General features: G+C 45.6%; 2 protein-coding genes across 2 annotated transcripts; both read left to right on the forward strand.

Moving 5' to 3' along the window:
• The first annotated feature begins 213 nt into the window (after positions 1-213).
• CLRN1 (clarin 1) lies at positions 214-9,924 on the forward strand. The gene is made up of 3 exons (XM_081190677.1): positions 214-547; positions 7,012-7,191; positions 8,366-9,924. The coding sequence occupies exons 1-3, from the start codon at positions 295-297 to the stop codon at positions 8,629-8,631; spliced, it is 699 nt and encodes a 232-aa protein (XP_081046803.1). The 5' UTR covers positions 214-294; the 3' UTR covers positions 8,632-9,924.
• A 2,308-nt stretch (positions 9,925-12,232) lies between these two features.
• Positions 12,233-58,217, forward strand: MINDY4B (MINDY family member 4B). Its single transcript, XM_081190741.1, has 13 exons — positions 12,233-12,632; positions 21,933-22,045; positions 23,049-23,076; positions 28,459-28,632; positions 30,130-30,249; positions 32,099-32,193; positions 40,245-40,410; positions 43,060-43,125; positions 46,037-46,107; positions 52,453-52,525; positions 54,719-54,892; positions 55,306-55,486; positions 57,026-58,217. Exons 1-13 carry the CDS (start codon positions 12,630-12,632, stop codon positions 57,166-57,168), a joined length of 1,407 nt encoding a protein of 468 aa, XP_081046867.1. The 5' UTR covers positions 12,233-12,629; the 3' UTR covers positions 57,169-58,217.
• The last annotated feature ends 8,673 nt before the right edge of the window (positions 58,218-66,890 follow it).

Consider the following 66,890-nt stretch of genomic DNA (forward strand, 5'->3'; position numbering starts at 1 on the left):
ATATCTGTACTGATATCTCCCAAATGAAACCTTGCACAACTTCTTTGCAAAGTTGCTAACTTAATTGGAGAGCCATGTCTGTTTCTGGAATTTTCAGCTCACCCAATCAGACAAAGGGCTGTTTAGAAAAAGGGGGGGGGAGGCATTCATCAAATTACACTGAGGGTTCCATCTGTTATCTTAAACCTTTGTTCTCAAGTGACACAGAGAGGAGATGGTGCAAAACACACTTTGCTAAAGGTTTTATTTGAGGCTGCATTTTCCAGGTTGTTTGTATGCCATCCAGGATTATATATGCCAGCCCAACAGAAGAAAGTGTTATTCTGTGTTGCTGGCGTGCTAAGTTTTGCTTGTGCTCTCAGTATTGCAGCAGCCATCGGAACTCAGCTGTGGCTCAGAGGAAGAATACTCTGCAAAACTGGAGCGCTGCTTGTCAATGCTACCGGCCAAGAATTAGAGAAGTTTATTGGTGAAATTCAGTATGGACTTTTCTATGGGGAGAGGGTTAGACAATGCGGGCTCGGAGGGAGACCTTTTCGGTTTTCATGTAAGTAACAATGACATCTGAATTATTTAATGCTTTAGTGCATGCTATCGTGGTCCGACAGATACGTACATGAGCATTCTCCTGTTTCTTCCAAAAGATGTGCTAGTGGGAGATGTGAAATTATGTCACCGTAATATACATCATGTGCTTCTTCTATCAACATGTATTTACTGTTATAATAGCTTGCTAGTTGAAGGAGCAGTCAGATCCTGTGCATGTCTTCTTGGGAGTAAGGCCCACAGAGTTCTGTAGGATTTCCTTTCAAGAAAGCTTGCATGGCATCACAGCCTTAATTTTTCAAACTCTTTTCCAATACTGTGCTTTGGTGTCTCTTTTAATTATTGTTGTTATGTTATTAATTCTTATTGAATTATTGTCATTTTAATATTGTCATTTTAATATTAATGAAATGAGCGGGAAGGAACGAGAACTATTGTAAATACTTGTTTATGTTCGGGATATGCAGACTGTGAGAAATCAACAGTCCAATCCTCTGCATGTTTACTCAAAAGTAAGTCAATTGAGTCTACTGGGACTTATTCATCAGCTAAAAATCTAAATGCCAGAGTCCAATCTTATACAGGTGTACTCAGAAGCAAGTCCAGTCGAAATCCAATGAGCTTACTTCTAAGTAAGCGTGCATAGGAATACAGCCTCACTTGCTCGACAAATCATTATTATCCAGGATTGGCAACTGCAGAGTTACATAGGATGAGAGTTTTGCAGTTCATCTGTTTACCTTCCAGGAGTAAATAATGTTAAAATGGTCAGTCATGCACTTGATTTTTGCATAGCACCACATTAAAAAGAAATAATGGTTATCTGGAGAAGAGTTCATAATATGCCACCTAACATTTATTTTCTTACCAGAAACAATTTGCAAGTAATCTGCAGAGAAACATTGTGGCTTGTGTGAGTCATTTCTGGTGTACGTCCTGAACTGCAGACATGAAAATGATTGACTGTGCAGAGGAAGTAGACCAAATTCATTTTGGATATTATTGAGAATTGCTTCATCTAACTGCATTCTATAGTAGGCTTTAGCAGTTCTTGAGACCTCTCTGAAAATCCTGCTTATCATTGCTTCCCGCTCCCTGTCACCCTGTAGGAATTCTCAGAATGACTTGCTAAAGAATCTAGGAAGCACTAACCAAACTTTGTTTATTAAGATGGTGGAGCTGGAAGAATGCTTAAGACATAGTCCATTCCCATGAGTTAGTGCACATAGTATTATGAGAACAGTCTGTATGGAGGCTTGGACTCCTCATGTACCCTCTTCCTTCCTCTGGCATGATTGCAAGTTGCTCAGAAGCTTTCGCTTCCATTCCAAATTAATCATATGTTGGCACATCGTCTGAACCCTATATTGTGCCTAATCTTAATAGTTAATGGTAAGAAGTTGGCATCATAAAACATAGCTTGAAATTGGCTCGATTCCACTAACCGCAGTTAAGTTAGAAGACAGTTTACCAGGTGCAGGTAATGCGGTTTCGAAAGAAAAGCTTCTGAATTTCCCCTAACACCTAAGTCAGAGGGGGGAACTCAACCCACAATCTAAACCAGGGGTCCCCAAACTAAGGCCCCTCGGGCCGGATAAGGCCCAAGGGACTCGTTTATCCGGCCCACAGCAATCCCTGCCACCAGCTCCCACTGCCCGCTCTTACTAGCGCTGCATGGCTGCCCACTTCCGGGTCGGAGGAGCACCGGAAATAGCTTGTGCGCATGCGCAAGCATTATTTGCACATGCGCAAGCATTATTTGCGGCGCACATCCTGGTCAGAGGAGGCCCGTGCACATGTGCACAAGCTATTTCCGGTGCTCCTCCGACCCAGAAGTGTGCCGGAAATAGCATGTGCGCACACACAGTGGCGTAGCGTGGGTTGTCAGCACCCGGGGCAAGGCAAGTAATTTGCGCCCCCTAACCCGTGGATTTGCGCCCCCTAACCCGTGGATTTGCGGCCCCTAACCCTAACCCCCAGATGTTGCGCCCGGTGCGGCCGGCCCCCCCTGCACCCCCCACACTACGCCACTGCGCACACGTATGGGCACGTGCTCCCCCGCCCTCCGGCCCACCTCGTGATTGGCACTGGGGACACCAGCCCGAGGCGCAGTAAGTTTGCTGACCCCTGATCTAAACAGATGGCAGTCGAGAGCTTGAACATTTGAACACTGTGGAAGCTATTCTTCATTGAAAATATATTGTTGGAACATATCCTTATTCCCACCCCCACCCCCAAATGCTATGAAATATCCATTCCATGTGAGGGTTTTGCAAAGGGAGGTAAGTTGATCTGGTGCAGTTGGCATGCCGTAACTGTCCTGCCCTGTCCCGCATGTCCCCACTTCATGCATGTTCTCACCTGGGAACATGTGTGATGAATGCCAGGTGAAAAACCATGAGGAAGCTGGGTTGCATCAGTCTACTTCCTGGCACACCATGAGACTAATGCGAATAGACCTCCCCGGGCAATTGTTTGCAGCCTTGTTTAGATAACATATCCACCCACAATCAAAGCAAAAAGGAGGGCGGGTATGGGGTCATTCCCACTGGTCCACTCAAACACTCTACACATTGATCAGTTTACCTGCACAGAGAGCAGATACATTCAAGTTCCACACATAAAGATGACTTGATCAACACACAGAAATCAGTGGCGAGTCAGAAGCACGACTCAATTCTGCCCACTCACCCCGTATCGATTGTACAGTACTTGTGTCATCTGCCTTTTATGATGGAAAAAGGAGTTTGCAATTATCTATTTGGCACCAGAGCAGAGCTCTGTGATTAATCCGGGGACAGAGAAAAGTAATGGCAGTCTGAAATAGCAGTCATATTTACTTTGAATGAACTTTTTTTTTTTTTTACTGGATGAACATACACCTAGATGGAATTTATTAATGTTATATAATGTCCAGTAGCTTAAAGGCAGCTGCTTCCAATACAAGATTCAGTCTGCTGTGTAATTACTAGGGAACATTGGCTGTTGTTCACTGCCTTTGCTGCAATCCACAAGGAAACTCTCTCCCTAAATGGCTATAAATGTCTTAGGAAATGTTACCATTTACAGTAGATGTGTTTGCATTTTAATGCATTGAAGCACAGCATGGCAAGGCTGAGAAGAAAGGATTAAATCATCTGCCTTGTTTTAGTCCTGCGTTTGCGCCCATTAAATGCTCTCCCTGTTGGCCGCTATATCTCTTTTAATTGTAAAATGAATTTGCTCTGCCTGTAAAACCCATTCAGCCTCAGGAAAGCCTTCTGCTTCATTTACTCTGGCTTTTGTCTGTTTCTGGGTCAGCGGTTCATTTTCTAAAGGCCACTGGCATGCAGATTCAATGCTTATAATGAAGGTCTGTCTTCTCTTCCAGGGCAACATTGCTGCTGCGTTAATTTTATCTGGTAGTCACCTATAAAAGTTTAATGATATGTAAAAAGTTCTGAATGTCGCTATTGAGGGAAACAGCCTGCACGACCCAGTGTTGTGTGTGGCATGGCAATAAGCATGACAAAAGCTGCTTCTGATACACAGTGGTACCTCGGGTTAAGAACTTAATTTTTTCTGGAGGTCTGTTCTTAACCTGAAACTGTTCTTAACCTGAGGTACCACTTTAGCTAATGGGGCCTCCTGCTGCCGCCGCGCCAGCACCGCATGATTTCTGTTCTCATCCTGAAGCAAAGTTCTTAACCCGAGGTACTATTTCTGGGTTAGTGGACTCTGTAACCTGAAGCGTCTGTAACTCGAGGTACCACTGTATATAAAACCAAATCTGTGCTGGAAAGAAACAAACTCAATCTTGCATCAAGGGAAAATGAAATTTGCAAGCTGTGTAAACAGTTCACATTTTTGCACAATGTGCCCTTGCATGTGCTTACTCACAAGTGAGCACCATTGTGTTTTATGATGCTTACTTCCTAGTAGGTGTGTTTAGGACTGCAACCTTACCATGCAATCCTATGCACGTCTACTCAGAAATAAGCCATGTTGCGACCACGTACTAGTGACGAACAGAGGAAACAAGCTATGTAAGAGAATAGTGTCCTTTCTCAAGTTGTTTGTCGGCAGGATTTACATCCCACCTCTCATCATACATGAGTAATAATAATAATAATAATAATAATAATAATAATAATAATAATAATATATTATTTATATCCCACCCATCTGTCTGGGTTTCCCCAGCCACTCTCTGCAGCTTCCAGCAAAATATTAAAATACAATAATTCATCAAATATTAAAAGCTTCCCTAAACAGGGCTACTTTCAGCTGTATTCTAAAAGTCAGATAGTTGTTTATTTCTTTGACATCTGGTGGGAGGGCGTTCCACAGGGCGGGTGCCACTACCGAAAAGGCCCTCTGCATATAGGCCCTATAACTTCGCTTCTTGCAGTGAGGGAACCGCCAGAAGGCCCTTAGCACCGAACCTCAGTGTCCAGGCAGAATGATAGGGGTGGAGACACTCCTTCAGGTATACTGGGCCAAGGCCATTCAGGGCTTTAAAGGTCAGCACCAACACTTTGAATTGTGCCTGGAAAGGTACTGGGAGCCTATGAACTTGCAGCAGGACACAACAATGCAAAATACAATGCACAGTAAAAACAACAATACATTAAGGGTCATATCCAGTACTGGATGAAGGGAGTCGTGCCCATGCAACATTTCCCCATCCTCTCCTCTCCCCGTGCAACCCCAAAATCTGCTTCGGAGGGTCCTTCACTTTTGAAGGTGTATGTGGGGCTGCAGCAGGGAGCGCGAGGAGGGCGAAGTTCCATCACTCACGTCTGTTGCACTAGTGGAACAGCAGGGTTGGATATAATCCTATATTTTAAATTACAACTATCTCCAACTCTAAAGTATATCAACCAAGTACATAGCCAAGTATTTATCAGGTACATAATGGCTCTTTCAGAATTTTATTTATTTGTTTGTTTTAATTTAATTTGTCTAGGCCTGGTGGAAAAGGAAAGCTTTTAGCTGGGGCCAAAAAGTAATCAAATTTGTTCCCAGCCAAACCTCAGAGGGTAGAGTGTGCCATGACCACTGAGGTGTTATTGCTTAGAAGTCCCACTGACAAGCTACAGATCTCATAATCTACTGCAGCTGACCTTATATAGGATTATACCTGAGATGCCCCTTCAAATACCTGGGTCTAAGCCATTTGAGCCTTTATACTAACACTTTGAACTTGGCCCAGTGACATGTTTTTTTACAAGCTTATTTTAATGAACTTTGCTGTCATCGTCATCATCATTTCTTATTTTACAAATATTAAAACAAAAACCAAAAGTTGAAATTATCTGTGCTTTTCTACTGTCTGCTAGAACCAACTCCTGTCTCAAAGAATTAAAAAACAACACAACCTGAGAGTCTCTTTTTGAAATATTTTTTTCTTATGTTTGTAATTAATGTACAGTACATAGTCTTTCAATTTCCCATTGACTTATTGCAACCACTGAGCAAGAAGGAAGCAATGGTCATATTACAAATAATCAACAAATTGAATTGGATTGAATCAAGCAATGTTGTATGGCTCTGATATGCCGACTGCATTGCCTGCCACAAACCCACTTGCTAGCAATTTACATTTTACATGGTAGATAAATTTATTTGAAGTGCCTACAGAGCTTTTTCTCAGCATGTTCTAACCACAGCAAGGCAGTTCAAAGGAGTATTAGCACTGGCTTAATCATACCCCCATGGAGTGGGAGCATTTACTCTGCATTCAATGATTCATTCTGATACTGTATATCTGCTGTCACTAAACTGTGTAGAAATATTTGAAAATCGCCCTGTGGTAGCAAGCCTAGTTCGCAATCCACTCTGAATACTTTAAACATTTATGTATAGAATAGGTTACCATATTTAATGGGGCTGGGCCAAAACAGAGACACACCAAAACAGAGTATAAACCACCACCACACCAATGATTCCTATGAAACATTCACCACCTTTAGCTTCCTCGAAAGGGCACATTTCCTTCATTTTGATCAGGTGTGTGTCAGCTGACCCTGGAAGGCCAATCCTTGGCCATCCAAGCCTTAGTCAAACTTGCTTGTTGCACTCGGCCTGTTACCACACCTACTCAAGTCTATTCCTAAACCCAGGCAAGAATTTCTTGGTCTTGACCCAATATTGAAACTGGATGTTTTATGAGCCCTTATTTAACTACCCTGCCTTCCAGAATATCACCGTAAACCTAACTTGCAAGGATCATTCTGATACTTTTGCTTCTCAGAAAATTCTTATGTATTGGGCCATAAATGTAGACATTGGGTCCTGCTATTATTTCTTTGTTAAGTGTTTTTGAACAGTTCTTCTCACCTTATCAGTTTCTTCCATCTCCCAATGATAAGCATGTTTCATGGCATCGGAGTCTTGTTTTTCAGAGATGACAACTTTGCCTGATTTCCGCAGTAATTCCATTCTCTGTCTCTTGTTCTTTTGTGTGTGTGTTTGTTTTTTTAGTTTTTCCAGATTTGTTCAAAGTTATCCCTGCGAGTATCCATGTGAGTGTTATCCTCTTCTCTTTGGCGTTGTTAGTGTTTGCCCTGATTGAGACTGGGTTCTTCATGTACAACGCATTCGGCAAACCCTATGAAACACTGCATGGTCCGCTAGGGCTGTACCTGTGGAGCTTCATCTCATGTAAGTGTTCCAAATGTAATGCCGTGGTTATGTTTGTCAGAGCCTGGGATGAAAGAGTGGTTAAGCAAAGTATCCCTTACATTTTGTGGGCTCTTGTGGGCCAGCTTTGACTGATGGGCGGGACAACCCATCTGTCAATCATCTGGCATCACAACCCCAGATGACTGGCACCTGTCAAAGTCCCTTGCACAGTGCTTCCCAAGTGCCTGACCGCCAGCTGGCTGCTGGGTGATTGGGAACAATAGTGCAAGGAGATTTGCCAGCATATGTTCAGCAGAGGGTTGACAAAGCTACTCTCTGCAGGGGTCTTCTGCTCAGTTGCATTGCCCATGAAAAACCCAGTTGTGCAGCTGATTCAGCCATGTCTCTATGTGCCTCACATTTGATATCACCTGTGATGTCAGGTGTGGGGCAAGTGGGTGTGGTTTGGTAGAACGTCCTCATGGGTCAAATTGGGACACGTGCTGGGTTTTAATTGGCCCATGGTCTGGAGGTTCCCTGCCCCTGCCTTGCATTTTGCCTGTTTTCACCTCTTAACACTGAAATATAAACCCAACTAGGGAAATTTCCTCCCATCATTTTGATGTGATTTCTTCTCATTGCACTCCCATTTGAGGCAATCTGGTTACCTACCACATTAGGTATTAGTGGGTGGCACTGTGGTCTAAACCACAGAGCCTTGGCCTTGCCAATCAGAAGGTCGGTGGTTCGAATCCCTGCGACAGGGTGAGCTCCCATTGTTCAGTCCCAGCTCCTGCCCACCTAGCGGTTCGAAAGCAAGTCAAGTGCAAGTAAATAAATAGGTACTGTTCCAGCGGGAAGGTAAACGGCATTTCCGTGCGCTGCTCTGGTTCACCAGAAGTGGCTTAGTCGTGCTAGCCACATGACCCGGAAGCTGTCTGCGGACAAACGCCGACTCCCCGGCCTATAGAGCGAGATAAGCGCACAACCCCAGAGTCGTCTGTGTCTGGACCTAACGGTCAGGGGTACCTTTCCCTTTTTTACCACATTAGTTATTGGAGTAAACCATGGTGCACCCCACAGAAGAGATATACAAAGTGGGGTGCTGCTTTGTAACTACTGAACTGCAAAGAAAACAGAAATACTGCCCCGTTGTGCAAAGGTCCGTTAGAAAACTGTCAAAATGCTAATTTTGGATTTTCTTCTTTTTCAGTTTCTTGTGGCTGCCTCATCATGATACTCTTTTCATCAGAAGTGAAAATCCACCACCTCTCAGAGAAAATAGCTAATTATAAAGAAGGGAGCTTTATTTTTAAAACTCACAGTGAGCAGTTTGCAAATTCATTCTGGATCATTCTGGTGTGCTCATTGGTACACATTCTGAACATTTTGCTAATACGCCTTGCTGGATTTGAGTTTCCTTTTTCAAAGTCGAAAGATTCAGAGACAGCAAATGGAGCAGTTGATCTAATGTACTAAACAGGTTTTGAACCATGTTTAATGAAAATGGTTCATCATGACCTTTTCCCCCAAGACACCAAATGTAAATGGGTTTAAAGGCTGTTTTTTAAACAAACAAACAAACAAACAAACAAACATGTATTTGTATATTGTGAGCCAGAGACATTTACAGAGATATACCAGCACAAAAAATGAATTAAATAATATCAATAAGAGTTATGTGGCTCGCAGTAGGTGATAACTTGTCACTAGGAAGGTATTGAGTTGGTTTAGATGTAATGTCAAACAATGGTTTGTGATAACTGTAGTTTAGATTCCTAATGAAGTTGTGTGTTCCAGATACAGAGATAACTCGTGTGGGATTCCTTTTCTCTCACCTTTCCTGATAATCCCTGGGTGCTTTCCCAAACAACCTCAAAGGTTGAGCATCATCTCAAACCATGATTTGTTGGTTCGGATGCAATGCCAAGCTGGTTTGCACAAACTAAGATGTGCAAGCCATCTCTAAACCATGGCTTGCAGACCCTGTTATCAGATCCTAGTTTGCCGGCCACTCACAAACAATGGTTTGCCCAATGGCATTTGTTTGGACATCATGGCAAACCATTGTTTGGCATTATGTCCAAACCATCCCATTGTTTTCTTCCAAGATCTAGAACCCTAGAGGAATGTAATGTTCCTGAAATAGTGCGATAAAAGCAAAAACTCAAAACTTAGACAGCCATTTCAGTAGAAGAGGACAGCATGTGCTTTCCTCTCATGCAAAGAAGATGGTGTTCTAGAAGTATTACTCTTAAAAATCTGTGTATCAGGACAAGAATAAGAACTTGACTTCTCCCCTAGAAAATTGGAATAAGGGCTCCTTCATGAAAAGGCACTAACTTTAAAAGAAACTGTATTGGCAGCAACCAAGTTAAATTTTAGTCACAGAAAAAGAGTTGTATTCACAGGAGGACCCCTTCTACGAGCTCACCTCATGTTCCACGAATGGAAGCTCCTTCCATTCACAGAGTGGAAAGGTTGGGTGCCAGCCTATATTTTTTACTTATATGGAGTGGATTTAGATGCAAATTCCTGGTTTGCAAACTTTACCAAAGATGCTGCTCAGTGTGTTTAATATCAAGTATTTGAAGAGCTGATTCCAAACGTAGCACCTAAAATCTAATCTAACATTGTGGCATTTTTGTTCTCGTTTTGTAATGCTTTTATTTTGTTTTTCACTTTTATAAGCTTCAGTTTTAGAAATAGAGGTCTGATCCTCCTGGTGTGCAAAGTGGTACTTCAGACAATAAATACATTCTTCCCCTCGTTCTTCCATAGCACTTTCAAGTGATTGTCAGGGGGGGACATGGCATGAAGAGAAAGAGAAGAAGAAAACTAATCTGTGCGGGAATTTCTTATAACTTACTCCAGCCTTCCGCAGCCTGCTGCTCTGCAGCTGTTTTAAACTACAGCCCCAGCCAACAGGGTCATGATTAGAGTGATAAGAGTTGTAGTCAAAGCATTTAGTAGGCAAAAGGGTGAGAATGACTGGTTTATTCAGTACTTTATCACTACATTTGGTATTTCTGAGTAACAAAACATTCTGCCCATAACATCATGGGAATGTAAACATAAGAATAGCCTGCTTGATCAAGCTAATGGTACTTCTAGTCTAGCATTCTCTTCTCGCAGTGTCTAGCCAGATACTTCGCCTCTTCTGTTTCTTCTATTTCCTGTGTAATAAACAAAATCTACACTTATTCCCTTTTGGGGGACACAAGAGCCCTTATAGAGTCCTTTGTAGGTTCTCCATTGGTAGGAGAAAATAACAGAGGCCAACCAGAGAATATTGAGAAGCAAAGCAGCTAGTAAGCCTGATCTTTATTAAAGCTATTGCAACAGGGTGCTCCCCTCACACGCAGGAAAGGAGGAAGACCCAGAACAAAGGTGTGCCACCCCTTCATACATCATACATACATCACAGAAGGGGTGTAACCCAAGACAACCCCCCACAAACATCATACCTACATCACAGAAAAGGCGATCTACAACAGAAATTTGAATGTTGTTTTTCCTGTCTGTCAGGTTATCTGATAATGCCTTATCTGATTGCCTTTCCTGGTAGTCTGGTCATTCCTTTGAAATGGTGATTTCCCAATTTCTGAGACAATGGGAAGGTTCCCTCACCCCCTCCCTCCTTGCAGAGAAAACAGTTTAGTCAGTTTGGGAGTCAAAATGGTTTCAAGGTGGTCTTCCTGTGCTACTCCAGACATGTGGTCCACATGTATGTGCTTGGTTGGTACATTTATTGTATAAAAGACCTTATTTTTTTAATTTCACCTGCAATTCGCATTGCTCCCAGTATGTGTATAGGTAGCAAAATATATGCACAGCCACATATTCCCATATCATAGCATCCTTTTCTTCGGACACGTCGAGGCAGGAGTCGAGAGCAAGTCAGCAATAACTCACCAAGTGTCAGTGAAGTTAACAGATAGTTCAAAGAAACCAAACGGCTCAGGCCTACTGATCACAGCAACTCTTCCCAGCAGGTCTTGCCCCAGTGAGGCAGTTGTGAGAACTGCCTTCCCACTAACAGCAGAATGCAAGGGTTCCTCTGTGGTCATCATTTCTCCCCCTGCCCCGCCAGCAGTGGTGTAGCGTGGGGGGTGCAGGGGGGTCCGGCCGCACCGGGCGCAACATCTGGGGGTTAGGGTTAGGGGGCACAAATCCACTGGTTAGGGGGCGCAAATCCACGGGTTAGGGGCGCAAATTACTTGCCTTGCCGCGGGTGCTGACAACCCATGCTACGCCACTGCCCGCCAGTACCACCAGAGAAGTGAGGAGAAGTTATTATGGCAGATTCCGGGTTCTGGCGAGACCTTATGAGAGCCCTGCAAAATGTTGCGAGACCACCACGAGATTTTGCGGAGCCTCTGGACACCTCCGTGAGATCTCATGGGGCTGCTGTGAGATCTTGCCAAAACCTGGAAGCCGTAGCCCCATGACCCTGGTAAGTGAGGCTTCATTGGGGGTGGCCAGTGTGCACACAGGGCAGTACCTTATTGTTTTGCCTCAGGCAGTGGAGTGGGATGAGCCAAGTTCAGGGGTAGTTCCCTATAGGTATAGGCAAAGGTACCCCTGACCGTTAGGTCCAGTCGCAGACGACTCTGAAGTTGCGGTGCTCATCTCGCTCTATAGGCCGAGGGAGCCGGAGTTTGTCTGCAGACAACTTCCGGGTTATGTGGCCAGCATGACTAAGCTGCTTCTTGCGAACCAGAGCAGCGCACGGAAATGCCGTTTACCTTCCTGCCAGAGTGGTACCTATTTATCTACTTGCACTTGACATGCTTTCGAACTGCTAGGTGGGCAGGAGCTGGGACCGAGCAACGGGAGCTCACCCCATTGTGGGGATTCGAACCGCCGACCTTCTGATCAGCAAGCCTGTGGTTTAGACCACAGCGCCACACACGTCTCTTAGTTCCCTCTGTAACTTTAGACTGGACTATTGCAATGCACACTATATTTCCCTATAGTACAGTTTAAAGTTACTGAGGCCTGCACCACAGTGGCCAAGCTATCCCTGTCAAGGCATGGCTGTAGCTGGTGCACCAGGTGAAGCAGGAATAAAGCACTCTTGGGCACTCAAAGCAGGAGCCAACCCTGACCGCTTCAGCAGATGCAGGTTGTATTCTGCAAAAGATTATTCCACCACAAAAATCTGAAGTGAAGTTTGAAACGGCAGTCCCGTTGAAACTTGTTCAGGCGGAAGATGCTACATAAATGTAAATTGATAGTACCTATTTGAAACAATTGTTTACTTATTACTGCATAGCTTGGTGTGAGCTCGACAGGGAAAGTGTTGACATCCGAGGGGAAGGCACTAATTCCATGCATGACTTTCCAGCTAACTTTCTAGCAGAGACTCAGCTAATAGGCACCCTTGGTTCTGGCCTGCCATGAAGCTACAAATCCAACTTCTGACAGAAAATTGCTCGGAGACAGGAGATTCTGAGGACCTTCTATGACATAAAATGGTAAGAAAAAGGAGCAAAACAAAAGGGATAAAAAAGGAGAGCAAGTCTAGCAATACAGGAAGTTTGCATAGCTGTTGTATGGAAACCGCTCCAGAGGGACATAGGACAAGCTAATTCATGAGAAAGGGTGTGGAGGAATATAATACAGTACATTCAGACCAGGGAAATCTGAGAATCAAAGCTCTCTGAAGGGAATTGGGGTCTCCTAACAACTCACAGCACTTCTAACTACATTCTCCAGGATTCTTTGGGGGAAGCCATGACTGTTTAAAGTGGTAAGATACTGCTTTAAATGTACAGTGGTACCTCGGGTTAAGGACTTAATTCGTTCTGGAGGTCCGTACTTAACCTGAAACTGTTCTTAACCTGAAGCACCACTTTAGCTAATGGGGCCTCCTGCTGCTGCTGCTGCGCCACCGGAGCACGATTTCTGTTCTCATTCTGAAGCAAAGTTCTTAACCTGAAGCACTATTTCTGGGTTAGTGGAGTCTGTAACCCAAAGCATATGTCATCTGAAGCGTATGTAACCCGAGGTACCACTGTGTAGTGCAAATGAGGCCTGACACAGAATTTATTATTGATAGCTTAAAATACACCTTCCCCCTGTGATATTATTATTATTATTATTATTATTATTATTATTATTATTATTATTATTATTATTATTATACATTGCAGTTTTGATGATTAAATAAGAGTCTATGTTCATCAGTACTGGGTTTTTGGTTCATTGGGCTGTCTGAGAAACTTAAGCCTATGTACCATAACAAAAGAGTGGGCATATTATGTACCAGTCTCAAAAAAAAAAAAAAAATACCACCTTGCACTCCTGAAGGAGCATAACAGGCTTCACAGGATGTAGGGAGCAGAGGAACTTAGCTGTCCCCAAGAAGTTAATTTCTTTGTTTAGAGGGTTTCTGGGCCCCTCCAGATGATATTTTTATTCAGCGTTCATCCTGGTTCTCTTACACAAAGATTACATGGTGCTTAGACTATGCCTGGTCTTTACTGAGCATTCCTTCTGACTAGGGTTGCCAGTCAGGCGCCTCCCAGGCCCTGAGATTTTAAGGCCCAAACCTGAGGCCTAGGAGCTGGTCCTGGTGATGTCATTAAGCACAGAACATTAAGCATTAACCACAGTGCAGCACCTAGAAAGGAAGAACAAAGGACCTTGCAACCTGCGCTTGTGGTGAAGTGTTCTTGCAAACGGCTGGTGTTAATGATATAATTGCCAGTCAGTAATGTACGCATTTAATTTCCTTCTGACCTCACTGTCTACAGGGCCACCCCTCTCACCAACACGTATGCCATTAGACAATTTGTTACTTTTTAAGGTGCCACAAGACATTCTTGTTTGTTCAGAAAAAAGAAAAGGCATTTAAGATGTTCATAGGAATACATAACATTGACATCAACGTACAAGATCAAATATCTGTCACATAAGACAATGGCAGAAGTCAGAGGGGGTACTAGCACAAAGGAGATTAACCTTCCCAGTCTCTGCTCAACAGAAACACACACACACACAAAATTTATTCCCCAAGCCTTGGGTTCAAGACATGGGATGTGATGGGAGTTGTAGTCCACCAAAGTAAAAATTACAAGGACCTTCTGTTCACACCAAGAACAGACCTTTCCAAACTTCTGTTTTACACAGAGACATAATTTATGTTCTAAACTCTGTGCTGAAGACACGGTGGGTGGGAACCAAGAACACTACTTTGCTAGCAGAATTCCCTTTTGTGAATCAATATAGATCTGTCTTCAATCCACATTTTAGTTTGGGAAACTCTTCCATAATTATTAAACACATACCACTGCACTCTTTTCCACATCCAGTGATTTTATACCCAATTACGAACATCTGACAAAGAATCTCTGGTTATTCCACTAACAATAACTAATTTCTGACTGAATATATTGTTCTGCTGGGGCTTAGAGTTGGCAGGGGAAGTGATAGCAAAGTTATTTAGGTATGGTCACATCAGGCAACAGTCTCTTTTGCTAAAGTAAAGTCAGGTTCAGAAGAAAGTAGCTTGACATAGCCAAGATATGTCCAGGTTCATGGCATACTTTATCAGGACCATGGAAAGCTCCCACTGTGCTCTTCTGGCTGTAGCTCTGCCCCAAGTGTGACTAAAGGAGAGATGTTGCATTAGTAAAGTGCTGAAGCCATCTGGAAAGCTGCGAAGGCCTGACCTGAGATCAGTCCATTAACCATGCAGAGGAATTCAATGTTGCACGCTTCTGATCATTCTGTCAGCACAAGCATTTCTGCTTGCCAGACAGAATGACCCCCCCCCACTCTCTTCCCACTGTGTTCCAGGGATTCTGCTCACCCTCCAGAGCAGATTTGGGGGAGGCGCAGGGGGCTCACAGAGAGAGGAGAGGGGGGAGAGCCCTGCTGTGCAAGAGGGAGCCCTTGCTCTGACTTCTGCTAGTGCACCGGGCTGGCTGAATCCAGGCCACAGTTTACCAAAATGTGGGAACACAGCCAATACGTCTCTTTATAATGAAAGTAAAAGGAGCAGTATTTGTCAGGTGGTGAAGAAGAAGAAGAAGAGTTTGGACTTGATATCCTGCCTTTCACTCCCCTTAAGGAGTCCCAAGCAGCTAACAATCTTCTTTCCCTTCCTCCCCCACAACAAACACTCTGTGAAGTGAGTGAGGCTGAGTTCACCAGATTACAAGTCCACCGTTCTTTTTTTAAAAAAAAAAAACCAACACAACTTTTTTTATTCAAAATTAAAACAAAACATATTATCCAGAAACATATCATTCTTATTCCCCCCCATTTTTCCTCCCTCCCCCCTCCCCCCACAAACCCCACCCCACCCCCCAACTTCCCTCAGTTCCAGTCTTTGATTTCTCTAAAAATGCAGTTTTCTGCATGTTACACAGTTGTATAGATCCTCAAACTATTTAGCTGATTATTATCAATAAAAAGTTTGTGAATGTTTATTCAAAGCCAGCCAAGGAGTCCAGTTTGCTTTGTTGCATCTTCAAATACTTTGTAAAGGGTTCCCATTCATCTTTAAAGTCACAGTTAATGAGTCCACCATTCTTAACCACTACACCACGCTGGCTCTTCCATTTAAATACTTAAATGAAAGCCAGTGGGTAAGTCAGCCTTCTGTGATATATTGGCTCCTAAACAGAGCTGAAAGTAGCCAAACTTTTCAGATGCACAGTTCAAATTAAGATCTCTAAATTGAATTATTGTAGATATAAATAAAATTCAGCTCAATGTTCCATGTTCACCTAGGGTGAGAAAAAGAAGAAAGGATAGCTTTATTCTGACATTCATAATTATGTAACACAAGAACATAAAAAATAGCCTGGTGGATCAGGCCCACAGACCATCTAGTCCAGCATCCTGTTCTCACAGTGGCCAACTAGATGAGTAAAATGAGACCTATCCTTCTTTGCATCTGGTCACTCTATATGTAGTTGGGATGTTAAATACTCACCTCTAAATAATAACCTCTGATCACCTCTGCTTCACCGATGTAAAGTTATAAGGAAAAAATGAAGTTATGTCACACGAAACTGCTCCATATTTCATGAAAGAGCTTTCCAGAGAACCTCAGTGAATGACAAATTCCCGCTTTAAAATTAATTCAAAGAAAGCTATTTTGGGCTCCTTTCACAGTTTGCTCAAATATCGGCCTGCTCTCTTTCACAGTCCAAACCCCTCTCTTTTGCATGTCGCGCTCGACTCTCGACTCCCAAGTCCCAGAAGTGTTCTTTTATCACTCCAGTTCCCATGAAATCTCATTATAGTCCGCAGCAGTTAACAGTTTATGTCATTGCTCACTGCAGCAACTGTTCTTAAATGTGCTGTTCCTGCAGAGAATGCTGTGAGCTATTCTTTCAAGGGCAATTACCGGCCAATTAATAAATAAAAGCACTTTAGTTTGTTTTGAAGTTGCTTGGTGCTGCTTATGAGGCCAAATGCAAGGATGGGAGCAAGTTCAGGGGAGAATCAGTCAGCAGGAAGGCTTTCCCTCCCTGGTTCTCTTTTGCTGGTGACATAAGAATATAAGAAGAGGCCAATGGCCCATCTAGTCCACCATCTTGTTCTCACAGTGGCCAACCAGAAGCCTGTGAGGAAGCCCAAAACCAGGACCTGGACACAACAGTATTCTCCTCACTCATCTCCTATGAATTTGTCTAAACCTCATTTAAAACCATCCAAGTTGGGGGCTGTCGCTACATCTTGCAGCAGCAAATTCTATATAGGTTAAATATGCATTGTGTGAAGAAGTGGCTCTGTATGCAGGATGTCTCTAAGGCCATATTAATAACTTCTCCTGAAGCCAGGCTCTGAAACCACAAGTAAGTCCACTAGAACCATAGGACACTTGCAAGATGTGGAAGAAGGTAAGCAACCGTTCTTTCCAGTGCTCTCACTTTTTTGTGATGTGTTTCCTCTTTTATGGTGATGCATTCATGCTCACCCTAAATGGAGATTGTGTTACATCATCTGTCTGGATGCCCTTTTTATAAAGAGCCAAGTGAGAAACGTATTTACAAAATTATAATTAAAGTATCAGGGCCTAGAAAATCAGCTAGGCCTTTTTATCTCCTTTTTAATATATGTGTGTGTGTTAAATATAATACCTATGTGTATATAGGGATGCGGGTGGCGCTGTGGTATGAACCACAGAGCTTAGAGCTTGCTGATCAGAAGGTCAGTGGTTCAAATCCCTGTGACGGGGTGAGCTCCTGTTGTTCAGTCCCAGCTCCTGCCAACCTAGCAGTTCAAAAGCACGTCAAGTGCAAGTAGATAAATAGGTACATCTCTGGCGGGAAGGTAAACGGCATTTCCGTTTGCTGCTATGGTTCGCCAGAAGCAGCTTAGTCATGCTGGCCACATGGCCTGGAAGCTGTCTGTGGACAAACCCTGGCTCCCTCGGCCAGTAAAGCGAGATGAGCGCGCAACCCCAGAGTCGTCTTCGACTGGACTTAACAGTCAGGGGTCCCTTTACCTTTACCTTATGTGTGTATATATTAGTGCCTTTTTAATATATGTGTGTAAACATATACACACAAAAGAGCTCTGTTTGCTGAAAATCTTAGAAATAAATAATGAGATAGTTTGCTGCTCCTTATTTTGGAGACCAGGTTATGTATACTTTCGAAAGCCCTCCACACTGTTGGTTCTGGGTGTGGATATATTCTGCAAAATGTCATCGGTGCAATAATACTGCATGAGTGGTGGGTTTACCCTGGACTGTCCACACATCATACTTAGTTAGTTGTTCCACGATGCTTCCTTGGTGTTGCTGCATTATTTCCATCTGGAGGGACATTGCTGTGCTACAGTGCATCCAAGGTGAAACAAAGCATCCCAGAACTTTAGCATACCCTTCAACTGTCCCACTTTGAGCAGGACATTCTGGAATTACAGAACCTACCCTGGCTTTTGATGGGATCCCGGGATGTTCTGTTTTGGCTCTCATGAGAGTGTGGCACCAAAAGACAGCCATTTGGGAGGGGCTGTGCTCTCATGTGAATCACATGACTCTTGCGAGAGCACAGCTCCCCAAAATGGGCATCCTGGTTTTCCTCTGCAGGATGTTGGAGGGTATACATTTGTGGTATGAAAAGCAATAGGCTTTCAATAGGAAGCTGCAGGATATGCACTGCCTGGAAATGAAGCAGTATATCTGCCCCCAAGCTTCTGCAGGTGCAAAAGCAAGATTGCATATAACTCTTCCAACCCATTAACCACAAAGTACAGTACAGTGGTGCCTCGCAAGACGAAATTAATTCGTTCCGCAATTCTCTTCGTCTTGCGGTTTTTTCGTCTTGCGATGCACGGTTTCCCATAGGAATGCATTGAAAATCAATTAATGCGTTCCTAGGGAAACCGACTTCAGACCAGGTCCGGGGACAGTCTGTCCCCGGACCTCTTCTGAAGGCTGGGGGGGGACAAGGGCTTTTCTTCCCACCCCCAGCATTTTAAAAAACCCTGGGACAGCGGAGGACTTCTCCGCTGTGCGGGGCTATCTTAAAATGCTGGCGGGCGGCATTTTAAAATCGCTCCGGACAGCGGAGGACTTCTCCGCTGTCCGGGGCGATTTAAAAGCCCCTGGGAAGGCAGGCAGGGGGGACAAAGACTTTCGCCCCCTGCCCGCCTTCAGAAGGTGTTCCCGCCCCCCGCCCCACTTCGGAACAGCTTTCCGAAGTGGGGCGGATGGGGCAGGTGTCCCCGCCCCCCCCGCCCCACTTCGGAACAGCTTTCCGAAGTGGGGCAGCGGGGCCAGGTGTCGCCGCCCCCCCCCGCCCCACTTCGGAAGAGCTTTCCGAAGTGGGGCGGCGGGGCCAGGTGTTCCCGCCCCCCTCCCCACTTCGGAAGAGCTTTCCGAAGTGGGGCGGCGGGGCCAGGTGTTCCCGCCCCCCCTCCCCACTTTGGAAGAGCTTTCCGAAGTGGGGCGGCGGGGCCAGGTGTTCCCGCCCCCCCTCCCCACTTCGGAAGAGCTTTCCGAAGTGGGGCGGCGGGGCCAGGTGTCCCCGCCCTACTTCGGAACAGCTTTCCGAAGTGGGGCGACGGGGGCAGGTGCCCCCGCCCCCCGCCCCACTTCGGAACAGCTTTCCGAAGTGGGGCGGCGGGGCCAGGTGTTCCCGCCCCCCCTCCCCACTTCGGAAGAGCTTTCCGAAGTGGGGCGGCGGGGCCAGGTGTTCCCGCCTGCCCTCCCCACTTCGGAAGAGCTTTCCGAAGTGGGGCGGCGGGGCCAGGTGTTCCCGCCCCCCCTCCCCACTTCGGAAGAGCTTTCCGAAGTGGGGCGGCGGGGCCAGGTGTTCCCGCCCCCCCTCCCCACTTCGGAAGAGCTTTCCGAAGTGGGGCGGCGGGGCCAGGTGTCCCCGCCCCCCCCCGCCCCACTTCGGAACAGCTTTCCGAAGTGGGGCGGCGGGGCCAGGTGTTCCCGCCCCCCCCTCCCCACTTCGGAAGAGCTTTCCGAAGTGGGGCGGTGGGGCCAGGTGTCCCCGCCCCCCCCGCCCCACTTCGGAACAGCTTTCCGAAGTGGGGCGGCGGGGGCAGGTGTCCCCGCCCCCACTCCCCACTTCGGAACAGCTTTCCGAAGTGGGGCGGCAGGGGCAGGTGTCCCCGCCCCCACTCCCCACTTCGGAACAGCGTTTTAAAATGCTGGGGGTCGGGAGCGAAGCGCTGCCGACCCCCAGCATTTTAAAATCTCCCCGTGTCCCGGGGAGGTTTTAAAATGCTGGGGGTCGGCAGCGCTTCGCTCCCGACCCCCAGCATTTTAAAATCTTCCCAGGACACGGGGAGATTTTAAAATGCTGGGGGTCTGCAGCGCTTCGCTCCCGACCCCCAGCATTTTAAAATCTTCCCAGGACACGGGGAGATTTTAAAATGCTGGGGGTCTGCAGCGCTTCGCTCCCGACCCCCAGCATTTTAAAATCTTCCCAGGACACGGGGAGATTTTAAAATGCTGGGGGTCTGCAGCGCTTCGCTCCCGACCCCCAGCATTTTAAAATCTCCCCGGGACAGAGACTTCTCTGCTGTCCCTTGGAGATTTTAAAATGCTGGGGGTCGGCAGCGAACGCTTCGCTCCCGCCCGCCAGCATTTTAAGATCGCCCGGGGCAGGCGGGGGGGAGGCAGGCGGGGGGGGGGAGCAAAGACTTTTGCCCCCCGCCGGCCTTCAGAAGAGGTCCTCTTCTGAAGGCCGGCTGTGGGCGAAAGTCTTTGCTCCTGACCGCCAGCATTTCCCTATGGGCTTTCGTCTTGCGATGCAAGCCCATAGGGAAATTCGTCTTGCGAAGCGCCTCCAAAACAGAAAACCCTTTCGTCTTGCGGGTTTTCCGTCTTGTGAGGCATTCGTCTTGCGGGGTACCACTGTAAAAAGGAAGCCTGGTGTCAGGAATCCAGTCCCTGGCTTGATCACACAGTAAGCGTAGTTAATTAAAAAGGATTATTTATTGTCAAAACAAACAGATAGCTCCAGAAGGCTCTAATACAGCCTCCGGCATCATCAATCAAGATGACCCTTCTGAAGACTCCTTCCAGTTTCTACAGAAGATATTAAACTTTCACACTTTGCATCTGTTGCTTTGTTTCCAGTCTAACAGCCCTCCCCCTAGCGACTGTTAGGAGGGATTGGATCAGCTCCAATTCTGACAGACTCCTTCCTTTTCTGTTTGAACTCCCCAAGAGCTTTGGCTGGTTTCCCACCCACTCTCAGTCATTCCCTTATCAACCAGCATTCCAAGGGACGGGGCAGTTGGCACTAGCCAATGTTCATCCTGCATGCCAGTTAACCCTCTCTGCTCCTGGCTGCTTTCTTCAGCTGGCTGCAAACCTTCACTGGGAGCTGGCTGATTCCTGACACATGGAGGGACCATTTGTCCTTTCAAATGTGCCATATTCAAGCATGCATGTTCCCACCCATCCCCAATAAAGAGAACTGCAATGCCAAGCGTGCTGAAACTGCAGCTGCAATCCTGCAGTGTTCAGCAATCCACACAGGCAGAGCCAGTCTTAACACACCAAAGCTAAGCTAAAGAATAAATAAGAAAGAATAAGCTAATTCCTGAAACCGAAACTGCTGTGCTGACCACAGTTTAGTGTGTATACCATGTAGAAGACATAGTCGCCCACTGCTATCAACAAGCAGCACTAGCTGCCAATAAACTGGTGTCCATCAAAGATCAAGTGCCTTTCTTCAGTGTAAGTGTCTCGCTTACTGAGCGTAACACGGCCTTACCTTTACAAAGTTACATGAGAGTTTACAGAAAGGAGATCTTCATGAAAAGTATTTGTCCTTTGGCCATTTCATTTAAGAACAAGATCTCGTTCTCATTCTGCTCCACTAGGCATCCTGCTATCATCTTCAGCGGAATCAAGCATTAGCCTTAAAACGCATCACCATTCCGTCCGGTGACTTGAAAGCAACCTGTCAGTCTTCCTGTGCGGCATCAAGGCCGATGCCTTCAATTATTAAATAATTCTGATTTCCCTGAAATAGATATGTAATTGCAGCCTGTTTTTATATAAATCTGTGTCTTAAATTAAACATTCATGCTGTATATACAATGGACAGAAAAACACAGAGGCCCTGTCCAACTCTAATGAAAGTTTAATTGCTAAGAGACAGTATTGAGTTTACAATTAAGTGCAGAGTGGAGATAGAAAAGGGAGGGAGCTTCCTTCCTGCCATTTAAACCCCAAGATCAGGACAGTTCATATCAGCACTTGTGTGGAAGAAGGATGAGCTGCTCTTATGTGCTGGAGAGCTGGTTTATAAAGCTATCGTATCGTTCTGTGCCGTGAACAGATGGACAAGAAGGCATCCAGTGATCTACATAGCCTGGAAAACATGGAGCTAGAAGAGATATCCAGCAAAATATCTGATCTAGACAAGTGGAGAAAGATCTTTAGTTGTCATGGGTAAGTTTTTTTAAAATTCCTACTTAATTCTTGCATGTGCCTGTAGGTCACCTTTAAGGTTGCAAACCTATGAAATGACATTCCATGGAATTTAGTGGGGCTTACTTTTGAGTAGGGATGGAAGGCTCTGTCCATCTTTGTTTTCGTGGTTTCCCATTTTTCCCATTTTGAATTCAGTTCTCCACATTTCTGAAGGAATTTCCAGATTTTTTTTTTAAAAAAAAATCCCATGAAAATGGATCAGCCTGTTATCAGACATTTATCCTAATAAACATATATTTGCATGAGGTTTTGTGTAAAGTACACATTTTGGCAAGTGATTGCCCCAACATGCTACATTTTTGTATGCTACTTTCACTAATATATTAATTTTTATGCATCTATTAATTCCACTAATGTAAAGGTAAAGGACCCCTGGATGGCTAAGTCCAGTCAAAGGCGACTATGGGGTGTGGCGCTCATCTTGCTTTTCAGGCCAAGGGAGCCGGTGTTTGTCCAGAGTGCACGAAAATGCCGTTTACCTTCCCACCGCAGCAGTACCTATATATCTACTTGCACTGGTGTGCTTTTGAACTGCTAGGTTAGCAGAGCTCATCCCGTTGTGGGGATTCGAACCGCTGACCTTCCAATCAGCAAGCCCAAGAGGCTCAGTGGTTTAGACCACAGCACCACCCACTCCCTAATTCCCCTAATGTATGCATTTTTGTAACATGTGTCGGAGATTGCAAAATTCAAATAAGTAAGAATTTCAGAGGATGACTGTGGTTTGATTCTCATATTGCTTCTAATTTAATAGATTTGACTTTAAATATGAACCAAGTCTAATTTCTCCCCCATCCCTACTTTTGAGTAAATATATATAGAACTGGAACGCCCAGGATATGCTTGTGTGACAGAAGGCTTGGTGGCAAATACTAGGGGTTATTTTGGGGTGTTTTTTGGTAGAGTCTTTGCTAGATTTGCGCTTTTAGCAAATCCATCTTGTTTGTTTTTTATTTTTCAGACTGGAAATCAGCCACACCACCCATCAGGTAACTTCCTCCCATCTTATTTCCCAGTGTTGTGATCTTGCCAGCAGCAGCAACTGCTTTTAAAAAGATTGCTGCTGTATGAAAGAAATGCAGGTGATGACACTTCTAAAACGAATCCAGCAAACTGTAAAGAAGGCATTTCTGGAAGTGTCTTCCTACACAGGTTTAACTCAGCTTAACTACTTCCAAACGAATTTTAGAGAAACGTTCATGATTGGATTCCCTGTGACGTAGAATACCGACAGTATACTGTATAAGCGCTGCTGTGCATGCAGAAAGTGCCAAATTCAATCCCTGGTGTCTCTAGGTAGGTCTGGGGGAGATGGGACCCCTGTCTGCAGTCCTGGAGAGCCATTGCCAATCAGTGTTGGCAATATGGAGCTAAGTGGACTAATAGGTTGTCTCAGTATAAGGCAGTTTCTTAAGTTCTTAGGTCCTATCTATCTATCTATCTATCTATCTATCTATCTATCTATCTATCTATCTATCTATCTATCATCTATATCTATCTATATCTAGAATCATAGAATCATAGAATCATAGAGTTGGAAGAGACCACAAGGGCCATCGAGTCCAACCCCCTGCCAAGCAGGAAACACCATCAGAGCACTCCTGACATATGGTTGTCAAGCCTCTGCTTAAAGACCTCCAAAGAAGGAGACTCCACCACACTCCTTGGCAGCAAATTCCACTGTCGAACAGCTCTTACTGTCAGGAAGTTCTTCCTAATGTTTAGGTGGAATCTTCTTTCTTGTAGTTTGGATCCATTGCTCCGTGTCCGCTTCTCTGGAGCAGCAGAAAACAACCTTTCTCCCTCCTCTATGTGACATCCTTTTATATATTTGAACATGGCTATCATATCACCCCTTAACCTCCTCTTCTCTATCTATCTATCTATCTATCTATCTATCTATCTATCTATCATCTCTATCTATCTATCTCTATCTATCTATCATCTATCATCTCTATCTATCTATCTATCATCTATCTATATCTATCTATCTCATCTATATCTCTCTATCATCTATCTATATCATCTATCTATCTATCTATCTATCTATCTATCTATCATCATCATCATCATCTATCTATCTACCTATCTATCTATCTATCTATCTATCTATCTAATCTATCTATCATCTATCTATCATCTATCAAAATCAAGCTTTTATCAATCAATTTTCAAACACAAGAAGAGCCCTGCTGGGCCAGGCCAATGTTTCCTTCACTCCAGCATCCTGTTCCCACAGTGCTTTTAACCAGATGCCTACAGGAAGCCTGCAAACAGGACATGAGTGCAACAGCACTCTGCCGCAACTGGTATTCAGAGACATACTGCCCCCAGCAGTGGAGATAAAAACATGTTAAACCTATATTAAAACATAACATCAATATATTTGTTTCTATATAACTTTTGCATGCCCTTCACGCAGTCTTTGCAGTCCTCCCTTGTCTTTTGATTTTCACATTTAGGATTGCCATTTTGCACACACACACACCCAGACACTTTGGTCATGTGTCTTTAGCATGGGCTGACACCAGAGGCAGATTTAGGGCAAAGTGCTCCCCTGCTGGCACCAGGAGTGCCAACTTGAATAAAGTATTTGGGGGAGGGGGCAGGTAAGCCCCGCTCCACATAACCACAAGACATAGTGCACACACATAATTTGACTGGCAATGTCCATCCACTTGGGGGTGGGGGGTGGCCCCATCAAATATTTTATGTGGGGAAAAGGGACCTCAGCCCCTAGGAGTTGGCTCCTATGGCTGGCACACACGAATTTAAATGGCCTTGGTCCAGTATACCTGAAGGAGTGTCTCCACCTCCATCGTTCTACCCAGACACTGAGGTCCAGCGCCGAGGGCCTTCTGGCGGTGCCCTCACTGCGAGAAGCCACGTTACAAGGAACCAGGCAGAGGGCCTTCTCAGTAGTGGCACCCGCCCTGTGGAACGCCCTGCCATCAGATGTCAAGGAAATAAACAACTACCAGACTTTTAGAAGACATCTGAAGGCAGCCCTGTTTAGGGAAGCTTTTAATGTTTAATAGACTATTGTATTTTAATATTCTGTTGGAAGCCACCCAGAGTAGCTGGAAAACCCAGCCAGATGGGTGGGGTGTAAATAATAAGTTGTTGTTGTTGTTGTTGTTGTTGTTGTTGTTGTTGTTGTTGTTTTACAAACGACCCTTTCCGCATCACTTAGCTCCCAGCAGGAAATGCCTCACTGCCTTACATTTTGTGAACAAGATGGCAGCCCTCCCTGCAGGGCCTATGATATGAGAATCACTGAGTCGAATGGGAGTTACGAGGTCACCTAGTGCAACTCCTTGCTCAATGTGGGATCGGCAAAGCAGGATGTAACTACAGTACCATCCATCCTCCACTTCAATACGCTGCCAGAGAGAGGTCCACCAAGGAAGTCCAATGGAATTTATTTACTGTATAGGAAAATTCTCTTGATGATGAACTTCCCTGTTATTTCTGCCCTTTGTGCCCTCTGAAGCATCAAGGAACGAGTCCGGTCTCTTTTCTGCATGGCTGTCCTTCAGATATTGTACTTGAAGACAGCCATCATGTCTCCCTTTGATCGTATCTTCCCTAGGCAAAACATACCCAGCCGTTTGAGCCATTCATAGGACTTGCAATAGCCCCTTTTGGAACAGGCAAATTATGCTCTGTGTATTAGCATGTCCTCGTGTTTCTCCATGTATGTATTATTTTCCTGGCAGCAACTGCTCATGCTACATCAGAAGTCACTTCATGTGGTTCTCCCAGGTTTTTAGCCTTCTTCAGCAATGTCATGGGGAACTGCTTTCCAAATGGAGAGAAGGCTCAGAATTCCTACTGTGCACTTCATGTAAGATGCCCAGCTGACCAAAAGCAGCCAGAGCCTGTGCCTTTAACGGCAGCTTGATCTGCAATAATCACAGCAACAGCAATGAGATAAATATAATCTGATCAAGCAGCTGTTAACCGCACAGGAACAGAGACCGTTAGAATGCTGGCAACCCTCTCTGTGTCTGTTTTGTTTTTTGTTTTGTTTTTTGGCATGTCTGTATTTGTACTCTTCTTCCCTCTATGCTCAAACTGGTTTACACCATAGACAGCACACAAGCAATCTACAGTATTTAAATGTTTCCCTCTTCTTTTATCACTGAGAGGTGGTTGCTTTTCAAGTAATCCATTTCCCTGCGTGGATTGCTGCTACCTGAGATGAGCAACAGTGTGTTTTGAAATTCTATTCATTTAAATATATCAAACTAGTAAGGATCTACGTAAATGGAACAAATGTTGATAGAATGGATGTATATTTCAGGAAGTGTGGCAAAATAGTTGGCCACACAGCTCACCAGCAACTCCTCTACATTTTGAATCATCTATATATGGCATATAAACTTCAAACAGGTAGAATTACTATCTGCTTCTTGGAGTTTCATATAACAAAATTAAAAAGCAAAAACGCAACACAACGTTAGGTTTCCTATGGCAGCTGAAACCAGGGAATGCTTTACAACTGAATTTTGAAATAAAAGAATGCATTAAATGAAGCATAAACCTGTGGTGGAAAGGAATAGATTTCTGGAGTGAAATGCAAAAATGGTTTTAGTGGACAAATGGCACAAATTAAAATTAACTAAGAAATGTATATTTTTTCTAGTTTTCTTCCAATATTTGTAACGATTAGCACATTTAACTTTCCAGGCCATCTGTTGCCACCCCATATTGTCCTTACACATTTTTACCCAAATCCCAGTTAACAATTAAATGGCAATCATTCATTAACCATGCAATCCAATATATGTAAGTCCCATTGAATTCATACTACTATGAAACAATGTATTTCCAGAGGAATCCCATCATCTCACATATCCATCACATATGGGTGTCAGTCCCTTGCATGCCACTCTCAGCATATATTCCTGGAATTAGAGTAGATCTTGACACATATATTAAAAGGGCAAAATGTTAAATTGGTGTTCCTTTAAGTAAACCCAAAATGAACAAGCAGCTCATTTCATATAACTCTCCAACCATCTCCACAAATTTCAAAAACTCATTCATGTAAGTTATTTGCATGAAAAACAGCCCCCGTCTACTGGGGGGGGGGGAGGAATTCCACTAAGTTCACATTTAGAGGCGAACTTTGCATGGGAACCGGTATAATGCAATCCTTCGACATTCACACTTTTCTGAATTTTACAATGCAGTTCTCCAGCCAAGTAATGTGTACAAAAATGCTTACACTAAGATAGAGTATGCATAAAAATGCATTATATTCGGTTAAATTGATTTGCAGATATATATGCACAGCAAAACTGCATACAAACGTTAGAAGAAATTTGCACTAAACCAGCTTTTTTTATTTAAAAAAATGCAATCCGAAAAATGGGAAATTGAGAGAATCTGACACTGACAGTTTTGTCCCACCCTAGTGGGACAATGAAAGGGAGAATAAAAATAGAACAACTATTCACTTCAATATTTCTTTTACCAAGGCAGGGTTCATGCCTTTATTTCCAAAACCTTTCCTAGTGCTGTAATTTGGACAAGAGCCATTTAATTTCTAAACCAGAAGGAGAGCTCCTGTTCTTTGGTAATCCAGGAAACTGAGCCAAGGCAGTTCTCCTTTCCAAGTGTCACTATCACTAGGTAATTTTGCCTGTGACTACTTTCGGTCTATTGGAAGCTATGGAAAACAGAACAGCACTGCAGCAGGTCAAAAGATGGGTAGATTCCAAGTTGAGTTACATAGAAATATTGCAGGAAGAAGTTAAGAAGAGTCAACTAGTAAGTACAAAAAATATTTGCTTGATTTTTTTGCCAAAAGAAAACAATCCTTTCTTGCTGGGAGTTTGAATTGTTTTGGGCTGTGTCATGCACCACGGACGACAAAAGCAATGCTTTGGGGGGGGGAAACATTGCATTGAGGGTGACTCTGAAGTAACATCAACATCTCAGTCCAGGACACCTCCCTGCATTTACCTGGAAGTAAGTCCCACTGGTTTCAGTGGAATTCACGTATAAGGAAATATACTTACTAACACAACAGGTATCAAATGGCTAACTTTGTAAGCTGTAGTCTCTGCAAACCTACTGGCATTTGTTGCCTTTAAACACCTTGCACTGTTTTTAAATGATGTATAAATTTATGTGCACCGAAAAGAGAATTATATTCTTGACACGCTGGTTTGAAACAATATTGAAACCTTTCGTCTCCTTGCAGATACAAACCATGTTATGGGACGTGGTTTTGTGCAGTTCCTTCATTTTAGGAGAATGTTTGCTATAAAAAAAAAGTCAGAAAATGTGGAGCCTGACACGAACGTATTTAGGGATATGCCATACAGCTTGGTTTCTGTTTGTTTATATTGTTTATCTAGAAGTGCCAAGACCACAAATCGGAGGACGACAAAGAGGACGCAGCTGCAGCGTCGCAAATGACAAACCCCCTAAAGCAAAGCCGTTTCCCATCCAATATTCTTTATTCGATTCCCAAAGCTCTCATCATCTCATCGAACCTCGGAGGGCGGCCCATCTCACTGGAAATGGCAGTGGTAAGCGGACCTTGTCAATTAAGTATGAGATGAAACTTAATCTCGCCAGAATTAAAGAGACACAGAAATCTTATCCAGGAGCACTGTTGGAATCAAGGCTGCAGTTGGCTGCTGTCAGAAATAATTTAAAAGGGATATAGTGGGGATTGGCTGTTTGGAATGGTTTTCAAGGCTGCTACTGGCCCCTGAATGTACACAACAGATCCTGCACTAGGTATTAAGCAATACAGATATGATGTGATATTTAACTTCCTTGTTCCAATTCTACTGGTGGCTCGCTGTGTTGTATACAGGGCTAGAGGAGAAATTCAAGCCCTAAACAACAGTGTCAGAGAGCCAGTAGAAAGCTGCCTCTGAAAATGGCTCCATTTGTGAATAGCCATTGATCGACAGACCTCCTGACAGATAACTCTCCACAAATTTATCTAATTCCTTCTTAAAGCCATCCAAGCTGGTTGCCATCACTGCATCTTGTGGCAGCAAATCCCATTAATTAATTTTGTTTTACGTGAAGAAGTACTTTCTTTGATCTGCCCCAAAACTGCTGCCAGTTAATTTAGTCGGGTGACCTAGAGTTCTGGTTTTATCGGAAGTCATCACTTTCTTCACAACTGCTTAGGTGAGCAGTAGTAGAAAACCTGTCCCAAGCAATTTTTTATTAAGAAGCACTAAACATTCCCCTTGATTATGTTTTCCTCAAAGCACATTGGGAACCATTTATGCAGCCATCTTTTGTGCAAAATGGGTGTGGGTGTCACTATTATTCTATTTACTTATTTATTGCCCTTAGCAGTTGTTGGTTACCAAGTGACTTGCATTTATAAACATAAACACCAATACATTATACCATAAAAGAAAAAAGAAAGAAAAGTCATATAAAAAAATAATAGTATGCTTATGGTTCAAATTATAGTATGTTTATAGATCATATCCCTCCATAGTTGTCCTTTCTGTAAACTGAAATGTCCCAAATACATTAACATTAGCAATGTTTCAACTGTGTATTGGAGCTGCAGTGAGATGATTTGTGAAAAGCTTGCAGGACATGCAAGTATATTTGTACTACTTACCGTGCACTTGATTCATATTTCTTTCCTCACCACTGATGATGGAGACTGAGGACATTTTGATGAGGGCCAGATTATCGAGAAAGTTAACAAGACCCTGCCTGGAGGCTATGATTCTCATATTGCACCACTGGCTTTGACAATGAAACTGTAAAGATGGTTTCAGAATATGAGTGTATGTATGTGCTCTGATTTGTAGTACAAGTACAATTTCAAGTGATCTGCCAAGAACCACAGTGATTTTCATGTCATCCATGGAGAAAGGGGTGGCATTTAAGAACAGTCGCCTTAACTGTTTATCATTTGGAAAGTGCTCCAGTTCCCTGATCATTGTGGTAAATGCCTGTTTCGTTCAGAGGAAGCCAGGAATATTAGCTTTCTTTTAATAAAGACCATATTTTTGTTGCTGTTTAATTCTTACCATTTCAAGGGACTACGGAGGATGTTATTTGGAAGCACATATCAAGTCTTCAGCTATGAATGGAAAAGAGCATATTTCAGATTCCACGAGCCTTATACTGATTTGGCCTACGCACTGGAGACAGATAAGGTAATAATACCTGGCAGCCATTTTTATACTGGTAATCGTGCAGCATGGATCAAACCAATCCCAGCCCAGTCATGTACTCCCTGGATGTTCAAGGGCAAAATCACAATCTATCTGCTTCAGTTGATCCCTGTCTAAAGTGGCTATTGGCGTTGCCTCCTTTGCAGGATGGTGATAATGTAAGTGGATTGTAAACCCCTTTCCTTATCAAGGGAGTTATACCAAGTATCAAACAGAAATGACATAGAGCTGGTTTACACAGCAGCATATGACTTGCACCCCCCCATATGTACAGAAGCTTCCAATTGCCTAAAACATAGATGGCCCCCAACCTAGCCTTAATACAGCTGCCCTGCTATATTAAGCCCAGTCCTTGGTCTCTTGTAGGCATTGCAGGAAAGGGGGAGGGATGCCCGACACATTTAAATCGCACAACATACTTGAATTATACCACAACAATCAGTAGCAGCCTGTGTGTGGGGCTGCCCTTCCGACAGCAGCGTTGTTGCTGCTTACCTGGACAGGGCTGAGCCAAGGTGCTGGCAAGGTTAGGGCGGCGTGGATAGGACTGCCACGACTGATCTGGCACTCCCATTGGTACATCACATGGCCCTGACCATGGGTCGGCAAACTAAGGTCTGCGGGCTGGATCAGGCCCAATTGCCTTATAAATCCGGCCCGCGAATGGTCCGGGAATTGCCGCGTGGATCGTCAGTACATGGATTGCCAGTGCGCACGTTCTTTCCCTCTCCCTCCCTCTTCCTCACACGGCAGAAGCGCCTCCTCCTCCCTTCCTCCTCCTGGCTTCTCCCCACCCTGCCTAGAGGAGGAAGGGGGCTGGGCTTTGTTGGTGCCAGCCCTTCCCCAGAGCCCTTTTGTGCGCCACTCACCTTTGTCAGGCTGCATTTTAATATTTTAATGTTGTATTTTAATCTTGTTTTTTAAGTTGTATTTCAATCAATTGTTTTTATATCGGGTGTTAGCCGCCCTGAGCCCGGTTTTGGCTGGGGAGGGCGGGGTATAAATAAAATTATTATTATTATTACTATTATTATTATTATTATTATTATTATTATTATTATTATTATTATTATTATTATTATTATCCCTCCACCGCCGCTGCTAGCCCCTGCTGCTCGCAAAACACAGGAGCCACGGTTGGCTGGGCGCCCCTCTCAAGCGGCCACCATTTAAAGCAGGCCCTCTTCAGAACCCTTTCATGCACTGCTCATCGTCCCTCGTTTATTCCCCCCCCCAAAAAAATATAGTCTGGCCCCCAACAATGTCTGAGGGACAGTGGACCAGCCCTCTGCTGAAAAAGTTTGAGGACCCCTGGCCCTGATCTTGCCATTGCTCTGCCTCCGTCCCGTCCAGATAAACAGCAGTGATACAGGCGTCGGGAGGGTCACCTGATCACACGTGTCACTATTGGCATGAGTAAATGTATGATGTAATTTACACAGAGCTTAAAAGGTAAAGGTATCCCTGACCATTAGATCCAGTCGCAGACGACTCTGGGGTTGCGGCGCTCATCTTGCTCTGTAGGCCGAGGGAGCCAGCATTTGTCCGCAGACAGCTTCCGGGTCATGTGGCCAGCATGACTAAGCCGCTTCTGGCGAACCAGAGCAGTGCATGGAAACGCCATTTACCTTCCCGCTGGAGCGGTACCTATTTATCTACTTGCACTTTGTCCTGCTTTCGAACTGCTAGGTTGGCAGGAGCAGGGACCGAGCAACGGGAGCTCACCCCGTCGCGGGGATTCGAACTGCCAACCTTCTGATCGGCAAGTCCTAGGCTCTGTGGTTTAACCTACAGCACCACCCGCTTATGCTGTGTAAATGCTTTCTTTCAGGGAGGAGCAGTAGCTGTTCAGATGGCTGTTCAAGTGAACATCATTAAATACTTGTTGTTTGTACAAAATAAAGAAGAAAATATGCGCCTACAAAGGTAAGGATGGGCGGGAGAGATATTTGCTTAAGCTGCATGGGGTTTCTTGGACTTTGTTGGTCAGACGTGACTCCCGCTAATTGATTTGCGATCCTCAATTAGCGATTTATGGCCGCCCGGCACACTTCCGCTGCGCAGCTCTCAGTCACGCCTCAGCAGAGTTTCACACAGCGGTGTAAAACTGTCACGTAGCTTGGCTTAGCTTCCAGACAAACACACAGAGTACAGGTTTGTCTATTTACAGTAGTTTATTCCAACAAATCTCCGGAAAAACCAGGACTGCTTGCAGCCATTACAAAGCTGCTCCTTTCCCCTCACATCACAGAGTGAGAATGACAAATTCCTCCCAAACTCCTCCCATCTTCGAAAACTGACGTCAGAATGGTGTGGCATCATGGGAACAACTTAACCTGTTAAGTTCCAAACTCAACACCCCCCCTTGCCGCACATTCTGACAAGACCCTTTTGAGTTCAACACCTTCCCCTTTGCCTTGTGCCCCTTCCCGGCATCTTTCCCAGGCACCTGTTGAACCCCTTCAACACTCCCAGAATCACACTGTGCGAATCTTGCCCACGCACTTGTTGCCTGGTATCTTTCAGGTGGAACGCCCTTTGTTGTGCGACTAGACCTTCTGGGCACAAACTCAGATGTTACCTCTGACTCACCGCTACTAGGAACTGTGTCCTCAACATCACGGGATTCCCCCTCTGACTTAAAGCGTCTTCGAATCCTCTCCATTACACTCACAGGAGAACTGGGCTCGCTTTTGGGTGTTCTCTTAACATCCTGTTGAGAAACTACCGATACCTCCTCCTGTTCCTGACCTTGGTCAGTTACCTGATCGTCATCATCGGATTCTGAATCCTGATCTTGGACCTGGTCCTCATCACCGGGATCAGCCTCTGCCTCCCTTTCCTCCTCAGAATCAGATAGACATTCTGAGAGCACATCACGCATGACAGCAGTCTGTGACCTTTTATCTTGCTCATAGAACTCAGCGTGTTTACTGATCAGTAACTTACTCTGATCACCTGATGGAAATGCAAACCTCCATGCACGTGCTTCTGGCTCATACCCGCAGAAGATCATTTTCCGGAACTTGGATCCATCTGGCCCCTGCAAAGCAGTAGGTACTGGCACAGATGCACCTGACCCAAACATACGCAAAAAATGAATCTGGGGTTTCCTGCCATGCAACAACCCAAACGGTGTGTCCCCTACCATGGAATTGTAGGTCCGATTCCAGGTGAAGCTCACATACCTGATTGCCTCCAGCCAAAACCTTGGAGGTAACCCAGAATCTTTCAGCAACACCTGTGCAGTTTTAACCAGAGCCTGACGTCTCAGCTCTGCCACACCCCCCTCATTGGGTGAAGTCACTGTGTGACGTATCCCTTTCTTGCGAAAGAACTTCTGCAAAGCAGAACCTGTAAACTGAGCACCTCTGTCACTTGTGACAGCTTGCACTCTGGTGGCAAACCTTTGTTCCACCTCCTCAATCCACCCTTTGATCAGCTGTGCTGCATCATCCTTGGATTTGAGACCAAGAGTCCAGGAATTCTGTGTAAAATTATCCTGCATCGTCAGCAGAAACCTTGACCCTCCCAGACTTGGTTTCCTTACAGGACCCCACAAATCTATGTGGACCAGTTCAAAAGGTCTTGTGGTTACCCTCTCCACTTTTGGATAACTGCATCCTTTTACCTTTGCCAGTTTGCAAGTTTCACATTTCACAGCAAATCCACATTCTGAAATATTACAACCGTTGGAAACCTCCGGCAGCACCTGTAGTTCTTCTAGAGAACCATGTGCTGTTCGTACATGCCAAGCATGGACACATGAATCATGATTGGGAATTGTAGCACGCAGTGCTTGTGCTTTCTCAACCTTCCCATCACCCTCCAGAGGTGTTTTAAGAATGAAGAGATCATTCTGCCCCTTTTTAACCTTGGCAAGCATCCTCCCTCCTTTGGAGATTGTGCACACATCATCCTGAAAACAAACCTTAAATCCCTTTTTCAGTAAATAAGGCACAGATAAAAGACAGTGGTGCATCCCTGGAACGGTACAACACTCCAACGTCTCCTGTAAAACAGAAAAATGCACATTTACAGCATTAGTCACATTTCTTTTCTGTCCATTTGCAAAGAGAACAGTCTTCCCAGCAGGAATTGCCTTGCAATTCCACATCTCGTCAGCAGGAGTCTCTGGAATCAAATTGCAATTAGCTGCAGAGTCAATAACAAAACAAAGCTCTGAGCCTGTCCCACGGCCTTGCTCAAACAAAGCAAGACTGGCCATGAGTTGATACGTCTCTTCCTGGCACCTGGCATGTCCACCAGCCTCAGTCCCACGCCTGGTTGTTTTTCCAGACCGGTTGCCATGGAAACCCGACTGGTTCCCATGAGAGGTGTCCTTGAAGCCTTCCTGTGCAGCTGCTCTCGCTCTCTGTGGGCAGTCTCTACGCAAGTGTCCCGTTGCATTACACACGTAGCAACGATGAACTCCAGTGGAAAAACACTGCCCGGGGCTCTTTTCAGCTGGCTTGGCCCTCCTTCTTCCGGAAAAGCACTCCTTGCCAGATCCGCCCCCCCTGAACTCCACTCCAGCACGCACAGTGGAAAATTTTTCAAACTTGCCTTTGGAACTTTCCGCCCCCCCGACTTGCTCACTAGCACTCCTTGAGGCTAAATCATCAGGAACAGGGGCTCCAGCCATCTCTAGGCTTCCAGCTTTCATCTGCCCTTGGCCTCCTGCTGAGTCTTCACACAGACGTTTCAGCACTCTCCAGGCCTCACACGCAGATTCAATGCTCTCCAGGTGATGTTGCAAATTAGCATGAACACCTGCTCTCAACATGCAGACCTCAGCTCTCACAGCTTTCTCCCTCTGCATTTTCTCCTCCAGAGAAACAGACTCCAGCTTTCCTGCATCTCTGTCCACCAGCTCCACTGGTTCTCTCTGGGAAATGTCCCAAACTTCCGTGGCTAAAAACCACGCTCTCACCCTTCTTGCCCAGGTATTCCACGCTTGGGCGGTGAGTTCCTCAAGCTGTTCAAACGGAGCTTGAAACACCTCCTGGCCATCTGCCATGTTTTCCCGTTCTCCCAAGACGCCCCAAGCTGTACTCACAAAATCACCAGCTCCTCTGGCGTGGAGAAACGATTCCTGCTGCTCTCAGCTCCCAGCTCCACAGCATTCAGCACAGCGTCTTTCAGCTAGCTTGCTTGCTTCAGATTCCGGCCTCTGCTTCCTGCCGTGCTTCTCTGCTCTAAACCGCAGATCAAAGCTTTTGGCAGCCTCCAGTGACAGCTTTACGATCGGTGATTAAGGTTACCCATAACCTCTTGGACTTTGTTGGTCAGACGTGACTCCCGCTAATTGATTTGCGATCCTCAATTAGCGATTTATGGCCGCCCGGCACACTTCCGCTGCGCAGCTCTCAGTCACGCCTCAGCAGAGTTTCACACAGCGGTGTAAAACTGTCACGTAGCTTGGCTTAGCTTCCAGACAAACACACAGAGTACAGGTTTGTCTATTTACAGTAGTTTATTCCAACAAATCTCCGGAAAAACCAGGACTGCTTGCAGCCATTACAAAGCTGCTCCTTTCCCCTCACATCACAGAGTGAGAATGACAAATTCCTCCCAAACTCCTCCCATCTTCGAAAACTGACGTCAGAATGGTGTGGCATCATGGGAACAACTTAACCTGTTAAGTTCCAAACTCAACAGGGTTTGGGGCTCCAGAATGTGGGTTCCCAGACCACCTCCCATATGTGGCCCAGTGAATCTAGTGGTAGATTCACAGTGCCTCCCAACGCTTGAAAGCCAAGGAGCTGTTTTGTAGTCTTTAACGGGGAGATACTGTGGAACGCAAGCTGGTGTTGGATTCCAACCCCTGTCAGCCCCAGCCAACATGGTCAATGCTCAGGGATCATGGCAGCTGTACTCAGCGGTGAAGCTGGGAATTTTTTATTCCATGGACTTATACCCTTACAGGGTAAGGGGTCTCTAGATCAGGCTTCCTCAACCTCGGCCCTCCAGATGTTTTGAGACTACAGTTCCCATCATCCGCGACCACTGGTCCTGCTAGCTAGGGATCATGGGAGTTGTAGGCCAAAAACATCTGGAGGGCCAAGGTTGAGGAAGCCTGCTCTAGATGGTCACGTGTATTGCGTCGGCTGTGAAGCCCTACATAAAAACACAGTGGTACCTCAGGTTAAGTACTTAATTTGTTCCGGAGGTCTGTACTTAACCTGAAACTGTTCTTAACCTGAAGCACCACTTTAGCTAATGGGGCCTCCTACTGCTGCCGTGCCACCGGAGCACAATTTCTGTTCTCATCCTGAAGCAAAGTTCTTAACCCAAGGTAATATTTCTGGGTTAGCGGAGTCTGTAACCTGAAGCGGATGTAACCCGAGGTACCACTGTAAAACAACAATGGTGCCGCACCTCTGTGAGTCGTTGCAGGAGGCTCCACTAATAATTAGCATTAAACTGGAGAGCATACTTCTCTTCTCAGTGTGCAGATGTAAAACAGAAGCTCCAAGAGGGAGACATGGGTTGGATGAGAAATCCAAAAGAAGCACTGGAGAATGGAGAGACGCAGAATGCCTCTGCGTTCCCAATAGTGGGAAAGGAAAGCTGAAAATAATGTAAATATATTTCACACCTGGCAACCAATGCACCCATTGGATTTCAGATAGTACATGGGTAGACGAGTTGAAAAAGCCCAGGACACAAATTTTCACATCCCTCTAGTGGTTATATGGTGGATCATTTACCAGATGTAATGTACAGTGGTGCCTCGCAAGACGAAATTAATTCGTTCCGCAAGTCTCTTCGTCTTGCGAGTTTTTCGTCTTACGATGCACGGTTTCCCATAGGAATGCATTGAAAATCAATTAATGCGTTCCTAGGGAAACCGCCTTCAGACCAGGTCCGGGGACAGTCTGTCCCCGGACCTCTTCTGAAGGCTGGGGGGGGGGACAAGGGCTTTTCTTCCCACCCCCAGCATTTTAAAAAACCCCGGGACAGCGGAGGACTTCTCCGCTGTCCGGGCGATCTTAAAATGCTGGCGGGCGGCATTTTAAAATCGCCCCGGGACAGCGGAGGACTTCTCCGCTGTCCGGGGCGATTTAAAAGCCCCTGGGAAGGCAGGCAGGGGGGACAAAGACTTTTGCCCCCCGCCAGCCTTCAGAAGAGTTCCCCCCTGCCTGCCTTCCCGGGAGAGCGGAGAAACACAGCGCGTTTCTCCGCTGTCCTGGACCTCTTCTGAAGGCGGGCGGGGGGCGAAAGTCTTTGCTCCCCCCCGCCTGCCTTCAAAAGCCCTCCGGGACAGCGGAGAAACGCGCTGTGTTTCTCCGCTCTCCCGGGAAGGCAGGCAGGGGGGAACAAAGACTTTCGCTCCCCGCCCGCCTTCAGAAGGTGTTCCCGCCCCGCCGCCCGGCTTCGGAGCATCGTTCCAAAGCCAGGCAGCGGGGGCAGGCTTCTCCCCGCTGCCCCTTGCTTCAAAAGAGGTCCGGGGACAGCGGGAAGCGCTTCCCGCTGTCCCCGGACCTGGGGCTGCAGGGAGAAGATCGCTTCTTCCCCGCTGTCCCCGGACCTCTTTTGAAGCAAGGGGCGGCGGGGAGATTGCTTCTCCCCGCCGCCCCTTGCTTCAAAAGAGGTCCGGGGACAGCGGGAAGCGCTTCCCGCTGTCCCCGGACCTGGGGCTGCGGGGAGAAGATCGCTTCTTCCCCGCTGTCCCCAGACCTCTTTTGAAGCAAGGGGCTGCGGGGAGATCGCTTCTCCCCGCCGCCCCTTGCTTCAAAAGAGGTCCGGGGACAGCGGGAAGCGCTTCCCGCTGTCCCCGGACCTGGGGCTGCGGGGAGAAGATCGCTTCTTCCCCGCTGTCCCCAGACCTCTTTTGAAGCAAGGAGCTGTGGGGAGATCGCTTCTCCACGCCGCCCCTTGTTTCAAAAGAGGTCCGGGGACAGCGGGAAGCGCTTCCCGCTGTCCCTGGACCTGGGGCTCTGGGGAGAAGATCGCTTCTTCCCCGCTGTCCCCAGACCTCTTTTGAAGCAAGGGGCTGCGGGGAGATCTGTTCTCCCCGCCGCCCCTTGCTTCAAAAGAGGTCCGGGGACAGGGGGAAGCGCTTCCCACTGTCCCCGGACCTGGGGCTGCGGGGAGAAGATCGCTTCTTCCCCGCTGTCCCCAGACCTCTTTTGAAGCAAGGGGCTGCAGGGAGATTGCTTCTCCCCGCCGCCCCTTGCTTCAAAAGAGGTCCGGGGACAGCGGGAAGCGCTTCCCGCTGTCCCCGGACCTGGGGCTGCGGGGAGAAGATCGCTTCTTCCCCGCTGTCCCCAGACCTCTTTAGAAGCAAGGGGTTGCGGGGAGATCACTTCTCCCCGCCGCCCCTTGCTTCAAAAGAGGTCCGGGGACAGGGGGAAGCGCTTCCCACTGTCCCCGGACCTGGGGCTGCGGGGAGAAGATCGCTTCTTCCCCGCTGTCCCCAGACCTCTTTTGAAGCAAGGGGCTGCAGGGAGATTGCTTCTCCCCGCCGCCCCTTGCTTCAAAAGAGGTCCGGGGACAGCGGGAAGCGCTTCCCGCTGTCCCCGGACCTGGGGCTGCGGGGAGAAGATCGCTTCTTCCCCGCTGTCCCCAGACCTCTTTAGAAGCAAGGGGTTGCGGGGAGATCACTTCTCCCCGCCGCCCCTTGCTTCAAAAGAGGTCCGGGGACAGCGGGAAGCGCTCCCGCTGTCCCCGGACCTGGGGCTGCGGGGAGAAGATCGCTTCTTCCCCGCTGTCCCCAGACCTCTTTTGAAGCAAGGGGCTGCGGGGAGATCGCTTCTCCACGCCGCCCCTTGCTTCAAAAGAGGTCCGGGGACAGCGGGAAGACCCGCTGTCCCCGGAGCTTGCGGGGCAAGCTTCGTTTTGCGAAGCAAGCCCATAGGGAAATTCGTCTTGCGAGGCAACTCGAAAACGAAAAAACCTTTCGTTTTGCGAGTTTTTCGTCTCGCGAGGCGTTCGTCTTGCAGGGTACCACTATATTCAGTGTTAACTCTGGAGGTGAATACTCAATTCTGACCAAATTAAGCCTCCTGATGTATATTTTGCTCAATCAAATGGGGTCTGCTTTTGCTGCCCTGATGGTAAGCACATTTACTTAGGATTAAGCAGCCTTGTCTTGTAGAAAGGGATAATATACGTTCAAAGTAAAAATAAATAAAATGAGCATCTATAGCAGGCATCAGCAAACTCTGGCCCTCCAGATGTTTGGGACTACAATTCCCATCATCCCTAACTAACAGGACCAGTGGTCAGGAATAATGGGAATTATAGTCCCAAACATCTGGAGGACCAGAGTTTGCCCATGAAAATCTATAGCTGTGTAAATGCCTGGCTGCCCCACTGCTGACCTACAAAAAGTAAGGATGCTACAGTGATGAGTGTCAGCCCTGGTGGGCCCTAGCATGGCATAGCTGTCAAGCATCCCTTATTTGGCGGGACAGTCCCTTATCCCAGCGCCATGCCCCGCTGCTGTCCCTTATTGATTATGTCCCTTAAATAAGCCACTGAAGGTAATGGGGCCCTTTCTATGGCCAGCTGTCCTTTGTCAACAACAAATTGTTGCTGGGGTTTTTTGTGTTGAATATATGCTATATGGTAATTTATGGACCTAATAGGTATCTAAAGCCATTTGCACGCAACAAAATATGTATTTTATCAAAGTAATTGTTGATCCCTTATTTTGGCTGCTGATCCCTTATTTTCGAGGCTCCTGGTCCCTTATTTTCAAATCTGTAAGTTGACAGCTATGTAGCATGGCTGTGCCCAGGTGTGAATGCCTTGGACTGTTTGCTACTGCGTTTGTCACCTGGCACTCTCTGGGTGGTCATTGGGGTGGAATCCTGCACTGCAATGGCCTGGGTTTAGCCCTGTGGTCCAGCCCTAGCTGCACCATTGTCAACAATGTCTTGGGGCTGACAGTTTTCCTGTTCCTGGACTATGGATTGCTAGCGTCTCTCTCTCTCACACACAGTCTCTTTTTCTATCTGTCTTTGCAGTTTATGTGAAATAAGCCAAAAAGAACAAGAAAAGGCTCTTGCAGCGGCCTTGGCTGATATTCTGTGGGTAGCAGGAGAAGGTCAGAAAGCTACTGTCTGCCTTGTCACCAGTGATACTTATTTTACTCCCAGTATAGACTACAAAGCGGATCACTTTACTGAAAGAGTAAGTAAGAGAAGCTATGCTTTAAAAGACACAATATTTGCAAGGGGGAATTGTTGGTTTTGATTCTAAAAACTAAGAAACAGAAAACCCCCAGAAACACGAGGACTGTTGTATGTTGTGGTACAAACAACAAGCACATAAAGATCCACTTCGCAGCCAGAGACTGGCTGAGATGTGCTGGCCAAGAAAAACCAAAAGCATTGTGTGAATCGAGATGCTATAATTCTTTCTTTTATTAGATGCCATAAAGAGAACCAAGGAACTCCGAAAACAGAGAAAATAAGTTAAATTTAGCATAGTTTATTGAGCTATCCTATGTGTGCAGTTAAATATCTTGAGGTCTGACCAGATGTTTCAGTGAAAGTAGATCAATAGAGTAGTATTTGGGATGGGTGCCACATGTAATGTGATCAAACTGGTCTGTAACACATTTGTCTGTGTGTGGAATCTCTGGGACGAAGATTTTCATATTCAAATCGCCCAAGCAGGCACAAGGTAAAACAGGTTTTGATGTATAGCTCAATGATGTATAGCTCAAATGTTGGCTCTGGGCTCATCCAGAGGACCTATTTATTGAGCATTCACCCAGATTTGCTTACACAAAGCTTATGCAGCTGAAATTCTACTCAGTCTTTACTGAGCATTTGTTAGTATTTGTTTGCAGGGAGATTATACAACAATGAGAATTCCTCCTGCATTCACCCTGACTTGGCTTCAGGGTCTTCATATGTCTTCCTGTTTATTATTTATTCATTCCAAACTTCTCAGTGCATTTCCCTGTTACTTTCCTAACCATGAAAAGAATTTTTTTTCATTGTGCTTGGGCAACAGAGCACTTCTATTGTGAAAATCTAAATTTCCCAGAATGCACCTGAATCCCTCCTATAATATGGCACCCCTAGAATGTGGCAAGTGTAGAAAAGGCAAATTAGGAAAGGATTATTTTTTTTAATGCAACTACCAGCATTGTCATGCCTTTCTAGAAATCTATGGACCTACCACAATCGAAATCCTGTGTACGGTTCTGGTTGCCACATCCTAAAGAGAATATTGTGGGTCTGCAAGAGTGGAGGAAGGGGAGACCAGCTGGTACCCATTGGGACTGGTAGGTCGGAGGGCAGGGCACCCAGCAACAGGTAAAAGCAGAGCCGATGACAGGTGCAAACAGCTGATTATTGGTTTTGTCCCCATCCTCCTCCCTGTTGATTAAGGAGGAAGAAGCTTGAAACATACTCGGAGTCGAGAGTGGATTTCATGCTCTTTATTCAGCTCATAGTGGTGAGGAGGAATGGAAGTTCCCCCAGAATGTCTGCTTTATATACATTATTTACACAATGGGCCCCACGTGATTGGCTAATTCCGGAATTCTCCTGTAGGCCAATCAGGTTGCGGATTCACTTCTACCTGGAGCTGGATTGGGTGGCTCCTGTGGACCAATCAGACTGCTACATTCTGAATCCTATTGCTCTAGGACCAATCAGACTGCTGCATTTTGGATCCTATTCAACTCAGTACATAACAAAGCTGATAGGAAGTGTCTGGACTGGCTACTAGTATGGAGGCAGAGAGATGCAGGCTGGCTAAGAGCAAGCTGAAGATGGAGGGTCAGTGCACCATTTGCCTTACTAGACCAACGTCCGCTGGGGGAAGCCAACATTATTAGGGGACTGAAGCAACTCTTTGAGGAAGTGTGATGGCTAGGGCATGAGTAAGAATAGAGAAAGTAAAAAGGGGGAAAGCTCCCTCTCTCAAGATACCAGACCCTGGAGTCATCCAATGAAGCTGAACAGTGGGAGATTCAGCAGAGACAAAAGGACGTACTGGCACCAAATTCGCTACCAGATGTGAAGAACATCCATTTGGAACACCAGGGCTCTCCTTCTGTCATCCACCCCTCCTTCCCAACTTGCTGTAATTATTTGGAGCTCCAAGGCAGTCAGGGGAGGAGAAGAGATGACAGGACCTGGGAGGGGACTGGCAGGAGAAGTGAGGACTGCCTTGTCTCCTGCCACATTGGTATGTTTAATATTTGCCAGCTTTGAATATGGCTGCCTTGACCCTTATTCCGCCATCCATCCATCCCTGCACCCCGCTCTATCTCTGGATGGCACTAGAAAGTCCAAGAATACACACAGGTACTGCCTGGTTCTAATGCAGAGGTCAGCAAAAAATTTCAGCAGGGGGCCAGTCCACTGTCCCTCAGACCTTACAGGGGGCCAGACTATATTTTTTTTTGGGGGGGGTGAATGAATTCCTATGCCCCACAAATAACCCAGAGATGCATTTTAAATAAAAGGACACATTCTACTCATGTAAAAACACACTGATTCACAGACCATCCGCAGGCCAGATTTAGAAGGCAAGTGGGCCGGATCTGGCCCCCAGGCCTTAGTTTGCCTACCCATGTTCTAATGCTTCATTATCTCTGTGCAGTAAGGGAGCTGGAGAGCACAGAGCCTAGGCTGAAAGCAAAGCAGAATCATCTTCGCAGAGCTCATGTATATGGAAAGTCTGTTCAGGACAAAATTTAATTTAGGCTAAACTGTGCTCGTGTGTAATAGAGATGAATGATGTGATTACTGCGCCACCTGACCAGTTTTCCAAAATTTTATTCCTGTGTTGATGGAATTCTTAATGATCATTTTGCAGGTTCAGCTGTTTGACTTTTTTGAGAAGGAAACAGCTCAGCAGTTCCTCTGCGATCACATACACTGTGTAAGTTCGGGGGTGGTGGTATGCAGCGTCTTTACAAATGTGTACTTGTGGCCAAGTTTTATGTGGCTTTTAACAGGACCTACAGGTGGAACTGCACACATGCCTGTTTGCTCATACCTTAGTGCACCACTGTGTTCAGTGGGGATTATTTCATTTCATTTTTTCATTTCACTTTTAATTTGTATACCGTCTTTCTCTTTCACAACACCCAAGGCGGTTTACAAGCTGAAGAAACAAAGAATGTACACCTTATAACAATCTAATCCAATACAAAAATGTGGTAATAAAGCATAACTTTAAAATAAGCAACTTGTATAAAATAAACTAATATTCAACAATCCATTAGAATAGCATAGAATAATATTAAATATCAGCATATAAATGATAAAATGATACAATTCAAATCGAGAAGCAGAGACTGGAGGGTGAGGCAAGGCAGGTGGAAGAAGGCCTTGCCTGATGAAGTCTCTCCCCTCACAGTTCTAGATCCAAAGATTCAAAAATTGTTCTGAATCTCATTCTTCAGTAGATGTACTCTCAGATGACTGTAAATGGGGCTGCAGTCTTACTTGTCTTATTATACAATGTTGTAAAACGGATCTATCTTTTGTTCTGATCCAGCTTTTGGCTAATAAACCTCGACTGCATTTTGAATTGCCTTGTGCATTTAGCACAATGTTCTTTTCCTCATCTCAGTCATCACAGATAGGTACATGAAATATACTCAGAGTCGCAAAGTGATTTCATGCTCTTTATTCAGCTCATAGTGGTGAGGAGGAATGAATGGAAGTCCCCTCACAGTATCTGCTTTATATACATTATTTACACAATGGGCTGCACATGATTGGCTAATTCCGGAATTCTACTGTAAGCCAATCAGGTTGTGGATTCACTTCTATCTGGAGCAGGATTGGGTGGTTCCTGCCAACCAGTCATACTGCTGCATTGTTCTAGGACCAATCAGACTGCTGCATTCTGAATCCTATTGTTCTAGGACCAATCAGACTGCTGCAGTTTGGATCCTATTCAACTCAGTACATAACAGTACAGCAGGTGGGACCTGCAACAGACCGTTACACTGTGGAGTGATGCTGTTTAGGAAGCCAGTCGATGTCAGTACGCCTTTCAACCAATGTGCAGCGCCTGGGCTCAATAACTGGTTCTGCCCCGACTGGGCTAGGTGACTGGAGCACTTTCAGAGACCTTCCAATCCTGGAAAACAGGTCCCAGTGCACTGGACCCACAACTGTGCATTGTGAGCACCAGACTCATGCAGAGTATAAACAACATGGAAGCTAGCTGTGAAGCATAACTCCTTTTATTTCTAATAGCTGCTACAAACTACAGTGGTGCCTTGCAAGACAAAATTAATTCGTTCCGCAAGTTTTTTCTTCTTGCGAGTTTTTCTTCTTGCGAAGCACCGTTTCTCATAGGAATGCATTGAAAATCAATTAATGCGTTCCTATGGAAACCGCTTGCCAGGCTGGCGGTGCGGAGAAGGGCTTTTCTCCCCACCGCAAGCCTTCAGGACAGGTACGGGAACAGAGGGGAAGGGGCACAGCGCTTCTCCTCTGTTCCCGGGGCTTGCGGTGGGAGGAGGGTTTTTCCTCCCCACCGCCAACATTCAGAACAGCATTCTGAATGTTGGTGGTGGGAAGGAAAACCCTCCTCCCACCGCAAGTCTTCAGGACAGCCTTCCGAAGGCTGGCGCGGGGAGAAGGTCTTTCCGCCCCACCGCCAGCCTTCGGAGGAGGTCCGAGGACAGTGCGGAAGACGCGCTGCGCTTCCCCGCTGTCCCGGAGATTTCCCTATGGGCTTTCGTCTTGCGATGGAAGCCCATAGGGAAATTCGTTTTGCGAAGCGCCTCCAAAACGGAAAACCCTTTCGTCTAGCGGGTTTTCCGTCTTGCGAGGCGTTCGTCTTGCGGGGCACCACTGTAATGAACTACTGGCTTGCATGAGTCTCCCACTCAGCCATCTAGTCACTACATAGATAAGACTGTCTCCACACACAGAGTCAGGCAATCAGTCAGGAGCAGAAGAGTAGAAGAGCAGTTTCCGCCCCCTCCTTTCTCAAAACATCAGATCAGGAGATTCTGTCAATGGGAGGGGTGAAAATAACAACAGTCCCTCCCTTCTATTTCCCCTGTTTTCTGTTCTCTTCCCCACGATTGTCAGTCAGCATTCCGTGGCCATTGAGCATGCTCAGTGCTTACTAGGCTTGGGCTTTTTTTCCCTTTGCCTGTACATATTATCTGGACTGTGGTTCTGCACTTGGGTCCCCCCCCCCTTTGCCTGTACGTATTTTCTGCACTGAAAATCCTTGGGGGTTCCCCAAACACAGAAACCTAGAAAGCTGCCTTATCCTGCGTCAGACCATTGCTCCATCTAACTCAGTATTGTCCACACTGATTGGCAGCAGCCCTCCAGGGTTCCAAGCAGGAGTCTTTTTTCCAGACCTGCCTGGAGATCCCGGGGTTTGAACCCAGGACCTTCTGCATGCAACACAGGTGCTCTCCCACTGAGCTATGGCCCCTCCCCAGCTGATGTCTTTCTTTTGTGTGTGGGTGGTGCCATTCTGGCTAAATAAGCAACAGCCTGAACTCATAGCCTGAACACCAGAAATCAAGGGGAGGCTCTGAAGATGTGTGTCAACATGAACGTGAGCAGTGGTGGGCTTTGGTAATCTGGGGCTTGAGCAAAGACAAAAGCCCCCCCCCCCGGTACAGTTGTTTTTTATGGATCTTCTCAGTAGCTACCTGTATAAATAGGGTGTTGTTGTTGTTGTTGTTGTTGTTGTTGTTGTTGTTGTTGTGCACACCCTCGGCTTGGTGCCCTGTGTGAGGAAACTACCTGCACTGCCCTGAATCTGATGCTGACCTGAGTGACATTCATCCTTCTCTTCTAATCAGCTGAACTGTGAAGGAAGTCATGGAGTGATTCTATTTCTGTACAGCTTGCTTTTCTCAAGGACATTTGAAAGGTAACCAAAATGTTCCCCTGCTTTATCAATACCTAGATTTAAATTAAGCAATAAGTCACTGCGTCATCCTTTCTTTCTTCTTATCTTTTTTAAATTTAAGAATAGCTTATTTGCCACAGCATATATTTCAAGCATTCTCATAATCTTAAAAACCATAAAATAACAAGTCATGTGCTCCAACCTCATTAAAAAGAAGGGATACATTATATCTGCAACAATTTGAAAGGTTCAAATGTATACTTCAAGTATTCCAAACTATGCTACCTACCCCAAACACTACTCCCCCATGTGCCTCACTAACTGTGTGTTTAATAAAATTGCCCCGTACTGCATAGAAGTTATCATTTTTCTTTTGGTCTCTTGCTACCTGCAATTTCTATGTTAGCTCTTCTAACAAAGCTGACTGCCAGACTGCTTAATATGACTTATCCATGGTCAACAGTTGCAATGTTTTTCATGTTCTGACTATGGTCGTTCTCGCCGCAGTAAATAACTGGGTTATAAGATCTTTATTTCTAATTCTTGGTGAGTCCTGACTGTACAAATTAAGCAATGCCAGTCCTGGGGACATAGGAACTGTCTGCCTTGTAATCAAAGATATCTCTGCAAAGACATTTTCCCAAAATTTTTCTGTTTTTGAACACTCCCACCACGTATGTCTGTTTGTCCCAATAGTGGGACACCCTTCTCCAACACATAGGGGAGCTGTTGGGTTTTATATAAGTTAGACTTCTAGGTGTTAAATACTAGCAATTTGCGATCTCAAGGGCTCTTTCTCTTGTCATTGCTGAAATAATTTATACGGGGCTTTGATCCACAGCCCATTCCATGCCTCTTCCTCAATTTCTAAATCCCAATTTAATTCCCACCATTATATTATTCTGGGGAGGGAAATATGCCTCTATAGTTGATATATACAGGGATGATATTAATCCTTTCATTGCCTTATTTTCTTCTACTATTATTTTTTTGTATGTGGTTATTAATAATCTTCCCATTAAGTTGTTCTATAAAGTTATTATCATTAGGGCAGATACCAGCAGGCAACTGCCCTCGCTGTGCAGGCGATGTCAGCAAAGCAGTTTCTTGGACACTAGTTTCTAAGATTTCCTGTGCTAAGGATCTACAGTTCCTAAGTCCCTGATCCCAGGGGTGGAGGAAGGGGGTGGTGGGGGCGATCTGCCCCAGGTGTCACCACTGAGAGGGGTGACAAAATGGCGGGGAGCACTCACCGCGGGGCCTGCAGCGCGCCTGAGCCACACGTTTCTCCTGGGAGTGACGTGGTGGCTTGAGCACCCACAGGCTCCGCGCTGCCCCAAACAGTCTGCCCACCACATCCCCCTCAGCTGTAGGGTGTCTGAGTGGGAGGAGGCAGGCAGACTCCTCGGAGGCCCTGTGGAGCGTCGTGCCCTGGCTCGCCCCGCCCCACAGGCAGCTGGCCCTGCCCCCACAGGTGGTTGGTCCTGCCCTTGGGTGCAGGGTGCGTGCGCCACCCCTGGTGCCCAATTGGCTTGCTCTGCCACTGCCTGATCCATGCAGCTATTAAGTGTCCCGCTATTAAGTGGAACCTTGGTTTTCGAACGTAATCCATTCCAGAAGATCGTTCGACTTCTGAAACGTTCGAAAACCGAAACATGCATTTCTGGAAGCATTTACTTACAGAAAACTCAAAACGGAAGCCATGTGGCACGTTCGGGTTCCAAAAAGCATTTGAAAACTGAAGCAGTTATTTCTGGGTTTTGGGCGTTCGAAAACCGAAACATTCAACTTCCAAGACGTTCGGAAACTGAGGTTCCACTGTACTATACGCAGTTGCTGCATCTCCTCTGCAGGCAGATGTGCTGTTACATTCGCTGCTAAGTCCTTCAGCTCCTGCCGTGACTCGGCATAGAAGTTTCTGGGTGAATCAGTGCAGCATATGCTGCAAAATGAGGTCTCAAGCGAGCACTGATTCTATTGCCCTACGTGGTGAACCCAATTCCCAGTCATCAGGCTTCCTCATCGAAAGCCAGGCTGATGTTGTGACCATACCTGCTTCATTGTAACGTGCCCCCCACCGAATCAGAGGTGTTGCTTGCCAAAGGGGACTGGAGTGTGCTTGTGTTGTTTCATATTTTGATGGATAGTTCCTCATGTGGGGTGGCATTGAGGATAATGGGTTCTCGTGAAGACTCCTTGGAATGAAAATCAATTGGGTATGTTGTTGGAATTTTGAACTCTGCAGGAATCTTTAAAAGACTAAATTCGAAATGTTCAAGCCTTTCGGTAATCCCTTGTTCCTCTTCCATTGGGTGGCCTTTAAAAGAGCCTTTCAGATTCTCCTCCTGGCCACAGTTGTATTTGGTTAAACCTTCTGATTCCAGTCAGCTGATCAAATCCTCTGGGGAGGGTTAAGCTATTTTGAATTCTCCTTATTGGTGTCCTGTTGTTGTGATGGCCGGTTGCTTTAGGGCTAGCTAATAATGGCGATATAGTCAAATTTTTAAAAACTCGTGTTGGAAAAACTCCCTTAGCAGTCAACATAGGCTTGGCATGTTGGAACATTGTTGTAATTCTGGGACTCCTGAAAGATAGTAAAACTTTCTGTGCTTGTTTGGGGCAGATCAGGGACTCCACATTAACCAGGTCTATATAACCAGCTTGCTCCCCTAATGAAGACCTCGTGTGTCTTTTAGCTGATTGAAATGTGGACCAAGGCAGGAATCTGTCTTTATAGGTGCATGTTATAAGGCTGACTTTGTTCACTTGCAGTACTAAATGTTGCTGCTCTTTCATTTCACTGCCAGACTTCTGGCTTGAGTTCTCTCAAGGTTTGGGACTCATTTTTTGGTTTATCTCTTTAGCTCATGGGTAGAATGTAGAATAGGTACCTTTGAAATCCTGTGACTTCTTGAGTCGGATCTCCCTGCTGAGTGTCCTCATGACCTTTCCGATCAAAATATCCATTTTGGAATGTAGTAAATTCAGCATTTGACAAATAAAATCAGTTGTTTTAGCTGTCATTAAAATCAGCTCAGCCAGGTTCTTTGGGCTCGTCTCACCCTTCTGGGGTTCTGGATTTGCCTCATTACAATTGCTGTTGGGCTCCCCAATAATGCTAATTGGATCTTCATGTACTTCAGCTTGCACCGCAAAGTGGTTATGAAGGGGGACTTGTGCAAACTGTTTAGCTGCTGGGGGTGAGTAGTCCTCAATTTCTCTAAAATGTTTGCTTGGCCCCATGAGGATCCTTCCCACCAGTTAGTGCACCAGACTGGTATAACAGAGGGTGAGATTGATTGCTTGTGAAATGGGAACCACTTATAAATGCCATCTCCAACTCCTCAAAATATTTCATCAACAGTGTCTCCAAAAATTTTTACACATCACTTGGGAAGACAGGCAAACTAATGCCAGTGTACTGGAAGAAGCAAAGATCACCAGTGTTGAAACAATGATTCTTCAACATCAACTTGGTTGGACTGGTCATGTTGTTCAGATGCCTGATTATCGTCTTCTAAAGCAACTGCTCTATTCCAAACTTAAAAATGGAAAGCGTAATGCTGGTGGTCAACAAAAGAGGTTTAAAGACTCTCTCAAGGCAAATCTAAAAAAATGTAGTATAAGCTCCAACAACTGGGAAACACTGGCTCCAGTTGGAGAACAGCCTTTACCAAAGGTGTCATGGGCTTCGAAGACACGCAAAGTCAGGACAAAAAGGGAGAAACGAGCTAAGAGGAAGGAATGCTTGGCAAACCCTCACCATGATCAACTCCCGTCCAAAAACCTATGTCCCCACTGTGGAAGGATGTGTAGACCCAGAATTGCCTCCACAGTCACAGACTCACTGTTAAAACCGTCTTTATGGGAGACAATCTTACTCGGCTAGGAGTGATCGCAGAAGAAGAAGAAGAAGAAGAAGAAGAAGAAGAAGAAGAAGAAGAAGAAGAAGAAGAGAGGGTGACCGGAAATTACAGAGCAGCCAGCTTAATAAAGCATAGGGTTTGTCTTGCAACATTACTGTTGTGTTTGAGTGGACTGAAATGTCTTATCAGCATTAGTAGTTGAAGCTAAAGATGCTTGGGTGGCTGGGGTGTGTTTTGACTACTGCCGGCTTTATCGTCAAAGAATGCTGAATAAATTCCTCTTGACAGCCAAGGCCAGGGAGGCTTAAACTTTGGACAGCTGTAAGTCTGAGTATAGACTGAGTGTAAGCTCCCCCCTCTGGATTATTCTGCAGTTACAGTCTTCAGTTCAACTAATTATTAGCTTGTTTAGCTTATGTAGGTAGCAACTTAAAATTTTAAAGAGGTTTTCTCATCGCTGCTGTATTGTAGTTGCCATCTTTGTAGTGTTACTTTTAAAAAAAATATTTTGTCACCAGCGGCAGGGCAGCTGGACCCTTACAATGCTGGATTGGATGAATCCCAAGCAGGAATTAAGATTGCCGGAAGAAATATCAACAACCTCAGATATGCAGATGACACAACCTTGATGGCAGAAAGTGAGGAGGAATTAAAGAACCTTTTAATGAGGGTGAAAGGGGAGAGTGCAAAATATGGTCTGAAGCTCAACATCAAAAAAACTAAGGTCATGGCCACTGGTCCCATCACCTCCTGACAAATAGAAGGGGAAGAAATGGAGGCAGTGAGAGATTTTACTTTCTTGGGTTCCATGATCACTACAGATGGTGACAGCAGTCACAAAATTAAAAGATGCCTGCTTCTTGGGAGAAAAGCAATGACAAACCTAGACAGCATCTTAAAAGCAGAGACATCATCAGCATCTTAAAAGCAGCATCTTAAAAGCAGTGAGAGCTGGACCATAAAGAAGGCTGATCGCCGAAGAATTTATGCTTTTGAATACTGGTGCTGGAAGAGACTCTTGAGAGTCCCATGGACTGCAAGAAGATCAAACCTATCCATTCTGAAGGAAATCAGCCCTGAGTGCTCACTGGAAGGACAGATCCTGAAGCTGAGGCTCCAATACTTTGGCCACCTCATGAGAAGAGAAGACTCCCTGGAAAAGACCCTGATGTTAGGAAAGATGGAGGGCACAAGGAGAAGGGGACGACAGAGGACGAGATGGCTGGACAGTGTTCTCGAAGCTATCAACATGAGTTTGACCAAGCTGCAGGAGGCAGTGGAAGACAGGAGTGCCTGGCGTGCCCTGGTCCATGGGGTCACGAAGAGTCAGACATGACTAAACGACTAAACAACAACAACCAGAGCATAAAGTTTTAGAACGAAGTTGGTATAAGGCTCAAAACTTAAGGAGAAAGCACGGAGTGGTTCAAAGCTACAAAGTGAACATTTGCACAAAGCCTTATTTCTGGAGGAGATATTAGAAGTTAATAGTATTGGGACACAATGGAGGGAAGACTGATGGAACTGAGAGAAGCTCGTTCATTTTGTGACCAGGCATGTTCAATCTACTGCAGGGGGTTGGACTAAATGAGTCTTTGAGTCCCTTCCAACTCTACAATTCTACAATTGATATTTCTGTGTGACTCACAAGCATTGGATCTGTCATTCTTACTGTGCAGCATACCCATGCAAGCTTTCATTTGGCAGTGCTTTTGGGGGGACCGCGTATAAAATCATACATACTCAAGAGGATCTGCTTTAATAGTACTGGATATGATGTTGACCTCAACTCTTGGAAAAGCAAAGTGTGCCTGTGTTTTCTTCTGTCAGGCAGGGTGGAGACTAGCAAACAGACAGGCTGGTGCTGCCCACACCATTTAGTTGAAAGTCCAAATTGGCCTATGGGCCCCCAAAAAGATTTGTGGCCCCTGCTCTAACCACTACACCACACTGATTGTCGAACCCACCCTGTGCTGTGGGAACACTATGAGAACATCATCCATTGCTTCCCTGCCCTCCCACAACAGCTGGGTATAGCATATTCAAATGCATCCCTGTAGTCATCCTGGGATAGTTCAGTTGGTAGAGCATGAGGCTCTTAATCTCTGGAGGTTCGTGCTCCATGTTAGGTGAAAGATTTCTGCATTACAGGGGGTTGGACTAGATGACCCCTTGTAGCCCCTTCCAACTCTACAATTCTATCATTCTATGATCCCTGCTCTTCCATCCCTGAGACTGTAAGGTTGTATCCAAAGCTGTCCAAGCGGGTGGAAAACTCATGCAGGGTATCTCCGCCACCCCCACCTCAAAAAGCCTCTCCAGATTTTCAGGGGAACCTATAAAACTTTGGGGCTGCAACGGTAGAGGGGGATCCACCAGAAATCGGAGTCTGGCGTTCTGTTAGCAAAACTCTGGCAAGCAGATTGACAGTGAAGAGTGACTCACGGCACCGAGCAACAATAGGGAACGCTAATTTTGTCTTTGTGCTTTGGTTGGGTAGGCTGCAAAAAGACCTTGACTGTACCACAACTCATCTGTTGCAATGCAGGCTTGGAAGCTTCATCTGCAGACAAGTAGGTGTATCGGAGGGGGGGGCAGCTGTGGCTCGTGGGGGTGGGTGGGTGTAAACTGCCGTGTTCTCCCAGTAGTGGTGTTGTGCTCGTTGGGATGGAGATGGGATCAGAGGGAGGCTGTGGTGGGGCAGTCAGGGTGGCAGCGGCCCTGCAAGGCTGCCACTGCTGCTAACCCAGGGCTCTGCTTTTTGCTTTTTTTTTTAGAAAATCTTTATTAATTTTCACATAGACCAATATACACAAGTTACATAACATATAAAACAGAAAATGATACAAATGAATAGAAACGATGAAATAAGAAAAGATAAAGAAACAAACATAAACAAATACAATATACTACACTTACATGACAGATTAAAATGTATAACTTCCAATAATTCTCATTATACTACTTATATTATCTGTATTCCTTGCACAGATTCATATTATTTTTTTGTATCTATCTATCTATCTATCTATCTATCTATCTATCTATCTATCTATCTGTCTGTCTGTCTATCTATGTATAATGCACTATTATATTTCATGTAATTCTTGGTTAACAGTATCACTCTATTTCTGCAAGTATCTTATTGTTCGTACAATACGTTTTTAAATATTCTTTGAATATTTTCCATTCCATATAAACCTTCTGGTTTGACACTCCTTTAATTTTTCCAGCCAACTTTGCTAGTTGCAGGTATTCTATCATAAGAATTTGCCACTCTGTAATCGTTGGTAAGATTTCATTCTTCCAATTTCTTGCCACTATTATTCTGGCTCTGCTAACCTTGCCACTGTCACTGTGGGAACACCACGGGCTGCATCTCCTTGCACGAGGCATCACTATTGGACTTTATTTTCTTTAAGTAATGTTGTGAAGGCTGCGTGCCACCCCCAGTCTCTGACTAGCAGCAGAGGTGGAGCTAGCTGCTCTGGCACCTGGAGCAGCGTGGCCTGAAGGCAGGGCTAGTGTCCCAGGGGGTGGGGCAAGCATCCCAGGGGTGCATTGCCCACGGTGAGCATCCGGGGGAGGTGGAGATGTCACCCCCCCTCAGGGATGACACCCAGGGCACGCTGCACCCACCGCACCCACCTTGCTCTGCCTCTGTCTATCAGTAGTAATATTCCAGGGGGTTCCAGGGTTCTGTTTCTGTTGGGAAAAATCAATGCACAATGGAAGCTAGTGTCTTTAAGACAGGCATCCCCAACCTGCAGCCCTCCAGATGTTTTGGCCTACAACTCCCATGATCCCTAGCTAACAGGACCAGTGGTCAGGGATGATGGGAACTGTAGTCCAAAACATCTGGAGGGCCAAAGGTTGGGGATGCCTGCTTTAAGATATATGGTTTATTGTGTACCTGCTTACACCTTCAATGGAGGGAGTGCAGAACATTCCGACTAAACATCGGGAAGAACTTTCCGACAGTAAGAGCTGTTCCACAGTGGAACCGTCCCCCTCGGGAGTTTGTGGGCTCTCCTTCCTTGGAGATTTTTAAGCAGAGGTTGGATGGCCACCTGTCATGGATGCTTTAGCTGAGATTTCTGAATTGTAGGGAGTTTGGCTAGAAGACCATTGGGGGGGTCCCTTCCAGCTCTACCATTCTATTACAGTGGTGCCTCGCAAGACGAAAAGAATCCGTTCTGTGATTCTCTTCGTCTAGCGGTTTTTTTGTCTTGCGAAGCAAGCCCATTGAAGGATTAGCGGATTAGCGCTATTAGCGGCTTTTAGCGGCTTTTAGCGGCTTATCTGCTGATCGGATCAGCTGATAAGCGGCTTAGCGGCTTAGGAAGGGGGGGGGGAAACCAGCAGGAACTCGCAAGACATTGTCGTCTTGTGAAGCAAGCCCATAGGAGATTCGTTTTGCGAAGCACCTCCAAAACGGAAAACTCTTTCGTCTAGCAAGTTTTCCGTCTTGCGAGGCATTCGTCTTGCGGGGCACCACTGTGTATCCCAAGAGTGTCTCCCGTTGCCTCTCCTTCCCAGAATGGCTCAGTTGGTAGAGCATGAGATTCCTAACCTTAGGGTCGTGAGTTCAAATCCCACGTTGGGCAAAAAGATTCCTGCTGGGCATGAGGTTGGACCAGATGACCCTCATGGTCCCTTCCAACTCTGCAATTCTATGATTGCTGAACACTGAGGAACAAGCCGCTTTTGAGGTCAGCTTCTGATTCCCCACCTGAAAGCATGATTTGGGTCATTTTCTCCTTTAGGCCATTCTGAACATCATCTTAACAGGCAGAGCTTGTCCACACGTGTTTAATGGGTTCCAGAAACTTGAGGCCGAAGGCAATGTGCAAAAGCAGCTGCATGGTGTCTCGTCCCGCAGCGAGGTGGGCTATTTACATTGGAGCAAGGAAGAGGTGGAACATTACAGATTCCCACAGGTAAGGTAAACATGCAAATCAGTGCACAGGTCTTTTCAGTGCAGGTAAGCATTTGAGCTACAGGGCTAAACTACACGTAACATTAGCAATGTGTTTGAAGGAGCATGTTTTACCCGGGCTCCTTTGGGAGGAAGGGAGGGATATAACACATAAGGATATGTTTGAGTCCCAGTGTGGTGTAGTGGTTAGAGAGTCAAGCTAGGACCTGGTATGTAGGGGTTTTGTGTGTCGCAAATTCCTAGCAGCCAGTCGTTTTCAGCTGGATCATGCTCTTATTTTTATTTGATGCTTACATGGGAGGAAGTTTTTTGAAAAAGATGAAGATGTTGGTTTTGCTTGGGGGCTCTGTGTTTTCTTTTTAATGCCTTACCGCACCATGAGACTGTGAATGAACTATGCCCTCCCCTCCCTAGGTTGGCAGCATGCTGAAAACTCCTAAATTGCCTGTTTGGTTGTGCAACATCAGTGGAACATACAGCGTCCTTTTCAGCACTAACAGGCTGCTCTTGTCCGACTGGAAAATGGAACACCTCTTTGATTTGTATTTTTATAATGGACAGCCCTCGCAGAAGACAACAGTGCATCTAACAGTAGGTAGGCACTTACCTTTACTGAAAGAGAACTTTTCAAATGAACACTCCTGACATCCCTTCAATTTTATGTCCATCAATGCCCTTTTTTCCACAAGTGATACTTAAATCCATTTTGGTGTGCTTTGCATGGATCAAATATATATCTATATCTGTATCTATATTTAACAAACAAAAAAGTTCTGTGGCCTTGCCTGCACCTTCTGAGTTTTAAACTGGCATACATTTGCATCCTGTGCTACATTAACAATACTTTCTAAACTAAAATGTTCTTTAGATAAGCAGACCTTATGAAAACACCCATACAAGCAACAGTAAACAGCACAATAAGAGAGAGGGGGCAACTCTGAGAGCAGATCTGAAAGGAGACTCCAGCAATTAGGAGAGAGGAGAAGTACAGTCCCTGGGGGAAATTCTGAAAGCATTCTCAGTAGGGGAGAAAATATCCCCAATCGTTTTTTAAGCTACATAATCCATTAAGAGCCCAGTTCTTCTTCTTCTTTTTTACTAAGCACTCAGTGACCATTGAATGTCAAGAAAGCCTCTATGTTTTTAAGATGTTTTATCACTTGTGGTTTGCCACCCTGGGCTCCTTTGGGAGGAAGGGAGGGCTATAACACATAAGGATATGTTTTGAGTCCCAGTGTGGTGTAGTGGTTAGAGAGTCAAGCTAGGACCTGGTATGTAGAGTTTGTGTGTGTGTTTTTAAGCTGCAGGCCCTGATCCAGATTGGGTCTGTGGAACAGGGAAAGTGGGGTATAACCCTTTCCTCCTGCATCATTCCCCCCACAAAATCCCCCTCCCCAAAGCCATCTTTGGGCAATTGGCCCTTATTTTGAGGCTGTGTTTTTAACCCCATTGTGTCCTAGAAAGAAAGATACAGGAACATATGGGGCCTGATCCTCAGGACGCTGTCATATAATATATCAGTAATGTCTACACTGGGACGCAGGTGACGCTGTGGTCTAAACCACTGAGCCTAGGGCTTGCCGATCGAAAGGTCGGCGGTTCGAATCCCTGCGACGGGGTGAGCCCCCGTTGCTCGGTCCCTGCTCCTGCCAACCTAGCAGTTCGAAAGCACCTCAGAGTGCAAGTAGATAAACAGGTACCATTCCAGCTGGAAGGTATATGGCGTTTCTGTACACTGCTCTGGTTTCACCAGAAGCGGCTTAGTCATGCTAGCCACATGACCTGGAAAAACTGTCTGCGGACAAACATCGGCTCCCTCGGCCCGTAAAACGAGATGAGCACCGCAACCCCAGAGTCATCCACAACTGGACTTAACTGTCAGGGGTCCTTTACCTTTTTTAATGTCTACACTGACTGGCAGAGGGTCTCAGGGTTTCAGGCAGGAGTCTTTTCCAGCCCTGTGTATGGACTCCAGGAATTGCATGCAGAATTTGCATGCAGTGCATGTGCTCTGCAACTGACCTAAAGGCAGGCAGCTGAAGCACAGGAGAGGTTGAGAGGCATGAGAAACACCAATGCCAGAAGCTTCCATTTTGCATGAAACAGCACGCACACAAGCTTCTTTTTCTTTCAGACACTCATTCTCATCACTGGGAGGAAAATCACCGTGAGGAGGACGGCGATGCAGAAAAGCGATTCCCTTCTGTGGAGATGGCCATCCGAACAAAGTGGGAGGGTGCTGCTATCAATTGGAACGGCGTGGTCCCCTTCTTCTGAAGTTAGCAGGTGCGGGCACAGAGCTGGTCCACAGGATCTCTTGCACGGATCCTGCAGCCCAGGCCTGGAGGAGAAAGAAAGGAAACTGCTACCAATGGACAGCTCAATGGGCCTGCCAGTTTGGACTTCCAATCTGCATTCGGTAAATAAATTAGGTGTGCTTATGGGATAAGTAAAAGACAAACTGTGCTACATGTGCACACACAGAGAGAGAACGCTGCAAGCTAAACACAGAACTGAGATCAAATCGGAGTATAGCAAGACAGTTTTACACACACACACACACACACACACACACACACACACACACACACTGCTGTGAACTTTTGCTTCTCCCACCAACCGGGCCTCATGGAAGGGTGCTGCCTGTCATGGAAATATAATTGGTGTGAAATGACTGAGGACCTAAAGTCAATTAGGAATGTTGGAAGTGACAGAACGAAGTCATGACCCCGCCATTTCATATCTTCATGATGATTTCTCCCTTTTGTTGAAAATTATTACTGTTTCTGTTGTTGAATTTTTCTGCTGCCAGGAGGCACAGTCTGTAGCGTACAGAAGTCCCAGTCCAGAGTTCTTTGAGTCAGAATGTCTGCAGTCCATTCCTAAGAAGCATATACATTTGGAATTCAGTTTAATTAAGTGGCAATTACTGTGACTGAGCATGGGTGAAAGGGCACTTTAAACATGACAAATACGTGAATTGACATAGAGTGATGAGGTTTAACAGATCATGTGAGTCTAGCAGTTCAACATGTGCTTTTAAAGGGGGGAGGAGATTACTTTTTTAAAACGTTTGGAGGAGAGGGAGGTGATTCATTGGGTTGGACACAGAAGGAAATATGGTAGGATAATTTAGGCAAAAAAGATAGAGGTGTCCTTTTTCCTACATCAAATAAAATCCAAGTAGCTAAAAGCTTGGATACAAATGTTTTTTTAAAAAAGAAAAAGGCTTTGTGAGAAACTTGCAACAGAAACATAATACAAATTAAGGGTGTGTCTAAGCAGTATTTAAAACAATTTGCACACGTGGAGGAAACTGGATACCAAACCTTAAAATGTTTTGTAAACTAGGGCAGAAAATCAGTAGTGGCTTTGAAAATCGCTAGATATGTTTTCCCCCTTTTGACCTCAATATCTAACAAGGGCACTGTAAAAATAAATGTCGAAATATATTTAATTTTTTTAAAATTTTTAATATATTTCGACTGTGTCAGACCAACACGGCTACCTAACTGAATGTAAAAATAAAGTATTGGTAATCTGCTATTAGGAAATAATAATGGAAAATTTGGCATTACTGGGTGCCTAAGAAAATTAACTGAAAAGACCGAGGTGGCGTTTGTACTTTGCTTGATCACGGCAGCTGAAATAAATGTAACCTAATTCTAGACAAAGTTGTATGCAACTAAAGCATGATTAATTAATAAGTATGTAAAACTTGATGACTTACGGATGTGTAAGAAACGGTAGATAACCTAATTTGTTGAAAACTGGTCATTCTTTATAGCACATAATTATATCATTGCCAAGCTTTTGGTTTGCTGCTGCTTCTTTTTCCAGCTTAGTTGTATTGATAAAATAATGTTGAATATGTCTGCTCGAAACAGAGGGAAAGATGCAATATAGAATCCTGCCACCCAGTTGTCTTCCTCTCCTCCCTCCATCTATGAAATCTACACCGCCACAACCGGAGAGCAGGTGCGCCCTATTGAGTTGCTTGCAAGGCAAATACGATTCAAGCAAACTACATAATGTACGGTGTTACACAGCGGCAAGTCACCCACAAGGTGGCGCTCAGAACTGCAAACTTTTATCATTCAAGTCAACGACAGCAAACAAACCAAGGGCGCTCAGGTGTTGTTGATTCTGCTTAATCCATACAGGAAGCGATCCACTCCCAACTGTTTTTGGTGTGGCATTGTTTCTAGGAACATGGCATGGTTTAATAATAATAATAATAATAATAATAATAATAATAATAATAATAATAATAATAAATTACATTTATACCCCGCCCTCCCTGGCCAGAGCCGGGCTTGGGGCGGCTAACACCAATAAAATTTCAGTAAAAACATAATAAGAAAAAAGAAAAAGAAACAATTTAAAATACAGGTAAAATGCAATTTAAAATGCAGCCTCATTTTAAAAGTCAAAACCATAAGAAGAGGGAAACATAATGGTCAGACAGAGTCCAAACCAAAGGCCAGGCGGAACAGCTCTGTCTTGCAGGCCCTGCGGAAAGATGTCAAGTCCCGCAGGGCCCTAGTCTCTTGTGACAGAACGTTCCACCAAGTTGGGACCAGTACTGAAAAGGTCTTGGCCCTAGTTGAGAGCAACCTAACCACCTTGTGACTTGGGACCTCCAAAATGTTGTCATTTGTGGACCTTAAGGTCCTCCGCGGGGCATACCAGGAGAGGTGGTCCCATAGGTACGTGGGTCCTAGGCCGCATAGAGCTTTAAAGGTCAAAACCAGCACCTTAAACCTGACCCTGTACTCCACCGGGAGCCAGTGCAGATGGTAAAGCACTGGATGAATGTGATCCCACGGCAAGGACCCCATAAGGAGCCTCGCCACAGCATTCTGCACCCTCTGGAGTTTCTGGGTCGGCTTCAAGGGCAGCCCCGTGTAGAGCAAGTTACAATTATCAAGCCTGGGGGTGACCGTCGCATGGATCACTGTGGCCAGGTCGGGGCGGGAAAGGTAAGGGACCAACTGCTTAATACGCAGAGATGGGGAAATGCCATATGCTGTGTTCAAGAAAATCAGGGGGAAAGCTCAGTCTGGATGGTGAATATTGGAAGCATAGAACTGTAGAGTTGGAAGAGACCCTGAGGATCGAGTCCAACCTGCTGCAATACAGGAATATACAGCTGTCCTTTATGGGGTTTGAACCTGCAACCTTGGCATTATTATCAGCACCATGCTGTAACCCACTGTAACTTATACCCCGGGAGGCACATTCCCTCGAGACAGATGTCAACAACAATTTATCCATCTAAACCAATATTGTCCATTCTGACCAGCAGAGGTTCTCCAGGGTCTCAGATAATGGGCTTTCTTGTCAGCACCTACCCAAAATTTTTAGCCGGAGATGTCAGACCCTGAATGTGGGATATTCTGCGTAGGAAGCATCTATGACACATACACCCTCCTCCCAAAAATCATAAAGATTGCGGACTATGGGATTGTTATGGTAATTTAGATGTAGTAAAGATAACAGAGGGGTGCGGGTGGCGCTGTGGGTTAAACCAGAGAGCCTAGGGCTTGCCGATCAGAAGGTCGGCGGTTCGAATCCCCGTGATGGGGTGAGCTCCCGTTGCTTGGTCCCAGTTCCTGCCAACCTAGCAGTTTGAAAAAGCACATCAAAGTGCAAGTAGATAAATAGGTGAATGGGAAGGTAAACAGCGTTTCCGTGCGCTGCTCTGGTTCGCCAGAAGCGGCTTAGTCATGCTGGCCACATGACCGGGAAGCTCTTATGCCGGCTCCCTCAGCCAATAAAGCGAGATGAGCGCCGCAACCCCAGAGTCGTCCGCGACTGGACCTAATGATCAGGGGTCCCTTTACCCTTTACCTTTAAAGATAACAGAGCAAACTTTAATAGACAAAAGCATGAATATTACAAAGCTGCAGCATCCTCCAAACTATTATTTATTGTGAAGTGTTGGGTGGGGCTGTCACATTAACTATGTGGCCAAACGGAACACCTTCCAGCAACATCTTCCCTTTGCTTTTCGTGCAAACTTTTAAAATGTTCTGCGGATCATTCAGGTCACAGTTTGCCAGCTGTGCGTAATTGCCCACATGTGAATTCCCAGGTGGCATTTCGAAAGGCACTCTGTATTCCCCGAAGACCACGGTGTGACAAGAAGAGATAAACAGAAGCAGGTGCAGATTTTGCAAGTTGCCGCTTTTCCATCACTGGATCCTGTATATGCAATAATACAATTAGCTACACAGAGTCCTCCTACCTTATATTGAACCAGACCTTTGGTCGATGTAGCTCAATCTTGCCCTTCACTGACATAGCAGCTGCCCACAGTTTCAGGCAGGAGTCCATCCCAGCTCTTCCTGGAAACACCATGGATTGTATCTCAGACCTTCTGCATGCAAAGCAAGTGCTCTGCCAGTGAATCATAAAACCACAGTAACATAGACTTGGAAGGGACGCAGGTGGCACTGTGGGTTAAACCACAGAGCCTACGACTTGCCGATCAGAAGGTCGGCGGTTCAAATCCCCGTGATGGAATGAGCTCCCATTGCTCGGTCCCTGTTCCTGCCAACCTAGCGGTTTGAAAGCACGTCAAAGTGCAAGTAGATAAATAGGTACCGCTCCGGCGGGAAGGTAAACAGCGTTTCCGTGCGCTGCTCTGGTTCGCCAGAAGCGGCTTAGTCATGCTGGCCACATGACCCGGAAGCTGTACACCGGCTCCCTCAGCCAATAAAGCGAGATGAGCACAGCAACCCCAGAGTCGGTCACGACTGGACCTAATGGTCAGTGGTCCCTTTACCTTTACCTTTAACATAGACTTGGAAGGGACCACGAGAATAATTTAGTCCAACCCCCTGCAATGCAGGAATATTTCACCCAACAAGGGAGTCGAACCCATGGCCTTGAGATTAAGAATTGCATGCTCTACCCACTGAGCTATCTCTGAGGTACAGTCCTTCCCTGATTCATCTTCTACAGCAGGGGTAGGGAACCGAACCTTTTTGGCCTAGCAGGACAGATTTGTGTCTCCTTCCATGCCGTAGGCCAATTTTGACAGGTAAGTAGGACCACCCACCTGTCTATCACCTGATGGCATTATGATGTCAGATGATGGACAGGTGAGTGGTCCCACCCACCTGTCCAATGTAGCCTGTAGGGGTGGGGTGATAGTGACCAAGCAGGAATAAACTCCCTGGGCATAGGCTGATACACAGGGAGTTGAATCCTGCTTTTTGCAGGGTTCAGGTGTGCTAGCGGATCTCCTATGAGGAACCAGAGCGTATGTCCAGTTGAAGCAGTTGTCCTGCAGGGAACGCACTCAGGCACCTGAACCAAGCCGGAGTGAACTCCCCACCCACTAACTGACATGTGGGGACCTCAACCCTGCTTTTCAGTCCAATAATTCAGCTGTGTCTCTACCTCTTAATCTCATGATCGTGGGTTCACTCCCCACACTGGGCAAAAGATCCCTGCATTGCAGGGGGTTGGACTATTCGATCCTCGTGGTCCCTTCCAACTCGACAATTCTATGTTGCTGTGATATCGTTTTGTGGAAAGGGCTTCACAGGACAAATGCAGAGGCCTGATTTGGCCCACGAGCTGCAAGTTCCCCACCCTGGTTATGTAGAATCCGTTTTCTTTTCTGTTTGTTACGCAAATGCTCCATGAGAATTACAGGCCATTGTAATCGCCGTGAGATTTCTGCGCTCCCGACAGATCACCTCCGCTGTGCAACTGGTCACCTCTGTTCAGAATGTACAATTTTTCAATAATTTTTAGGAAAAGAAAAGGGCATTCCTCCCCACGCTCTGAGCTTCCAGAATTCTCCTATCTGCAGAGGGGTTGGGTGATGGTATCAGCACATTCCTAAATCCTGCCACTTATGACATCATCTATATTTACATTGGCACAAAGGGGCAGGAGAAGCTGCAGCAGAAAATGAGTTGGCATCACACTAGATCCTCCAGCTGAGAGGAAGACAGCATAATGTGCTGGGGAGGGAGAGAGCAGGGATTTACTGCAATAATAGGCAGTGAATCCCTGCTTTCTCTCTAAAGCCTCTTCTACATACTTCTCTACACTACAAAACTCTGAATAAATATATGCAATATTAATAGTTTCGCTATGTGCCAAGGTAGCTGATACATACCAAATGCACACGTTAGGTTAATTTAAATCTGCATGATGTACTTGCATGGACAAAAGGCTGTCTGCACAACCGGATGGCACAGCTTTGCTAGTGAGTACAGTATAATGAATGCTAAAGTTCTGAAAGCATTCATATTACGTTACCATTCAAGGCTGCAATCCTATACCAGGCCTGCCTTATTGATTTCATTGCAGTACAATGTTTCACAGATTATCTGGTCAGATGACGACTGCTTTGGATATTTCTGAAGGTGATAAAAAGGCTACCTTTTCTCATGATCCTGCTATACTCAGAGGCTACTGAATTTACCCAAGAAACTCTTATCCACCCTGGCAGACATAGAAATGGCAAAACTTAAAGAAGCGGTTCCCCAAATGCATGCCTGGACTAAAAGTGCGTCTCTGGGTCTGAAAAGGTGAAGACTGCTGCTTTAGATTGGGGGTGGGCACACCTATGCTTTGAATGCTGGGGCCCACTCACCAGAGCCACATGCAAAAATCCTGGCACAGAACATAGGTGGCTTGGGCACAGAATTAAGGGAAAACTTATTTTCAGCACCAGAACTGAGCTCACAGTCCTCCCACACACAAAAAACCACTCATGGTTTCACTCTCTAGCCTTCTTCTGCAGAACAACCTCTCTTCCATAAAACTGTCCACATTTCTTTTAAAGCCATCCAAGTTGGGATCGAATCCTGCCCTTTATATTCTGTGTGAAAAGTACTTTATTTTACCTGCCCTCCGTTATTTTTAATGCTGTGCAGTTTTTATGAAAAGCTGCCTTGCACATCTCATATGGAAATAAATTATTATTTTTCAAAAAACAATTTTAAAAACACACACGTTGTTTTACATTGTTATTCTACTGACTAGAAGGCGCCTTGGGCACAACACGTCAGAGACAGGAGAATGAAATCTTTTAAGAGGAAAAAAATAATGCTTTTGAATGCAACATGATATTCTAGAGAACCTTCCTTGAAGAGACTCTTTCTGGTTCCAGACTAAGAATCTGCCACAAGGGAGTCGGATTAAAAAATGCCTTTTCCTCTCTACATGTCCCAAGGGGCTATGGTAGAGCTCAAGGAAAGGAACAGCCCATTTGTTCTTAAGTGTGTACTGCACAATGTAAAATGGCAAAACAATGGGGTGGTGCTCTAGGAAATGCCCCACATAGCCTTAGCAGCTGCACATGAAGGCATGCTTCTTTCGCAAGTGCAATGCTGTAGCCATAAAGGAAGACGCCATAAAATCTGCTTTCATGTCAGAAACAATTATGCTGCTTCCCCCCCCCAACCACCCTGGCACTGATTTCCCGGCCCCAGTTACATCCGCAGTGTGGATGAGATCTAATTTAAGATGCAAACACCACCTCTAAATTGCTCTTCTTTAATAAGGGTCCCCAGGGAATTGCACACCGATAAATGTAAGCCGACTTTTAAAACTATTGACTCTTAACACCATTTCCTTCTCAAGCTGTTCTCGGTTTTGCAGTGTGCAGATCCTGTCTGATGACTGATACATTAGCCCATTAATCTTTATCAATTAGAGACAGCACACCTGAGCAACAAAACCTCTTAAAACCCCTTCTGATTTAACGCCTGGGCGTGATTGAAAGCTGACATACTAACTACACAAGGAGCCCTTTTATTTTACGGAATGGTTCCTATTCTCAGCCAGTCTGTTGAGCTGTTAAGGTGCTAAGGCTCCCCTCTAGCTCCTGTTTTCAGCTAGAGGCCTATGTTCACTCATCGGAGGAAATTCAAATGCAGGAGCTGACTCCATACTTAAGCCTCAGACTTCATTTTCACAGCACTGGAGCTTATTTCCTATGCATGGCAACTTTCCTTTAGCAACTCAGATTGAAGGCACATTGCCTCGGTGCAGAAGGAAAGGCAACATGAATGACAAGGCAGTGCAATTCTAGACACAACTGCTGCCGCCGAGTTCACTGGGGCTCATTACTTTTGCTCCTAGGGTTAGCAGGTATATGGGTTGCAAGCCAGACTGCCTAAACACTGGAGGTGTAACATTTGAAAAAGGGACATGCAGAAACCCTAAATATGGTAAGAACTTGAACATCCTCCCCTTATTTTTCTAATATTGCCTTGGTTACCAACTGTGGCAATCACACAGGGTCCCCGGACATTTCACCGTCTATTGATCCCTGTGCCACCACTTTATTTCTCGCTGCCACCACCCAGGCCCTACCTGATACAATACTGAGTCCAGTCAGGTTAAATTGGAACATAAACTTCTGTTTATTTATTGCAGTTTAACAAGCTTGTGGTTTCATAAACGGTATCGGTCAATTACAATCATGGGGTGCCTATCCAGACCTATAACTTCCGCTAGCTGCTCTCACTCACTAAACCACCTCTCAGTTATTTGTCTTCCTAGCTCCTAACTGTTCCTGACTCAGTTTATTTCGCTACACTAACTCAACCTACCCACAGACTCTATCCCAATTCACTTCCACTCCAACCAACCACCCAACTCCCAACAAATTCCCCCTTCGCCCCTCCCAGAGCTGGTTTTATAGTCCCTCTGACTCCACCCCCTGGGTTCTGATTGGGTAACTTGTTTAACTATTTCACCTCCAGCACTCTCATATGTTAATGTCACACCAACACCCCCCACCAAAGATGCAAGTCAGGCATTGTCAGGGACTGGATTGAGGAGGAATGGTGGGGACCGTCCCCCCTCCTCCTGCACCTTCCCGAGAAGAGGACAGTATAGATTTAGAACAGTGGTTTGCAGAAGGTCATAGCTCAGAGGCTGCAGAGGGGAGAAGCTGGGAAATATTGGGAGAGGAGCAGGAGGAAGAAGCAGCACCAGGAGAGAGACAACTGACAGACTCAGTGTCCTTGGAAAGCATTCCTGACCACTGCCCCCTCTCCCAGGACCAGGCGTGCATTGAAAGTAGGAGAACAGAAAGCTCAGAGGCAGAAAGCACAGATCAGCTGACGCAGGGATGACGTATAATAAGAGAGACGGAAGAGGTGGGACTTTACTCAGAGCAACGCTATTATCTAAGAGAGACAGCATTTCTACGTCTCTCTCTGTGAATATTGAATAAAAGACTTGGCAAGAACTCTTCTTGGTTATCTACTTCTTGGCTGCCACCGTGGGCGGGATCGGATTCCTTGAAGCCTTAGAGGCATACTTTCCCATATCTTTCCTCCAAATCACGTAGAAGCTGCAGACCCTCTAAGAGTCCCTGTTTTCCAGGGATAGTCCCGGATTTAGAGGCGCCATCTCAGTTGATGGTGTGTGGCCCCAGGCCCCCTCAATCGCAAGGGAAGGCTTAGAAAGTTGTGGAGTGCCCTGAGATCAATGGATGCAGGGCGGTAAACAAATTTAATGAATGAATGAATGAATGAATGAATAATAAAGTTGAGGTCGTTCAAATCTGTTTCAGGTTTTTTTAACTTTCATATGTAAGTAATTTTCTTGATCTTACTGCCTGTTTGTTTTTATAGTCAAGTTATGTATGAATTTTATGGCATAAAATAATAAATAAATCAGTCCTTATGGGACCCAAGTGAACAAACTAGCTTGACCCCTTAATTTAGGCTAATATGTTTGCATAATTCAACCCTCAGATCCGTATTACTTCAGGTTGTTCTTGCACGGAAGAGCCGATCCGCTCACTTACCTTACTGCAGCTTTCGCCAACCTATTTTTTTTTTAAAAAAATAATATTTATTAGAGCTTTAAAGATTACAGAAAAAAGAAGAAAGAAACAATGAAAAGTTAAACAAAACAAAGCAATACCTTACAATACATAAAAAAAGAAAAACAATACAGCAAAACAACAAGAAAAAACAACATTTAAAAACACATCCAATATTTCCATATCT

The sequence above is a fragment of the Podarcis bocagei genome, assembly GCF_964188305.1.
Source record: "Podarcis bocagei genome assembly, chromosome: 4".
Classification (NCBI taxonomy): domain Eukaryota; kingdom Metazoa; phylum Chordata; class Lepidosauria; order Squamata; family Lacertidae; genus Podarcis; species Podarcis bocagei.

Excerpts from the sequence above, each read along its gene's own strand:
- CLRN1 (XM_081190677.1), top strand. The coding sequence starts at position 295 with ATGCCAGCCCAACAGAAGAAAGTGTTATTCTGTGTTGCTGGCGTGCTA. Across the intron at positions 548-7,011 it reads GAGACCTTTTCGGTTTTCAT|TTTTTCCAGATTTGTTCAAA; the intron begins GTAAGTAACAAT and ends TTGTTTTTTTAG. Across the intron at positions 7,192-8,365 it reads CCTGTGGAGCTTCATCTCAT|TTTCTTGTGGCTGCCTCATC; the intron begins GTAAGTGTTCCA and ends CTTCTTTTTCAG.
- MINDY4B (XM_081190741.1), top strand. Across the intron at positions 32,194-40,244 it reads GAAAATATGCGCCTACAAAG|TTTATGTGAAATAAGCCAAA; the intron begins GTAAGGATGGGC and ends CTGTCTTTGCAG. Across the intron at positions 55,487-57,025 it reads AACAGTGCATCTAACAGTAG|ACACTCATTCTCATCACTGG; the intron begins GTAGGCACTTAC and ends TTTTTCTTTCAG.